Source organism: Neophocaena asiaeorientalis, unplaced genomic scaffold, assembly GCF_003031525.2.
Source record: "Neophocaena asiaeorientalis asiaeorientalis breed wild unplaced genomic scaffold, Neophocaena_asiaeorientalis_V1.1 scaffold447, whole genome shotgun sequence".
Taxonomy (NCBI): Eukaryota; Metazoa; Chordata; class Mammalia; order Artiodactyla; family Phocoenidae; genus Neophocaena; species Neophocaena asiaeorientalis.
The window spans coordinates 1086430-1158518 of NW_020174372.1; the positions used below are offsets into that span (position 1 = coordinate 1086430).

The 72089-nt window shown below is 37.5% G+C and overlaps 1 protein-coding gene across 1 annotated transcript; it reads left to right on the forward strand.

Moving 5' to 3' along the window:
- The first annotated feature begins 26228 nt into the window (after positions 1 to 26228).
- MMADHC (metabolism of cobalamin associated D) lies at positions 26229 to 47111 on the forward strand. Its single transcript, XM_024756262.1, has 8 exons — positions 26229 to 26325; positions 26833 to 26892; positions 30256 to 30400; positions 37388 to 37605; positions 40205 to 40310; positions 40910 to 41040; positions 45551 to 45637; positions 46587 to 47111. The coding sequence occupies exons 2-8, from the start codon at positions 26884 to 26886 to the stop codon at positions 46779 to 46781; spliced, it is 891 nt and encodes a 296-aa protein (XP_024612030.1). The 5' UTR covers positions 26229 to 26325; positions 26833 to 26883; the 3' UTR covers positions 46782 to 47111.
- The last annotated feature ends 24978 nt before the right edge of the window (positions 47112 to 72089 follow it).

Below are 72089 nucleotides of genomic sequence, written 5' to 3' on the forward strand. Positions count from 1 at the left end.
GTGAACTTCATGGTATGTGGATTATAGCTCAATAAAGCTGCTCTTAAATTTAAAAATCCCCCAAGGAGTTAGTAACAAAAGAGAAGGAGGTCCAGGATTAAATTGCTGGGGCACTGTATTTTCTAGAAACTTAATAGAAAAGGAAAAGAGAGCAAATGATACTGAGCAGGATCGACCAGTGAAGTAAAAGAAAGAACAACATGAGGTCATTGAGGTTGAGAGAAGAAAGTGTTTCAGGAATTAGGGAATGGTCAATTATGTCAAATGCTGCTGGGCAACAGAGTAAGAAGAAAATAAAGTGACAATTGGATTTCACAAGCAATGTCAATAAAACAATATACTTGACTTATCTTTATGATCTTCATTAATTTAGTCTATTATTTCAAACTACCAACATACATTATTGGAAAATGGCAAAAAATTGCATTTATAGAATTTGGCAGCTTTTTAAAATTTGCAATTTTCTTAACTTATATAAATATTCATTCATAATGAAATTTAATAAAGGGTTGGAAGAAAGATCGAGGATATATTCCAAAACTCAGACAAAAAGAAAAATACGGAAAATAGGAAAGAAAAATAATAAAATTAGAAGAACAATACAAGGAGTCAAACATTTGATTAATAGGCACTCATAAAAAGATAAAAAAGAAAAATGGAGAGGAGAAAATCATCATATAAAAAGTCAAGAAAATTTTCCAGAGTTGAAGGGCATGAGTTTCTAGATTAAAAGGGCCCAGTGAGTGCTAACTATAATGAATGAAATCAGGTCACGCACCAAACACCATCACTGTGAAATTTCAGAACGTGGGAGGAAAAAAACAGATAATCTAATATGGGACCAGAAAGGGAGGAGAAAGGAATTTCATACAAAGTTTCAAGAATCACAATTAAAGAGATATTTTCAATTTCCAACACTGAAATCACAGGATGGTGGAAATCTGTCTTCAAAATTTTGAGGGGAAATTATTTGCAACCTAGAATTCTATATGTAGTAAAAAACTAACAATCATATGTGAAGTAGAATAAGAGCATTTTTAGAGGTACAAAAGTATCAAAAAAGTTATTTTTTGCAATATTTTTTTTTTTTAATTTTATTTATTTATTTTTGGCTGCGTTGGGTCTTCGTTTCTGTCCGAGGGCTTTCTCTAGTTGTGGCGAGCTGGGGCCACTCTTCATCGCGGTGCGCGGGCCTCTCACTATCGCAGCCTCTCTTGTTGCAGAGCACAGGCTCCAGACGCGCAGGCTCAGTAGTTGTGGCTCACGGGCCCAAATGCTCCGTGGCATGTGGGATCTTCCCAGACCAGGGCTCGAACCCGTGTCCCCTGCATTGGCAGGCAGGTTCTCAACCACTGCGCCACCAGGGAAGCCCAAAAGTTATTTTTTAATTGAAGTATAGTTGACTTATAATGTAATGCTTCAGGTGTACAGCAAAGTGATTCAGATATATATATATCTTCGTTTTCAGATTCTTTTCCATTATAGGTTATTACAAGATATTGAATATAGTTCTCTGTGCTATACAGTAGGTCCGTGTTGTTTATCTATTTCATATTTAGTAGTCTATAAATTTTAATCCCAAACTCCCAATTTATCCCTCCCCATCTTTCCCCTTTGGTAACCATAAGTTTGTTTTCTATGTCTGCGAGGCTATTTGTGTTTGGTAAATAAGTTCATTTGTATCATTTTTTAGATTCTACATATAAGTGATGTATGATATTTGTCTTTCTCTGTCTAGCTTATTTCACTTAGTATGATAATCTCTAGGTCCATCCATGTTGCTGCAAATGGCATTATTTCATTCTTGTTTATGACTAATATTCCATTGTGTATATATATGCTGTATCTTCTTTATCCATTCATCTGTCAGTGGACATTTAGTTTGCTTCCATGTCTTGGCTATTGTAAATAATGCTGCTATGAACATTGGGGTGCATGTATCTTTTTGAATTAGACTTTTCTCTGGATATATGCCCAAGACTGGGATGGCTGAATCATATGGTAGTTCTATTTTTAGTTTTTTAAGGAACTTCCATACTGTTTTCCAGAGGCTGCACCAATTTACATTCCCACCAACAGTATAAGAGAGTTCCTTTTTCCTCTCCAGCATTTATTATTTGTAGACTTTGTTTTTCCCCTTCCCTCGGTCTCCAGCCTCCTGGCTTATCCTGCAGATTTTGGACTTGCCAGCCCCTACAATTGCACGAGCCAACTCCTTAAAATAAATCTCTCTGTTTTTCTCTTCCTCTCTGTCTCTATACACACATCCTATTGGTTTTGTTTCTCTGGAGAACCCTGAGTAATACATTGAGGGAGGATAGACATTAGTATATGTTTGTGTGTATGTGTGTGATGGAGGGGGGTGATAATAGGACCTGGGGTTTTACTCTTGTCCCTAGATAGTCTGGGTATACCAATTTTCAGACTATACTGATCATCCCAACATGAAAATAGAGTAAAACGTGATTTTCTGAGCCTCACAACCAAAGATTCTGCTTTAATAGGTATAAGGTGGGGCCTCAGGAAACCTGCCTTTTCTACCAAACACCCTGAGATTGTTCCAGTACACAGTGTTCACACAATTTAGTTAGAAACAATAGCCATGGGAGTGTCACTTCTCAAGACAGGTGTTATGGTTTGAATGTTTGTGTCCCCTCAAAATTCATATGTTGGAATCCTAATCCCCAATGTGATGTATTAGGAGATGGGGCTTTGGGGAGGTGATTAGGTTATGAGTATGGACCCTCATGAATGGGGTTAGTTGTAGACTTTTTTTTTTTTTCTTTTGCAGTACGTGGGCCTCTCACTGTTGTGGCCTCTCCCGTTGCGGAGCACAGGCTCCAGACGCGCAGGCTCAGCGGCCATGGCTCACGGGCCCAGCCGCTCCACGGCATGCAGGAACTTTCTGGACCAGGGCACGAACCTGTGTCCCCTGCATCGGCAGGCGGACTCTCAACCACTGCACCACCAGGGAAGCCCTGTTGTAGACTTTTTAATGATGGCCATTCTGACCAGTGTGAGGTGATAGCTCATTGTATTTTTTTTTAATATTTATTTACTTTATTTATTTGGCTGCACTGGGTCTTAGTTGCAGAATGAGGGAGCTTTGTTGTTGTGTGGGGATGTTCGTTGTGGCGTGTGGGATCTTTTAGTTGCAGCATACAGGATCTTTAGTTGCAGCATGCGGGATCTTTAATTGCAGCATGTGAGATCTTTTAGTTGTGGCATGCGGAACCTTTAGTTGTGGCCTGCAGAATCTTTAGTTGCAGCATGTGGGATCTTTAGTTGCAGCATGTGAAATCTTGGTTGCAGCATGTGGGATCTAGTTCCCTGACCAGGGATCAAACCTGGGCCCCCTGCATTGGGAACATGGAGCCTTAGCCACTGGACCACCAAGGAAGTCCCCCTCATTGCAGTTTTGATTTGTATTTCTCTAACAGTTGGTGATATTGAGCATCTTTTCATGTGCTTTTTGGCCATCTGTATGTCTTCTTTGAAGAAATGCCTATTTAGGTCTTCTGCCCACTTTTTGATTAGGTTGCTTGTTTGTTTGTTTTTATATTAAGCTGTATGAGCTGTTTGTATATTTTGGAAAGTAATCCTTTGCTGGTTGCATCATTGCAAATATGTTCTACCATTCTGTAGGTTGTCATTTTATTTTGTTTATGATTTCCTTTGCTATGCAAAATCTTTTAAGTTTAATTAAGTCCCATTTGTTTATCAAAAATATCAAATTTTATTTGGTATTTAAGCCTTCTCAAGAAGATACTGGAAGATGTGTTCCTCCAATAAAAGAGAGTGAACTAAAAAAGAGAAAGATAGAAAACAAGGGATATAATATAGGAAAGACAAGGCCCATGAAGGAAAATCCCAGGATCACAGCTGAGCTACAGAGCTAGAGAGCAACTGGTCTAAGACTGGAGCAGGTGAAAGGTATCAGGAGAGATTTACTCAAGAAGATGAATCTGATAGAACCCCAACAGGCCTGAAAGTTTTGAGATGATATTCCCACAACTGGGGGAGAGTTTGGTCTAAGATAGAGATAAAATCATAGAAAACTAAAAGAATAAAAACAATAAAACCAGATTTCAGGGAGAACAAAATGTTGTTCAAGAAAAGGAAAGTGATCGTGGTACACTACTTAGCTCATCCATGAGCAATAATAAGCAACAGTCGGGCTTCTGGTGGCACAGTGGTTGAGAGTCCTCCTGCCGAGGCAGGGGACGCGGGATCATGCCCCGGTCTGGGAGGATCCCACATGCCGTGGAGCAGTTGGGCCCGTGGGCCGTGGCACTGGGCCTGCACGTCCGGAGCCTGTGCTCCGCAACGGGAGAGGCCACAACAGTGAGAGGCCCGCGTACCGCAAAAAAAAAATAAAAAATAAAAAAATAAGCAACAGTCATGTTGGGAGGTGGGGAGGACCAGAAGTGGACTAAGTATGGTCAAGGCAAGTAGCTGAAAAGCATTAAATCTTCATCCTCCAGAGTGTTAAGTCAAAACATAATGCTAAAAATATTTTCCACTTAAATGTCTCTTTCCCTTGACTTTGTAAGTGCTCATACTTTCTCTGTGTTCCAACAGCTGCAGCACAATGTTGAGTACATAATAGATGCTAAGGAAAACACTTTATGGTAAATCATTAGCTAATTGCTTATTTAAAGAGGAATTATATACTGACAGGCAAAATGAAAATGTTTGACCTTAACTTTATGTAAAAGTTTCCTCAGAAGTAGTTATGGATTGAAGAAAATATTTTGAAGTACATGTTAAAATTTAGAAATACCTTTTGCAATTCTGCTTATGGTATTCTCTTCACAGAAGAATTATAATACATAAGAAAACATAAGCTTTAAATATAACTAAAAGATATCATCTGACCATGTTTTCTGGTGGATGGTCAAGTAAAATAAAGAGAAATAAGTCAGTATGAAAGCTATTGAAAATCTCACTGTTCTTTCTATTTATGAGCATTATCAAACACATCTGCATCTTCAACCTTTCCCTATGTGCAAGCCCAGAATCCAACACTTTAATCATCAGGACCATGGTAAGACTGTAGGAGCACAGCCCACACACTAGAATTCTGAGTGCAATGGCTATCTGAGTTATTCCTGTTTTTCTATCATTAAATCCTTTGGAAACCCTTAGCTGTTACCTCTCACTGCCCCCTTAGATTTCTAACTTCTTTCCCTTATAAGTGAAAAGTCTTGGAGACCTTCAAGACAGCAGAGGAGTAAGACGTGGAGATCACCTTCCTGCCCACAAATACATCAAAAGTACATCTACATGTGGAACAGCTCCTACAGAACACCTACTGAACGCTGGCAGAAAACCTCAGACTTCCAAAAAGGCAAGAAAATCCCCACATACCTGGGTAGGGCAAAAGAAAAAAGAAACAGACAAAAGAATAGGGATGGGACCTGCACCTCTAGGAGGGAGCTGTGAAGAAGGAAAAGTTTCCACACACTAGGAAGCCCCATCACTGGCGGGGACTGGGGGCGGGGGGCGGTGAGTCGGGGGGAAGCTTCGGAGCCACGGAGGAGAGCACAGCAACAGGGGTGCAGAGGGCAAAACGGAGAGGTTCCCGCACAAAGGATTGGTGCTGACCAGCACTCACCAACCTGAGACGCTTATGTGCTCACCCGCCATGGCGGGTGGGGGCTGGGAGCTGAGGCTCGGGCTTCAGGAGTTAGACTGCAGGGAGAGGACTGGGGATGGCTGTGTGAACACAGCCTGAAGGGGGCTAGTGCACCACAGCTAGCCGGGAGGGAGTCCAAGAAAAAGTCTGGACCTGCTGAAGAGGCAAGAGACCATTGTTTCCGGGTGTGTGAGGCGAAGGGATTCCTGCTCTGTGTGCCTACAGAAGGCAGAGCACCACCTAAGCGAACTCCAGAGATGGGCATGAGCTGTGGCTGTCAGCTCAGACCCCAGAGACTGTCATGAAACGCTAACACTGCCGCCACTGCCACCAAGAATCCTGTGTGCAAGCACAGGTCACTACCCACACCCCCACCAGGAGCCTGTGCAGCCCACCACTGCCAGGGTCCTGATATTCAGGGACAACTTCCCTGGGAGAACACATGGCACGCCTCAGGCTGTTGCAATGTCACATCGGCCTCTGCCACCTCAGGCTCACCCTACATTCAAATTATGACTACCGTACCCTTGCCTCTCCCTGGCCTGAGTGAGCAAGAGAGCCCTAAACAGCCGATCCTTTAACCCCCTCCTGTCTAGGCGGGGAACAGATGCCTGAGGGTGGCCTACATGCAGAGGTGGGGCCAAATCCAAAGCTGAACCCCAGGAACTGTGCAAACAAAGAAGAGAAAGGGAAATCTCTCCCAGGAGCCTCAGGAGCAGCGGATTAAATCCCCACAATCAACTTGATGTACCCTGCATCTGTGGAATACCTGAATAGACAATAAATGTTCCCAAAACTGAGGCGGTGGACTTTGGGAGCAACTGTAGACTTGGGGTTTCTTTTCTGCATCAATTTGTTTCTGGTTTTTACGTTTATCTTAGTTTAGTTTTTAGTGCTTGTTATCAATGGTAGATTTGTTCATTAGTTTGGTTGCTCTCTTCTCTTTTTAATTTTTTTTAATTTTTTTTCCTTTTTTCTCGTTTTGTCAGTGTGTATGTGTATGATCCTTTGTGTGATTTTGTCTGTTTAGGTTTGTTTTTACCATTTGTCCTAGGGTTCTGACTGTTGGTTTTTTGGGGGGTTGTTTTTTTTTTCCTTTTTATGAGTGTGTGTGTGTATGTTTGGGTGACTGTGTCTGCTTAGTTTTACTTTTACCATTTGGTTTCAGGTTCTATCTGTTTGTTTTTCTGGGGGTTTTTTTGCTTTTCCTTTTTTTTCTTCCTTTTCTTCCAAGCTGTGCGGCTGGAAGGGTCTTGATGCTCCAGCCGGGTGTCAGGTCCGAGCCTCCAAGGTGGGAGAGCCAAGTCCAGGACACTGGGCCACCAGAGACCTCCCAGGCCCACATAATATCAATCAGCAAGAGCTCTCCCAGAGATCTCCATCTCAAAACTAAGACCCAGCTCCACCCAACAGCCAGCAAGCTCCAGTCCTCAACACCCCATGCCAAACGATTAACAAGACAGGAGCACAAACCCACCCATTAGCAGAGAGGCTGCCTAAAGTCATACTAAGTTCACAGACAACCCAAAACACACTACTGGATGCGGCCCTGCCCACTAGAAAGACAAGATCCAGCCCTACCTACCCGAAGACAGTCACCAGTTCCCTCCACCAGGAAGCCTAAACAATCCACTGAACCAACCTCACCCACTGGGGGCAGACACCAAAAACAATGGGAAATATGAACGTGCAGCCTGCGAAGAGGAGACCCCAAACACACTAAGTTAAGCAAAATGAGAAGACAGAGAAATACGCAGCAGATGAAGGAGCAAGGTAAAAACCCACCAGACCAAACAAATGAAGAGGAAATAGGCAGTCTACCTGAAAAAGAATTCAGAGTAATGATAGTAAAGATGACACAACATCTTGGAAACAGAATGGAGAAAATACACGAAACATTTAATAAGGACCTAGAAGAACTAAAGAGCAAACAAAGTGATGAATAACACAGTAAATGAAATTAAAAATTCTCTACAAGGAATCCATAGCAAAATAACTGAGGCAGAAGAACAGATAAATGACCGGGAAGATAAAATAGTGGAAATCACTGCCACGGAGCAGAATAAAGAAAAAAGAATGAAAAGAATTGAGGACACTCTCAGACACCTCTGGAACAACATCAAACACACAAACATTTTAATAATAGTGGTCCCAGAAGAAGAATAGAAAAAGAAAGGGTCTGAGAAAATATTTGAAGAGATTATACTTGAAAACTTCCTTAACATGGGAAAGGAAATAGTCGATCAAGTCCAGGAAGCACAAAGTCCCATACAGATAAATACAAGGAGAAACACGCCAAGACACATATGAATCAAACTATCAAAAATTAAATACAAATAAAAAATATTAAAAGAAGAAAGGGAAAAGAAACAAATAACATACAATGGAATCCCCATAAAGTTAACAGTTGATCTTTCAGCAGAAACTCTGCAAGCCAGAAGGGAGTGGCAGGGCATATTTAAAGTGATGAAAGGGAAAAACCTACAACCATGATTACTCTCCCCAGCAAGGATCTCATTCAGATCTGATGGAGAAATTAAAACCTTTATAGACAAGCAAAAGTTAAGAGAATTCAACACCACCAAATCAGCTTTACAGCAAATGTTAAAAGAACTTCTCTAGGCAAGAAACACAAGAGAAGGAAAAGACCTACAAAAACAAACCCAAAACAATTAGGAAAATGGTGATAGGAACATACATATTGATAATTACCTTAAATGTAAATGGATTAAATGTTCCAACCAAAAGACATAGACTGGCTGATTAGATACAAAAACAATATCCATATATACGCTGACTACAAGAGACTCACTTCAGACCTAGGAAAACATACAGACTGAAAGTGAAGGGATGGAAAAAGATATTCCATGTAATGCATATCAAAAGAAAGCTGGTGTAGCAATTCTTATATCAGACAAAAGAGACTTTAAAATAAAGACTATTACAACAGACAAAGAAGGACACTACATAATGATCAAGGGATGAATCCAAGAAGAACATATAACATTTGTAAATATGTATGCACCCAACATAGGAGCACCTCAATATATAAGGCAAATGTTAACAGCCATAAAAGGGGAAACTGACAGTAATACAATAATAGTAGGAGACTTTAACACCCCACTTTCACCAATGGACAAAGTATCCAAAATGAAAATAAAAAAGGAAACACAAGCTTTAAATGACACATTAGAGTAGATGGACTTAATTGATATTTACATGACATTCCATCCAAAAACAACAGAATACACATTCTCCTCAAATGCTCATGGATCATTCTCCAAATAGATGATATCTTGGGTCACAAATCAAGCCTTGGTAAAGTTAAGAATATTGAAATCACATCAAGTATCTTTTCTGACCACAACCCTATGAGACTACCTATCAATTACAGGAAAAAAAACTGTTAGAAATACAAACACATGGAGGCTAAACAATACACTACTAAATAACCAAGAGATCACTGAAGAAATCAAAGAGGAAATCAAAAAATACCTAGAAACAAATGACAATGAAAACACAATGACCCAAAACCTATGGGATGCAGCAAAAGCAGTTCTAAGAGGGAAGTTTACAGCAATACAATCTTAGCTCAAGAAACATCTCAAATAAATAACCTAACCTTACCCCTAAAGCAATTAGAGAAAGAAGAACAAAAAAAAAGTTAGCAGAAGGAAAGGAATCATAAAGATCAGATCAGAAATAAATGAAAAAGAAATGACCGAAACTATCTCAAAGATCAATAAGACTAAAAGCTGGTTCTTTGAGAAGATAAACAAAACTGATAAACCATTAGCCAGACTCATCAAGAAGAAAAGAGAGAAGATTCAAATCAACAGAATTAGAAATGAAAAAGGAGAAGTAACAACTGATACTGTAGAAATACAAAGGATCATGAGATATTACTAGAAGCAGCTCTATGCCAATAAAATGGACAACCTGGAAGAAACGGACACATTCTTAGAAAAGCACAACCTTCTGAACAGAACCAGGAAGAAATAGAAAATATAAAAAGTCCGATCACAAGCACTGAAATTGAGACTGTCATTAAAAATCTTCCAACAAACAAAAGCCCAGGACCAGATGGCTTCACAGGCAAATTCTATCAAACATTTAGAGAAGAGCTAACACCTATCCTTCTAAAACTCTTAAAAAATATAGCAGAGGGAGGAACATTCCCAAACTCATTCTACGAGGTCACCATCACCCTGAGAACAAAACCACACAAAGATGTCAAAAAGAAAAAAAACTACAGGCGAATATCACTGATGAACATAGATGCAAAAATCCTGAACAAAATACTAGCAAACAGAATCCAAGAGTACATTAAAAGGATCACACACCATGATCAAGTGGGGTTTATCCCACAAATGCAAAGATCTTCAATATACTCAAATCAATCAATGTGATACACCATATTAACAAACTGAAGGATAAAACCATATGATAATCTCAGTAGATACAGAAAAAGCTTTCAAGAAAATTCAACACCCATTTATGATAAAAACCCTCCAGAAAGCAGGCATAGAGGGAACCTACCTCAACATAATAAAGGCCATATATGACAAACCCACAGCCAGCATTATTCTCAGTGGTCAAAAACTGAAACCATTTCCCCTAAGATCAGGAACAAGACAAGGCTGCCCACTGGCAGCACTATTATTCAACATAGTTTTGGAAGTTTTAGCCACGGCAACAAGAGAAGAAAAAGAAATAAAAGGAATCCAAATTGGAAAAGAAGTAAAACTGTAACTGTTTGCAGATAACATGATACTATATATAGAAAATCCTAAAGATGCTACCAGAAAACGTCTATGGCTAATCAATGAATTTAGTAAAGTAGCAGGATACAAAATTAATGCACAGAAATCTCTTGCATTCCTATACACTAATGACGAAAAATATGAAAGAGAAATAAAGGAAACACTCCCATTTACCACTGCAACAAGAAGAATAAAATACTTAAGAATAAACCTACTTAGGGAGACAAAGGACCTATATGCCAAAAACTATAAGACCCTGACAAAAAAAATTAAAGATGATACAAACAGATGGAGAGATATATCATGTTCTTGGATTAGAAAAACCAACATTGTGAAAATGACTATACTACCCAAAGCAATCTACAGATTCAATGCAAGCCCTATCAAACTACCAATGGCATTTTTCACAGAACTAGAACAAAAAATTTCACAATTTGCATGGAAACACAGAAGACCCCAAATAGCCAAAGCAATCTTGAGAAAGAAAAATGGAGCTGGAGGAATCAGGCTCCCTGACTTCAGACTATACTATGAAGCTACAGTAATCAAGACAGTATGAGGCTGGCAAAAAGAAATATAGATCAATGGAACAGGATAGAAAGCCCAGAGATAAACCAGCACACATATGGTCACCTTATCTTTGATAAAGGAGGCAAGAATATATAATGGAGAAAAGACAGCCTCTTCAATAAATGGTGCTGGGAAAACTGGACAGCTATATGTAAAAGAATGAAATTAGAACAATTCCTAACACCATACACAAAAATAAACTCAAAATAGATTAAAGACCTAAATGTAAGGGCAGACACTATAAAACTCTTAGAGGAAAATATAGGCAGAATACTCTATGACATAAATCACAGCAAGATCCTTTTTGACCCACCACCTAGAGAAATGGAAATAAAAATTAACAAATGGGACCTAATGAAACTTAAAAGCTTTTGCACAGCAAAGGAAACCTAAACAAGACGAAAAGACAGCCCTCAGAATGGGAGAAAATATTTGCAAATGAAGCAACTGACAAAGGATTAATCTCCAAAATATACAAGCAGCTCATGCAGCTCAATATCAAAAACAAAAACAACAACCCAATCCAAAAATGGGCAGAAGACCTAAATAGACATTTCTCCAAAGAAGACATACAGATTGCCAACAAACACATGAAAGCATGCTCAACATCACTAACATTAGAGAAATGCAAATCAAAACTACAATGAGGTATCCCCTCACACCGGTCAGAATGGCCATCATCAAATAATCTACAAACAATAAATGCCGGAGAGGGTGTGGAGAAAAGGGAACGCTCTTGCACTGCTGGTGGGAATGTAAGTTGATACAGCCACTATGGAGAACAGTATGGAGGTTCCTTAAAAAACTAAAAATAGAACTACCATATGACCCAGCAATCCCACTTCTGGGCATATACCCTGAGAAAACCATAATTCAAAAAGAGACATGTACCACAATGTTCACTGCAGCACTACTTACAATAGCCAGGACATGGAAACAACCTACGTGTCCATTGACAGATGAATGGATAAAGAAGATGTGGCGCACATATACAATGGAATATTACTCAGCCATAAAGAGAAACTAAATTGAGTTATTTGTAGTGAGGTAGATGGACCTAGAGTCTGTCGTACGGAGTAAAGAAGTAAGTCAGAAAGAGAGAAACAAATACCGTATGCTAACACATATATTTGGCATCTAAAAAACAAAAGAAAATGGTTCTGAAGAACCTAGGGGCAGGACAGGAATAAAGACGCAGACATAGAGAGTGAACTTGAGGACACGGGGAAGGGGAAGGAGAAGCTGGGACAAAGTGAGAGAGTAGCACTGACATATATACACTACCAAATGTAAAATAGCTGGTGGGAAGCAGCTGCATAGCACAGGGAGATCAGCTCGGTGCTTTGTGACCACCTAGAGGGGTGGGATAGGGAGCATGGGTGGGAGGCGCAAGAGAGAGGGGATATGGGGATATATGTATACACATAGCTGATTCACTTTGTTATACAGCAGAAACTAACATAACATTGTAAAGCAATTATATTCCAATAAAGATGTTAAAAAGAAAAGTTTGAGAGAAAGATAAGGTAAAAGCCTAATCAAAGGAAGACTGATTACTTTTTTGACATTCTGTAAAAAGAGCAATAGCATTTTAAGCAGCTAGAAAGCTAGAAAGCTTTCTTTATTTATTCATTTTTTAAATAAACCTGTAATTGGATCATTTGGTTTTAACTCCTTTGATTTAGAAAGTCAGATTGGTATTTAGAAATTCATATCAAAGAGAAATTTATTAAGAATCATGGTTAACAAAATTCAAAAAGAGTCATGTACCAAAATGTTCATTGCAGCTCTATTTACAATAGCCCGGAGAAGTTAAAATTTGCAATTGGCCAATATGAGAAAATTCTTCTATTATTTTTCTTTTGCAGAACATTTTTAATATTATTTGACATTAAGATATTGTGACTTGGGATTTGAACCATTTTTTAAAGATAGTAAAAGCTGCCACAAAACAGAAAAATTCTCCCAATATATTATTCCATATAACATTGGGAAACCATAACAACTTCTGAAGAAGCAAAGAATTTACATATTATTCCCTAGAAAAATATCTCTAACTGAACAATAGAGAGCAGTTTTATTTGAAAATTCATGACATTTTAAAAGGCAAATCAAAAAAATGTTAAAAGTATAATCCTTTATAGAGTTTTAAAGCTATATATACATATTCACGCGTGTGTACATTTACATGATTTTGAATGGTACTACTATGCTCATAAAAATGCTGTACTCTCTTTCAGGGAGATTTAGATACAAAGTTTTACACTGAATCACTGGGGATTTATGCCAAAGTTAAAGCAACATACAAAAGCAAAATTCCAGGAGGAGCTGTTTTTAAGCAAGAGGAATTGAAAGGCAATAAATTGTTTATCTATTAGGAAGTTAAACATGTAATTGTCTAATGTGAAGTCAGAAGACTAAAGTTGCTTTTCATTTATCTATACCTATGCACACATTATTAAGGCAGTTGGTATATTAGATCTACTTGGTGGCCCTTCCTGCCAACTCTCTGCCAGATAGAAAGGTAATGACCTGCTTGAACTTCAGGCATTCCATCTAAAATAAGGGAAGCAATACATTTTAAAAGTCTAAGACTTTGCAGAGATCATAGAAGAAAAGGACTCCACATTTCATGCCATTGTTCCACCACAGTTGATGTACAGTTTAAAGAACAATCTAATTCAGAGGATCTTTGTGATTCTTTTATTTATCATTGCTTGAGAATTACTAGACTACTCATACATGGTCTGGTCTGATCAGTAATTTGCTGGGTATTCTCTTCTATCATAAATTCTGGGGTGTTCATTTGGTCTTTAATAGCAGTGTGTCAAGAAGTAAGACTCACCTTCCAGCTCCATCAGTATATCCACAGACACTTTGTCTTCAAGCCAAAATGGAGTAAAAAAAGGATGGATTTAACACCACAATCACCCCCTGTGTTAAAAACAACTAGAAAATCAGACAAAATATAGGAAACAATGGCTTACAGACATTAGAGAAGAGACCTGAGAGCTAGAAAACACACAGTGGAAACTCAACATTCACCAGGTCACTTCCTAGGGGCAGTTTTAAGGCAACAACACAGAGTCAAGCAGTCTTCCTGCATTGAAGACGCAGAAATCACAATGCAGGTAAACCAAGAAAGTTAGAATTTGTGGAACATAGCACTACAGAGAAAGTAGCTGCACAAAGAAAGAACTCCAGAGATCTGCCGTGGGATCCACTTGAGACTTTGGCTACTTATCAGTGCATGCATGAGAGGAAATGGTCCAAGGCTAGAGAAAGAACCACAAGAAAGGAGGAGTCAGAAAAACCTCTGTGAGTCACAGAGGACTAGAAATAGTTTGTCTCCCCTCAAGCCAAACTGGAATACACACACACACACACACACACACACACACACACACACACACACATATACACAGAGCATCAAGTAAAATCCTCAGAAGGGTATTGTATGTCAAGACACAATGTAATCAAATTGCTGAAAACTAATGATAAAAAGAAAATCTTAAATTTATCCAGTAAAAACAAGATACACTGACACATTACCTACAGGGCAATAAAGAAAAGAATAACAGCAGACTCTTCATCAGAAACTATGGAAGCCAAATGTATTAGAAGAAAAAACAAAACAAAACACTGTATACCTACAGCTCTTTCCCAAGGGAAAATACCTTTCAAAAACAATGACTAAATACACATTTCTGGATGAACAAAACTAAGAGACTTCATCACCAGTAGAGCAGCACTCCAAAAATATTACAGGAAGTTTCCTAGGCAGCCCTAAAATAACACAAGATAAAAAGTGAAATCTTCACAAAAGATAGAAAAAAGCCAGAAATGATAAATATGTGGAGGAATGTAAAAGATAAATTTCTCACTTTTATACTATCTTCACAATATAATTGACTGTTTAAAGAACGATTGATAACATTATAGTTTGGAATTTACAGCATTTGTGGATGTAAAATATATGACAATGCTAGCACAAAGGATAAAGAGATGGAAGTATACTGTTGTAAGGTTTTTATAGTACATGTGAAAAGGTACAATATCATTTGAAGGCAGACTGTGATAAGTTGAATGTACATATTGTCAACCCAAGAGAAACTAATAAAAAACAAAAGAAGGAGGTACAATCCAACAATGTAAATAAAATGTAATCGTAAAAAATAGTCAATTAATCTCAATAAAAGGAAGGGCAACAGGAAAAAGGAACAAAGAACAGGCGGGAAAAATAGAAAGCAAACAGCAAGAAGGTAGATTTAAATCCAACCATATGAATAATGACATTAAATATAAATAGTTTAAATATTCCAATTAAAAAGCAGAGATTGCCATATCGAACCCCTCCAAAAATGACTGCAAGACTCATTAAATATAAAGGCATAGGTAGCTTAAAAGTAGAAGGATGGAAAAATATATAACATGCTAACACAAATCAAAAGAAAATTTGAGTGGCAATATTAATATGAGACAAAAAAATAGTTCAGAACAAGAAATATTACCATGAATAAAGAAGGACATTCCATAACGATAGAGAGGTTAACTCATCAAGAAGACATACCAGTCCTAAATGTTTACATACCTAATAACAATTTTAAACTACAAAATGTAAATCTGAAAGGAGACAAGCAAATCTTAGTTATACTTGGAGACTGACACCTCTCTTTCAGAAATTAATAGAATAAGGATTCAGAAAGTCTGAAGGACACAGAAAATTTGAACAAGGCTATCAACTAACTTGACCTAAATAACATTTATAAAACACTATACTCAACAACAGCAGAATGCACAAACTTTCCAAGCACACACTGCTGCATATTCACCAAATCAGATCATATTCAGGGCCATAAAATGTCTCAATAAATTTAGGAGAACTGAAAACAGTTAAAGTATGTTCTATGTCTACCAAAGAGTTAAACTAGAAATTATCAGGAGATATAGTATGGGAAATCCCCAAGTATTTGAAAATTAAACAACACACTTCTAAATAACTCATGAATAAAGAAGATATAAGGAAAAATAGAAAAAATTTTAACTGAATAAAAATAAAAACATATCAAAGTTTAAGGAATGCAGCTGAAGCAGGGTTTAGAGGGGAAATTATAGCAAATGCTTATATTAGAAAACAAGAAAGTTCTCAAATCAATTATCTAAGCTTCTACCATAAGAAACTAGAAAAAGAATGAAAAACTAAACCCAAAGTAAGCAGGGGAAAGAAAATAATAAAGAGCAGAAATCAGTGGTATTGAAAACAGAAAACCTGTACAAAAACAATGAAACCAAAAACTATTACTAGGAGAAAAGTCAACGAAATTGACAAACCTCTAGTCAGACTAACAAGGAAAAGAAAAAAGACACTAAATACCAATACTTGGAATGAAAAAGGGACATAATTATATTCTCTAAGATATTAAAATGAAGATGCCTGCCCCTGAAAGTTTATAATCTAATTGGTAGGACAAGTTCTAAGTACATAAAACAAAGAACAATCTTATATCAGTAACAATAATAAACAATACCAATCAATCACTTATTATATGGCAGAAAAGTTCTAAGTACTTTATATATATTAAATCATTTAATCATCACAACCGTAACAGGTAGACACCAGTATTAACCCTACATTACAGATATGAACCTTAGGCACTTGTCCAACATAGATATGATGAAGGGAGATAAGATAATTTAGTACTTTAGAATAAGGAGGAGAAATCAGGATTGTGCTGGCCTTGGAAATTTCTCATGGAGGAGATAAGGCTTGAACTAGCTCTTGTAAGGTCTACACTGATGATTACTAAGTTTTTCACAATAGATGTCACAATCTAATATTATCAGAGATCTAGTACTTCAGCAGAGTAGTTTAAATCAATTTTTCAGCTCTTTCAACAAACATTTATTGAACACCTACTATGTTTCAGGCTTTGGGATCACAGAGACGGATAAAAGATGGATATCTATGGGGTATGTATATTCAATACATACCATACTGCTAGATGGCACTGGGGTGCAGTCCTCACCTTCAAAAACTTGTAATCTAGTTAGCTGTGCGTGTGTGTGTGTGTGTGTGTGTGCACATGTGCATGTGTAAACCAATCAGAAAGCAACTGAGCCTAGGTTATAATCATGAGCTAACCTTAGTAATATTATATGAGTTCAGGAAAGCAGATTAGTATGAATTACCCAGAAATAACTTCTTAAAGGAGACGCCTTGGAGCTGAATACTGAAAAGGAGGGAGAAGGGGCATACCAGTAGGTATTAACAGGATGACAAAGACTCAGGTAGGAATAAGTACAGTTTGCTTAGCTAACCATAGGTAATGCTAGAAGATAGCTGAAGACAAAACTGACCATGTAAAGGGGGCAAGAGAGATACAAATTGGTGCATGAAAATTAACTTAAATCCCAAATTTTCGTTGAGAATATAGGCTTTGTAAATTTCATCCCCAAATCCTAACTAAACCCTTCTGTTTTACTTAGGCAGGAGAAAGGGCATAAATACAAGAGGAAATTCCCAAAACAATGGATAAAAAGGTTTCAATGATCATTTGATATGCATGTAATTTTCTTGGAACTCAGAAATATCAATACAAATTAAAATAGAGAAAAGCTTACCTGATCTAAGCTTTTATAGATTTTTTTAAAGACAAAAGCTTCTTTAAGTAATTAACAAACATGCATCACTGATGCCATCAACATCATCAAACCGTAAAGAAAACGGGAACCTTATGCCAAAGCGTAGGCTAATCATTGATACTCCCGTGGGCTGGTGAAGAGCCTACTCTACTCAAATGACAGGGCACTGGGCTTTCAGCATGTCCAGGAGATATTCCCATTGCAATTTGTCAGCAGATTAGCAAATGTTCTTAGTGACAGGAACACACAGCCCAGGAACCCTCATTGGTGGCTCAAATCACCTCAGTGCAATGTCGCTCTCCTCTCCTGTTAATACCTCTCCAATTAAACAGCTTTGTCATCTCTGTATCTAAATTTAGACATAGGTATCAAGTTTGGATGCCCGATGAGACTAAGTACTTTGCAGAAGTGTGAAGTAACCAGTCTTAAAATGGAAGAAAATAAAAGGATGGAAAACACTAGAGGTGGATCCGACCCGATCCCTGCCCCATTTAAGTTTCATAAGATCACAGCTGAAGGAACATTCTACCGTAAATTGAAGTGCTCTGTATTAACAGCAGGAAACCAAAGCTCATCTCACAGCTCTTCCCCCGCTAATTCAACATCCCACCACAAATTCGAAAATCCTCACGTTGCCATGTATTGCCACCTAGTGTCCATAGGCTAATGTTAACATTAGCTGAGCCAAAAGGTGCCATTTTTCTGCAGTTACCCTCCAAGGGCTTCCTGTTAGACTTGGCAGTTCAGTACATCAGGATTCCTAAGGTTATTCCTCATTCTACTTCAGAGCATACCCATGAAAGTGTAATTCTGGATTTATTTTATTTTGTTAACCCCCATTTTGTGTATTATCCTCAAGTACTTTGAAATTGCAAATTGTTCCCCAGGATAACTCTTTCTCAACACTTAGCATATACCTCACTCCCCGTTCCTTCTCCTTACTCTTGTCCATTATTGGGATGTGGACTCTCTAATTTGTCAGCAGATTAGCAAATGTTCTTAGTGACAGGAACACACAGCCCAGGAACCCTCATTGGTGGCTCAAATCACCTCAGTGCAATGTCGCCTATATAGCCTATACACTTTATAGCCTATACACTTTAATAGCATAATCTGCTGCATGAAATATAATTGGGAAGAGAGGACTGTGCCAGAAATGCATCAGAATTTTTTATACACCAACATTTGAGTGGCTTTCATTTTGGAGATTCACGCTTTCCCTCCTTCTAGTCCCACAACCACACAGTGGGAGAGAGAAAGACATGTTAATGAATAATCAAAAATCAAAAGAATAACAGACTATAACAGAAACGAAAAATAATTCCAAGGATTAATTAAGTGGCTCTATTTCCCTCCAAGCAGTCTTTAGTGTATAAGCCCAAGCAAGCCATTTCTAGACAGGAAGTATAAACATTTTTGAAGATGTGAGCTTTCAGTTAGCAATAACTCTCCAAAAGCATTTTTAGACCTACATTTTTTGAGCCAGACTTTTTCCATACAAGGCAGAATAGAAGATTTGATCAATTAGATGACCTTCCGGTACAGAAATATAAACATGGAACAGCTTCCTTAGTTTGCCTTTGAGTTAGATTTGCCAGATTGCCATGCAATATCTAAGCCATACTTACACTAAAAAATTATGCATTGTTTATCTGAAACTCAAATGTAACTGAGTATCCTACATTTTATCAGTCAACCTTACATGCAGAACAAAAGATGTAGTTGGGGAAAATAACCAGGCTCTTAGCAGAACCAGAGTCATTTTTATGGAAAGGGTACTTTGGTGAGGTTTCAAAGACCAATATCAAAGCAAAGGTCCAACACTATAAGCATTCAAATAATACTTTGCATTTATTTAACACTTCAAAATTATTTCACATTTATTATCTGGGTCCTCCTCACGATACCCCTTATGTGGACATTTTTTATGCCTGTTTCAAGGCTCACAGACGTTAAGAAATTGTCGTGGTGATCCACATGGAGCTTTACAGAAAAGCCAGAAATTGAATCCAAGTCCCCCAGCATGCTGCAGTGTCTACAGATAAAGACAATGTTTACAGGGACAGCACACAAGGCTTCAATCCCTGAGCTGCAGATGAAAATTAAATATCTGGCAAACCCAGTATAAAACTAACATTGTGATATAAGGCCAGGAAAAGATATTCTAAGAGTCATTGAGTGCCTTGTATACTTTGACTGTGGAATCCAGTTTGGTTTTTTAAACCACAAAACATTCACTTTATTTCCCCAAGTACACTGAGACATTATTCCTTAGAATAGGTTTACTTACATGTACCCCAAATTTCTAAATCTCCAATCACTCTTTGTAAGCTGTTCATATGTCTTAGAGATCTCTAATAAAATCACAGGAAAATCCAACTCTGTTTAAATTAGAGTTCATTTTCCCTAGATCTTTACATTGCAAATTTAGAGAATGTTCTTGTAATAATTCTTTTGGCTGCTAACGATGTCATTTTCAAATTGTACAGTAGTGACATCTACTGTTCATAGTGTATATTGCACTCCTCCCCAGGACAGTTTTTATCTTTTACTTGTGGTCCTCGAACTCTAGTGTTCATAAAAATTCCCTGAAGGGTTTCTTAAAATGCAGCTTCCTTAGCCCGTTACATATTCTTTTTTTTTTTTTGGCTGTGTTGGGTCTTCGTTTCTGTGCGAGCGCTTTCTCCAGTTGTGGCGAGAGGGGGTCACTCTTCATTGCGGTGCGCAGGCCTCTCACTGTCGTGGCCTCTCTTGTTGCGGAGCACAGGCTCCAGACATGCAGGCTCAGTAGTTGTGGCTCATGGGCCCAGTTGCTCCGTGGCATGTGGGATCTTCCCAGACCAGGCCTCGAACCTGTGTCCCCTGCCTTGGCAGGCAGATTCTCAACCACTGCACCACCAGGGAAGCACCCCTTACCTATTCTGATTCTATATATATGGGGCGATTTACATTATGCAAGGCCCAATGCTACCATCTCTCTTCCACTTCCTAGTCAATCTCATTCAAGAGAATTTAATTGTACATATGAATCACTATGGATTTTTTTAAAATACAGATTCTGGGGCAGTAGTTTTGGATTGGAGCCAGAGATTTTGCATTTTTAACAAGCTCCCAGGTAGCTTTATACCCTCCTTTCAAGTCTAAGTATTTCCATTTCTTTATGGAGCCAGATCACCACAGCCTGAATCCTAAGTTTACCAAATGTGACTTATAGATGCTTCTCACTCAGTGGTTAATCAGTTTTTGCTTAAATCTTCTCCTCATCCTTGTTCTCTGCTCTGTCTACATGCTTTGAGTTCTAAAATACAAGCATAATCATGGGCTTCCCTGGTGGTGCACTGGTTGAGAATCTGCCTGCCAATGCAGGAGACATGGGTTCAAGCCCTGGTCTGGGAAGATCCCACATGCCGTGGAGCAACTAGGTCCATGAGCCATGGCCGCTGAGCCTGCGCGTCTGGAGCCTGTGCTCCGCAACAAGAGAGGCCACAATAGTGAGAGGCCCGTGCACTGCCGATGAAGAGTGGCCCCCGCTTGCCACAACTAGAGAAAGCCCTAGCACAGAAATGAAGACCGAACACAGCCAAAAATAAATATAAATAAATAAATTTTTTTTTAAAAAAAAAAGAAGGGCTCCTTGGACTAAGCAATGAAATGTCCCCTACACCCTTACCCCTTAAAAAAATTTTTTTTAAATAAATAAATAAAATAAAATACATGCATAATCACCTCAAGGTAAAGTAGCTCAAAACAAAGCAGGCCAACATCCTGAGGGGAGTCTCACCTAAACCCATGCCTGTTCCTTTCTAGACCAAACAATGTCCCAGTACCAAAGAGATAGGAAGGTCGTGGCAGTATTATCACCTCTGATAAGCCTTGTGCATATATAAGGGAACCAAAGCTCCTTACCACATTATCACTTCCCTACGAGCATAGAGTTCAGAGGAGTTCAGTGATGATGACAATAATGTAGCTGATGAGGAGGAAGGCAATATCAGCTAACATTTATTGCATACTTGCCGAGTGCCACGCACTGCGCTAAATTCTTTACACGGATTACCTTCATATATCTATGAGGGAGGCAATATCATTGTCTTCATCGTAACAAGGAGAAAGACAGAAAGAAGAGCAGATAGGCAACTGCTATATCTAATACCACAATTACAGTCCCGTGACACACTTATGAATCACATTCAAACTAAAAACCAAAATATTAAATCACAGGCTCCTCCTCCTCCATTATGTCCTAGAGACAAATAACATTCACTCTGTAACATTTCTCTGTAACATCCACATATTGCTACCTAGCAATGGATGGCTAGAACATACAAGGGGTTTCCAGGAAAATCTTGAGTTTTTAGAAATGGCCAAAATATATACCTGCCTTAATGTATCAAACACTAAAGAGCTATCACAGCACTGATGCAGACAACTTAAAAAGATGTGTTCTCAATGGCTGAGTTCTGTGACCAAGTCAAAGAATAAAAACCAAGTGTTCACACATCTTTTCTTTTCTCCATACCCTTTTTACTCATAACATTATCCCTTTTTACATGCTATTTTCTTACAACCAGGTAATAGTTCCATGCAACCTTTTTTTAAAAAAAATAACACAGAATATTGTCTCCAAACTTCTAATATGCTTTAGATATGCTTGGTTGAGCAGAAAATATTCCTTCTTGTCTCTTTTGGTTTTATAATCCTACTCTCTTTACAGAAAGAGCTAGCTGCAATACAATAGTCTTTCCAAGTTGAGCATTCAGTGATGACTATATATTCCTCGGTTTGCTTAAATATGCATCCTTTGTTATTGAGAATCGATGTTTTCCAGAATAAAAAGGAAACCATGTGTTTATCAGAGAGTATTAATGCAGGCAGCTGTGAGAGTGAGATGAGAATGAAAGCCCCAAGGATTACATATTGGCCTCTGAATAATCTCATAATCTGGTACTTTGATCAATCTTTATAGTTCTGTGAAGGCACTGCTTTGTCTATGAAGAATAAGAACAACCCAAGAGAGTGAAAGGAAGAAGGCGAATAGATAAGGGAAAATTTAATAACAGTTGAGAGGCACATACTCACCTCTCCCTCTTCTTCTCCTTTGTTTTATTGTCATGGAAGGAACAGAGATTTTGGAGCCAGACAAATCCAAGTCTGAATCTCACATTCATCACTGTATGTAGTTGTACAGCATCAAGCAGTTTACTCAGCCTCTCTGAGTCACAGTTTCTTCGTTTATGCCATAGAGACACTACTGCTCCCCCAGCCCGGTTGTTGGGTGGATAAGTGCTATTGAAGGATGGAGCCTTGAAACAGAAGAAAAAGCAGCTGTTACTAATGGTACCTGGTTATTAATGGTCACCACTTCTTCATCTGTTCAACCTTCAATAAATACTATTGATCACCTCGCTGTGGCGGGAATACAGTGAAGTCCCAGGAATACAGTGAAAAAACAGGAGAAATCTCTTCCCTTAAGAGGCTGTGTTTCATCCTGTGAATCCACAGTTATCAAAATTTCATCCTCCCACTCCCACTCCACCGAAACTCCTCTGGCAAAGTCACCATTGCCCTAGTTATCAAATACAATGGATTGGTTTTGGTCCTCAATAACACCTTTTTGTAGCATCCAGTAAAACTGAGCAGTTATCTTCTTCATGCCTAGAATACTCTCTCCTGATTTCCTTTTACCCTCTGACTGAAATTTCTCAGTCTCCATTGTTAGTTTTTTCTTCTTCTGTTACCCCTTTAATTAGTATTTCCTACTCTTCTGACTTTTGCTCTTTTTCTTTTATACTCTACACTAGTAGTTCTTGATCTTTTCAGAGTCATGAACTCCTTTAAGAATCTGAAGAAGCTATGTGCACTCTCCCTAGGGAGGGAAGCATGGATCTGCTTACAAATACACAAAAATTTGCATACATTTTCAGGACCTTCCTCCCTAAAAGCCCATTGTTGAGTTCCAGGTTAAGGAGTTCCTATGGCTTTAACTGTTACTCATATGTCAATGACCTCAAATCTCTGTCTCCAGCATAAATCACTATCCTGAGCAACAGGCCTGCTTTCAAAGGCCCCTCAGGCATCTTAAAATTCAAACATCCCAAATCAAATTCATTATCTTTCCCCTAAAACCTGTTTTACTCCTAGGAGACAACACCTATGGGAAAGAAAACACTATTCTTAAACCTAACAGACATAGATTTAAATCCAGCCCTGGAAGCTTCATAAAAATACGTAAGCTATGTGCTTTAATTTCTTCATATTAACATGAGAATAATAATACATTCAGTTTCTGGATTGTTATGAGAATTAAAATAAATAATGGGAAAATCCCTATACAGGTGCCATCACATAGCATACATTCCACAAATTAATATTACTGGATTCCAAATCTCAGAAAAAGCAACTCCATTCACCAAGTATTCTAAGTCGAAAATTTAGGAGTTATCTTCAACTCGTCCTTTTCCTCATCTGCAACCAATGGATAGCTATGCAGTATCAATTCCTCAACTCCCCCCCGCCCTTAATTCAGGCTCGCATGTTCTTTCTCATGGACACAGCAATAGTCCCCTAACCACCTGATCCAGTGGTTCCAATTCCACATCCTTCCAACCTATCCTCTATACTGAAACCCAAGAATCTTCCCAAGACACAAATCTGATAATGCCATGACTGCTTAAATCTGCCCAGTTGCTTCTCGTTGCTTCCAGGGTTACATCCACCTTAGTACTGCACTGCAGGCTGACTATGATTTGGCCCCTGTCTACTTCCAACTGAATCCCTTGATTATTTGGGGATCTCCCCAGCTGCCCATAGCGTTTTGGATTCTGTATCTCTGTCCCAACTGTTTCCTTTGACTGAAATGCCCTCACCCCTGTAATGCCTTTTCTTGGCATTCAGGCAGACAACTACTCATCTTTCAAAACACTGATCAAGCATCACCTCCGCTATGAAGTTATTCCTGACAGCCTCCTGCCATTCTGCCTATCACTGACTCCTCTTATCTCCCACCTCTACCTGACAGATGATCTTCTATCCTGGCAAAGATGTATAACATATGGTTCCCAGGCTCAAAAAGCTTAGGATCATCATTCAACCAGTAATCTTGTTATATAACCTAGACAAGTAAGCCACTTTGAAGGAGAAATTATGAGTCATGAAGAAATAACAAATTATTAGTAACTTCAACACTCAGAAGCCCCTGTGACTCCCAAGCCATGAGCTGTGCGTGCGCACGTGCGGTGCTATATGTGTTAGCTACATATCAACTGATTTAATCTTCATAAACTATGAGTTAGCCACTATTATTATTCCCGTTTTATTATTTTTTAACATCTTTATTGGAGTATAATTGCTTTACAATGCTGTGTTAGCGTCTGCTGTATAACAAAGTGAATCAGCTATATGTATACATATATCCCTATATCTCCTCCCTCTTGAGTCTCCCTCCCACCCCCCCATCCCACCCCTCTAGGTGGTCACAAAGCACCGAGCTGATCTCCTTGTGCTATACGGCTGCTTCCCACTAGCTATCTATTTTACATTTGGTAGTGTATATATGTCAATGCTACTCTCTCACTTCGTCCCAGCTTCCCCTTCCCCCTCCCCGTGTCCTCAAGTCCATTCTCTACTGCGTCTTTATTCCTGTCCTGCCCCTAGGTTCTTCAGAACTTTTATTTTCCTCAGATTCCATATATATGTGTTAAAGTATGGTATTTGATCTTCTCGTTCTGACTTACTTCACTCTGTATGACAGTCTCTAGGTCCATCCACCTCACTACAAACAACTCTATTTCGTTTCTTTTTATGGCTGAGTAATATTCCATTGTATACATGTGCCACATCTTCTTTATCCATTTATTCCCATTTTAGAAGTGAGGAAACTAAAATAAAGAGACTAACTTGCCCAACATGACCCAACTAAATATATCAGTATGAATAAAGTATGGACTTCAGTTAATTGTCTTTAAATGTAACTGACAAATGAAAATTATATACTCTGTACATTTTTTTTTTTTTTTTTTTTTTTTTTTTTTTTTGGAAATAGCACAGGCTCCGGACGCGCAGGCTCAGCGGCCATGGCTCACAGGCCCAGCCGCTCCGCGGCATGTGGGGTCCTCCTGGACCGGGGCACGAACCCGTGTCCCCTGCATCGGCAGAACTCTCAACCACTACGCCACCAGGGAAGCCCTATATACTCTTTATAAATAAGGGGATATATATTTATTGCGCCTATTTTAAAGGCCTGGTACATAAAGAAAGACGTTAAGTGCCCTATTCTCAAAAACAGTGATTTCTTGAAAAATAAAAAAACCACATACAAAGAACAGAAAACTGTACCTCTTGGAGGCAATAAGAAAGTCTTAGGGAGAGAGGAGGTTTTCAAATACCTCAGTTCAGTGAGTTAATGCACGAAATTAAACGCCTGCCTAAACCCAGCTCCAGAGCTCAAGCCTCCGGCTCCCAGGTCATCCGCGCGGCACTTTATCTCCGCCCACGTCGCGGCGGGGGACTATCCAATGGAAGGGCGGCTCTACGTGGGACTCCTGTGCGCGTGCGCATCATCGGCTCGACGATCCTTCCCATCGATGCGCTCAGAAGCAACTCCTTCAGTCTGGGCACTGCCAGCTTCGGCGCTACCCGCTCTGCCGTCGCGCCGCCATTTTGAAGACGGGAAGAGTCCGGGTCTTCAACACCTGGAGGCGGCGGCGTAGACTGGTACGTATGGTTTCCGCCCGCATTAGCCCCTCCAAATTCGCCCATCTTCGGGCTGCAGCTCTCGGTGTTACCTCTATTCCCACAGGGTCCCTATCGCTGTCGCCAGTCGTCCTGGCACTCTGTCTTTAGGATCCTTTTCGCTTCCTCATCCTTCATCTCTGCTGGCACATTTGCTTCTGTCGTCGGGTAACCCTGACCGGTGTTCAAATACCTACTTCGAGCCTCAGGACTCCATCCCGGTGGAGCTCCTCATTGGCCACCCCGATCTAGTCGGAGTCGAGTCCGATTCGCGGATTCGAACCGGGAGGGCTGAGAGCCTCACGCCCTCCTGTGGGCAGCGAGCTGTGCCCTGTGGGGGCGGGGGGCGAATTTTGGGGTTCGGGGAGAGCTTGGACTTTGGTCCTGTCTCGGTGGAGGGACACACAGTAGGCGGTGGTGGACGTTGCCCCAGTGATCTGTTGTTAGAGCTTAATCCGTCACCGGCCTGTTTGTTTTGTCCTTTCCCAGGAATAACTTTACAAAAGGGAAGATATTTTTCGCCTGCCCTTCCCGCCAGAAATGGCCAATGTGAGTAAATTAGCCTCTTAAGAAGCAGTATAGTAATAAAATAGTTTGGGAACTCGTTAGGAAGGACGGGTTTAATGATAATGGCATTGATGGCATAATGTTTCTCGTAATTAGTGTACCGGAAATGGCAAGGGAAGCAAGGGGTGTGAATTGGGTTGATACGCTTTGCGGGTAGTTTGAACGCAACATATTTCTCAATACACGTCTATTTATTTCTATAAATTCGTTTTTAGAAATAAATTCAGTGCCAGCACCCTTTCAGTAGTTTTAAAAGACATTATTTCAGTAAATATTTAGAATTATTTTTAAGCCGTTTTCTGTTTCTTTGGTTAGGTAAACTGAAGGTTTTGTAGCAGTTTCAGTACAGGAAGTCACCTTCCAAATACTACAAAATGGGCGCAAGAGATATTATTCCCAGAGAGATTTATTCACTGTAACAGTACAGCGATTACTCAAACGCATCCTGCCATAGGGAACACAAGACATATTTTAAAACAATTACAGTAAGAGTAGAAACTAATTTTAAAACCTACACAAAGGCACAGTGCAGATTCAGAGCTTTGTGGAGAGGGAAAAGTAGGGGTTTGTGTTCACTTAATCAGAGAAGCATTTGAGGTTTGAAAGATGGGTGGGATTAGATAATCTGAGGTTTGGTTGGGCAGAGCAGGAGGTATATTCAAAGACACCCCCCCCTTTCAAAAATCAGGAAGTCAGTTCTGTCTTCCTGAATGTAAGATGTGTGAAAGAGATAAGTGAGAAATAAGGTTGGATTGTGGATTTGGAATCATGTAATAGAGAGTCTTGAATGCCAAACCCAGTAATTTGGACTTTATTCTTTAAATTTTGGTGATTTAATTAGAGCCGTGTGTTAGGAAGACTAATACGGCAACAGTTAGCCAGGAGAGTATTCCTGTAGTCAAATATGATATATTAAGTAATAGCCTAATGGTAAGACTATAAGGCCAAGTCGTAAAAGTAGACCACTAGTGTATCCCATGTGTTAAGGTGAATTTATACCTAGCCATAATCATAGGAAGGGAATGTTGTAAAGGAAGCATGTGCTACTCTCAAAGGAAAGATACTAGTTAGAGTAGTATGCTAATATTTGACCTGGCTTTATTTTGATTTGAATGAATAAATTAATCCAGTAGGTATTTTGAAGGATACTTTTATTGTTAGAAAGAAGTTTACATAAAACAATATTCAAATATATGTTTAAAAATTTGTGTTCGTTTATGTGCATTTTAAGTGCTAAATGGATGTTACTAATGAAACATGAAGATAGATATGTATGTCTTCAACAATTTAGTTTGCATATATACATAGCATGGGTCAGGTATGTCTATGCTTCAGAGGCTGAACAGGTCAATTAAGAAGCCTTGGTGGGGACTTGTACAAACTGAAATACTCATTTCTGATATAAAGGGAGCAGCCTTTCCTTAGCTACAGTGATGTGTTGCCAACTAATGTCATTTGGGAATGTGAATCCAGCGCTGCCAGATCTTTGGAGTTTGTAAGAACAGCTGAAAGTCTGGATCTTTTGTGTGAAATATCGCAATTGCTCAATGTTGATATACAATTCAAATTTCTTGTACCACTGAGAATTACCGTTTTTGTCTCTGAGCAGGTTGGGTGCACACCCAAGGGAGGATGCTTAAATTTTCAGGTGGGCAGAATGCTCTGGAGACAGGTCTTGCATTTTGAAGACATATAAAGGAGGTTCTGTCTATCTAGATCTTGTAGAAAGAGTTGGAATTTGTCAGGCCTAGGAGGAGAGGGAAAAGGACGTTTTAGCAGAAGAAATCTTGTGGCAGAATAAAAGAAGGCAGAGAAATACGGGAAGAGTTGGGTAGATATTTTTATGTGACTAAAGAGTGGAGTAAGAGAAGGAGGGATAAAATGAGTAAGAAATTATGTCAGAGAAGTAGAACGACCAGTTAGAATGTATTCTTGTACTTAGGATGAGAAAGTCAGAAGGAGCACAGGGCTGGATTTCAGAATACTATGTAAAAGGGAAAAAGAGTGATTCTACAGTATCTAGACTATTTCAACATCCTGGTAACTATTTTTCATACCACCTCTCTAATCCCACTCCATTCTCTACACTGCCCTTAGTGGTACATTCCTTAAAACATCCTTTATTTTTATCAGTTTAGTCTTTTCCTCCCTGCCTACAGGTTAAAATTCTGATTTATTATCTTGATATAACAGGCCCTTTCCTGTCTGTGTCAAGTATAAAGCCTTTTATAGTTGCCCACAAGTTAACTTTCAAACTTGTTTTTTACTGCACTACCTTATATCCACCTTCAGTGAACGTGTTACTCTTCTGAGTACATCCTTGATGACTCCATCCCTTTGTTCCTGAAAGTCACTCATTGAAATGCCCTTTCCCCAGCAAATTTCTGTTTCTTTACAACTAAGTATATCCTCCATGAAACTTTTTGCCTATGTCCTCAAGGGTCTCTTAATTGTTCAGATCTTTTAATAGCATTTCACAGATATGGTATTTGTTCTTACATGTTTTCCACTAATCTAAGAGTCAGCGATTTCTTTTTTTAGTATAAAGAGCCAGATAGCAAATATTTTAGGCTTTGTAGGCCGTAGCGTCTCTGTGAAGCTACTTAACTCTGCCATTATGACATGAAAGCAGCCACAGACTATACATAAATGGGTATAGCAATAAAACTTTATTCACCAAAACAGACAGAAGGCTATATTCAGCTGTAGTTTGCCAACCCCTGCATTAAATTATTCTGACTTAAGTATTTTGATTAAAGTTTATACGTGAAAGATGTTTACACATTCATACATTGTAACTGACCTCAGAGTCTAGGGAATGAACATAAGAGCAGAAAATGTATCACAAAGTTGTATGCTAAAATGGAGGAAAGTGGACATTGCCGTTAAAGAAAGAGGAAAGATGGTATGGTAGATAATTAGTACAATTTACAGCAGTAAAAGAAGAGAAGAATTAGAAAGTAAATAGGTTTTGTTTCTAGGAGAGGTTTTGAAAGTTCTTTATTTTGAGAATAGAATCTTATTAGTTGTGCTACCTTTTTAGTGTCATCACTAAATAGGGCAACTTTTAGAGGTTCCCATTCTTTCTGTATGGCACTCTTAATTCTGGGAATGGGAAAGCAATATTTTTTTACCCAAAGTAACTTATTACTTGTTTTTTAAATATTTGTATTTATTTCTAAAATTATAAATATACATGATGCTTATCCTATGGTAGCTGCTCAATAATAGTAGAATAAACATTGGTTTTAAAAGATACATTGCAATGTGAGGATTTACCAGAGATTGTCTATGTTAGTATAGCATTTATATCCAGAATAATTTTGATTTTTGTGTCCTTCTTAGGTGCTCTGTAACAGAGCCAGACTGGTTTCCTATCTCCCAGGATTTTGCTCTTTAGTTAAAAGGGTTGTCAATCCCAGAGCCTTTTCAACTGCAGGATCTTCAGGTTCTGATGAGTCTCATGTGGCCACTGCACCTCCAGATATCTGTATGTAAAAGTTATTATTGCTTTACTTATAATTGTTTCATAACATTCTGAGTCGTGTTTCCTGTAATACAGTAAGTCCCCTACACACAAACCTTCAAGTTGTGAACTTTCAAAGATGTGAACACGAGTTCGCGTGACCAGTCACGCAAGTTAGTTCACGTGTCTGGTGTACATTGTCACGTGTGTGCATTCTCTACAAGTGGTTGTGCTTTTGTGTACTTTATGGTACTGTATAGAGTACAGTAGTACAGTATCTTTATTTCAAGCTCAGGATGTCCGGAAGCAAGCGTAAAAGCAGCGTATAGCTGGTATTGCTAAGAAGCGCCAAGCAATAACAATGGAAACAAAAGTGAAAATAACAGAGAGTGAAATGAGGCGAAAAGAAGGTAGACGTTGCTCATTCTTATAACATGAATCGTTCAACCATCAGCATGATTCTGAAGAACAAGGACAAGGTCATGGAACACGTGAAGTCTGCTGTGCCGATGATGTTGACAATAATATCGAAGAAGCGTGGAAAAGTGATGAAGGAGTTGGAGAAACTTCTCAGTATGTGGGTGCAGGATCAGCATCAGCGTCAAGTCCCATTCAGCTTAATGCTAAAAGCTAAAAGCCTTTATGAAGACTTGAAACACGGCAAAGAATCAGAGGGCGCATCTTTTAATGCCAACCATGGCTGGTTTCATCGGTTCAAGGCTAGAGCCAACCTTCACAATGTAAAAGTAAGTGTCAAGGCAGCAAGTGCAGATATGGTAGCTGACCGGGAATTTCCTGAAATGCTTCGAGAAATTATTGATGAAGGTACGTATTCACCTGAGCAGGTTTTTGATGTGGATGAGACAGGACTGTACTGGAAGAGGATGCCAGAGGAAAAGTTACATCAGTAAGGGGGAACCATTCTTTCTGTATGGCACTCTTAATTCTGGGAATGGGAAAGCAATATTTTTTTACCCAAAGTAACTTATTACTTGTTTTTTAAATATTTGTATTTATTTCTAAAATTATAAATATACATGATGCTTATCCTATGGTAGCTGCTCAATAATAGTAGAATAAACATTGGTTTTAAAAGATACATTGCAATGTGAGGATTTACCAGAGATTGTCTATGTTAGTATAGCATTTATATCCAGAATAATTTTGATTTTTGTGTCCTTCTTAGGTGCTCTGTAACAGAGCCAGACTGGTTTCCTATCTCCCAGGATTTTGCTCTTTAGTTAAAAGGGTTGTCAATCCCAGAGCCTTTTCAACTGCAGGATCTTCAGGTTCTGATGAGTCTCATGTGGCCACTGCACCTCCAGATATCTGTATGTAAAAGTTATTATTGCTTTACTTATAATTGTTTCATAACATTCTGAGTCGTGTTTCCTGTAATACAGTAAGTCCCCTACACACAAACCTTCAAGTTGTGAACTTTCAAAGATGTGAACACGAGTTCGCGTGACCAGTCACGCAAGTTAGTTCACGTGTCTGGTGTACATTGTCACGTGTGTGCATTCTCTACAAGTGGTTGTGCTTTTGTGTACTTTATGGTACTGTATAGAGTACAGTAGTACAGTATCTTTATTTCAAGCTCAGGATGTCCGGAAGCAAGCGTAAAAGCAGCGTATAGCTGGTATTGCTAAGAAGCGCCAAGCAATAACAATGGAAACAAAAGTGAAAATAACAGAGAGTGAAATGAGGCGAAAAGAAGGTAGACGTTGCTCATTCTTATAACATGAATCGTTCAACCATCAGCATGATTCTGAAGAACAAGGACAAGGTCATGGAACACGTGAAGTCTGCTGTGCCGATGATGTTGACAATAATATCGAAGAAGCGTGGAAAAGTGATGAAGGAGTTGGAGAAACTTCTCAGTATGTGGGTGCAGGATCAGCATCAGCGTCAAGTCCCATTCAGCTTAATGCTAAAAGCTAAAAGCCTTTATGAAGACTTGAAACACGGCAAAGAATCAGAGGGCGCATCTTTTAATGCCAACCATGGCTGGTTTCATCGGTTCAAGGCTAGAGCCAACCTTCACAATGTAAAAGTAAGTGTCAAGGCAGCAAGTGCAGATATGGTAGCTGACCGGGAATTTCCTGAAATGCTTCGAGAAATTATTGATGAAGGTACGTATTCACCTGAGCAGGTTTTTGATGTGGATGAGACAGGACTGTACTGGAAGAGGATGCCAGAGGAAAAGTTACATCAGTAAGGGGGAAAAGTTGATGCCAGGCTATAAAGCAGCAAAGGATAGGCTACCTCTGTTGTTTGGTGGCAATGCTTCTTTCCAGCAATATGAAGCTGAAGGCTGTCTTAGTTTATCACTCAGGGAACCCAGGAGCCCTTAAAAACATAGCCAAGGGCTCTCTTCCTGTTGTGTGGAAGAGTAACCCCAAAACCTGGGTCACACAGGCCATTTCCCAGGACTGGTTTTTCCACCACTTTATCCCAGAGGTAGAGAAATATTGCTTGGAGAAGGACATCCCATTCAACATTCTTTTGCTGCTCAGCAGTGCTCTGGGCCACCCCCCATTCATGGATGACTTTCATCCCAACATCAAAGTAGTGCATCTGCCACCGAATACTACATCTCTCATCCAACCTATGAACCAGGGAGTTATAGCAACTTTCAAGAAATATTATTTATGTCACAGTTTTCATCAGGCAGTAAAGGCAAGTGACGAATCAGGAACAACCTTGTGACAATTTGGAAGGACTGTAACATCCACGAGGCCATAAAAAACATTGACTTTGCTTGGCATGAGGTTACGGCCGTCCCCATGAATGGGGTTTGGAAGAACCTTTGCCTGCAGTTTGTTCACAATTTTCGTGGATTTGAAAGGTGGATGAGGAGTCCAAAGAGGTCTTCAGCAACTTAGTGACCCTCAGCGAGAAGCTGGAGCTAGATCTGCAAGAGGACAACTTCATTGAAATCCTTGCTGTGCACCATGAGGAGCTTACTAATGAAGACCTGATGGAGTTGGAGGGCAAGAGAGGACGAAAAGAGACAAGAGGAAGAAGAAGTAACTGAAGAACCGAAGAGATTCATGATGCAAGGGGTTTTTCTTTATTTGAGGAGGCACTATTAGTTTTTGAGGCACAGGACCAAAATGTAGAACAGTACACAGAGGTTGCAGCAGCCATTCAGAATGCAATCCACTGCTACCATGTCATCTATGATGAGAAAAAAAGACCTACTACCCAGACATCACTGGATTGTTTTTTCAAGAGGGTAGATAGAATTGAGTCCAGCAAGGAAGCAGAGCCTGTGCCATCCACGTCAGGCATCAGTGAAATTGCAGTTTGCCCTCCATCTCCTTGCTGATGATCCTTCAGCTCTGTCATCTCCCACCTCCTCTCCCTCCTCCAGTCAGTAACTCTTCTTGCCTGTTCACCCAATGCCAGCCCTGTACACCAGCTGTTGTACTGGACTACTGTACTTTTCAAGGTACTCTACTGTAAGATTTAAAGGTCTTTATTTTTTGTGTCTGTTTTCTATGTATTACTTGTGTGAAAAGTATTATAAACCTATTACAGTACAGTACTATATATGCTAGCCAATTATGTTAGTTGGGTACCTAGGCTAACTTTATTGGACTTACGAACACACTCTCGGAATAGAACTCATTCGTGTGTAGGGGACTTACTGTATTTCTTCTTGAGGTTTTACTGATTTTCTAAAGTTGAGTTTATCCCATTGAAAATAAAATCAGAGCTCTTGCCTAAATATTTACACCAGAAAGTTACAATATTTTTTTAAAAGAAGAATGAATATTGGTTTCTAAAACTTATTTTCTTGAACTTTAGTGTTTTTCTAATGATCTTTGAGCACACAGTCCTCCCTGAAACAAATCTTTTGATCCTATTAAACTATGTTACTACTTCTTGCCATTCTTTGCTGAATTTCTTAAATGTAGCTGTCACTTTGAGTGTTTATTAAATCAAAGTCTGCTTTTTCTTATCCATCTTGTGCACCACTATCAATCATTCTAAAATACTTTAAATCATGTCACTTCCTTCATAAGCCTCGATTATCTCCTACTGCTTTCAGTAGCAGTTCCTAAACTATTCCCAAGCTATGAATCATTGTTCAAGGATGAAAAAAAAAATTTTTTTAAGCTCTGTGATTAGTTAACTTGGAGAAATGCTTTATACCATAGTCCTATCGTAGAGGTTTATAATACACACTAAAACATTCAGGGAGCACTCTTAGAAACTTCACCTAATGTATTCTAAAGGGATTGCCCATGGAATCCTTTTTCATGCAACACATTACTTACAGTGTAATATAAGTTCACTTGGGCATGCAAAGCTTCCCCTGGTTTTCTTGGTCCAGTTTTCTAACTCCATCTCTGATTACTCCTCAATTTTCATAATCTGAAGGCTAAATATACATCTATCATAAATGAAAGATTTGTCACTCAGAATATGTAAAGTGTTTGCATTGTGAATATACAGCCAACCCTCCCTATCCATGGGTTCTTCATCCTCACATTCAGCCAACCAAGGATTAAAAATATTCGGGGAAAAAAATTCCAGAAAGTTCCAAAAAGCAAAACTTGAATTTGCCACACACCAGCAACTATTTACATATCATTTACATTGTATTTGATATTATAGGTAATCTAGAGATGACTTAAAGTATACAGGAGGATGTGATGTACGAAGGTTACAGTATATGTGCGTGCAGTTGACTCTTGAACAACATGGTTTTGAGCTGCTCAGGTCCACTTTATGCGCAGATTTTTTTCAAAAATAAATAAGTACGGTACAATTCTTGGTTCATTGAATCTGAGGATGTGGAACCGACTATACAGAGAACTGCCTATAAATTATACTCAGATTTTTGACTGCATGCAGGGTTTGAACAGCTAACCCCTCAGTTGTTCAAAGGTCAGTAGAGGTATGCCCTTTTATATAAGGGACTTGAGCATATGCAGATTTTGGTATCTGTGGGGGTCCAGGGAGCAGTCCCCTGTGAATAACTAGGGACAACTATATAAAGAATTTTTGTAGATCAATAGGAAAAAGAAAACCCAGTAGAAAACCAAACAAAAAATTTCAAAAATGGATTTGAACAGGCTATTTCTGTAGGAGAAAACCTAAATGACTGGTAAACATTTGAAAATATGCTCAAATTCACTGTTAATATGAGATATTTATTTAAAGAAACAGATCTGAATAATCTGTAGAACCCATGTTCTTCAAAATATATGATAAGTTTAAGTTTGTGAACTGACTCCAGTCAATCATTAGTGGCTGTCTAGAGCCTTGTTACTCAGTGTGATCTGCAGACTAGCATAGCATGGCATAGCATCAGCATCATCTGGGACTGTTTAGAAACGAAGAATTTTTAGCCCCACTGCAGACCTAGTAAATCAGAATCTGCATTTTGAGAAGATCTTAGATGATTCTTAAATAATTAAAAGTTTGAGACATACTGGGCTAGAGTGTTTAGGTTGAGAATCATGTGACAATGTCTGTGTTCAGCAGGGAAATGTTCTGCGATTGATGGGTGATGTCTGTCATAGGTATGGAAGAGAGATATGGGGGCAGCCATATTGACATGGTCGTTTTTAGTCACTCAGTTCTGGCAGAGTATTTATAAATATTTTTATTGCCAGCTAAAGTCTGCAGCAGTTGTCCCTTCCTTTCTCTAAACAAAATTCCTACTCTGAGTATTTCTTCATTTGATTTTCTAATTTATTCTTTTCTGGATCTTTTTGAATTTTTTACATGTTAGGATTTTTTTAAGTTTTACAGGAATAAAATAATGTGGTCTATTCTTCTGTAAGTATTAAATCCATATTAACTCATGTAGCTGGTAAACAGGGCATATGTCACATTGGTTTGTACAAGATTTTTTTGCAGTCCATTAATGTTTTGTGCCACCAGGTAACAGCAGTTGAATGCCCCTCCCCAAGGGTAGCCACCATTAAGTCTGATGTCTTTCCTTACAGATGTTTTTTTTTTACTGTATTTAAAAACACAAATATAAGGATGAAAAATAAATGTCATATATGCTGTTCTTTGACTTAGCTTTTTCTTTTAATGTAATATGTCCTGGACTTCATTCACTATCAGTATAGATTTACCATATTCTTTTCAATGACTGTCAAGAATTGCATAGTATGGGAATTCCCTGGTAATCCTAGTGGTTAGAATTCCGGGCTTTCACTGCCATGGCCCAGGTTCAGTCCCTTGTCAGAGAACTGAGATCCCACAAGCCGCACAGCATGGCCAAAAAAAAAAAAGAATTACATTTACAGTACTTTATTGAATTCTTTCCCTAGTAATGGAATTACCTGTGAGCTGACAGCTGGTTGCTTTGATTAGTCTTTTGGAATAACATGAAACAAACTAATTTATATTTACACAGGAAAGCAAACTTCAAACAACTATTGGTTAGCTAAAAAAAAATACCTAATTGGAAGAAGAACATTCTTTCAGTCTACCAATGTACTTAACTAGTAAAGAGAAAATGATTCATTTTGTCGTTCCTCTTTAGGCTCTCGAACAGTTTGGCCCGATGAAACTATGGGACCATTTGGACCTCAGGATCAGAGATTCCAGCTTCCTGGAAACATAGGTTTTGATTGTCACCTCAATGGGACCACATCACAGAAGAAAAGCCAGGTTCATAAAACTTTACCTGATGTTCTAGCAGAACCTTTATCGAGCGAAAGACATGAGTTTGTTATGGCACAATATGTGAATGAATTTCAGGGTAATGATGCACCTTTGAGCAATAAATTAACAGAGCAGAAACTTACTTTGAAAGTGCCAGAATAAATGGAAGTGCCTGTGAGCTGACAGCTGGTTGCTTTGATTAGTCTTTTGGAATAACATGAAACAAACTAATTTATATTTACACAGGAAAGCAAACTTCAAACAACTATTGGTTAGCTAAAAAAAAATACCTAATTGGAAGAAGAACATTCTTTCAGTCTACCAATGTACTTAACTAGTAAAGAGAAAATGATTCATTTTGTCGTTCCTCTTTAGGCTCTCGAACAGTTTGGCCCGATGAAACTATGGGACCATTTGGACCTCAGGATCAGAGATTCCAGCTTCCTGGAAACATAGGTTTTGATTGTCACCTCAATGGGACCACATCACAGAAGAAAAGCCAGGTTCATAAAACTTTACCTGATGTTCTAGCAGAACCTTTATCGAGCGAAAGACATGAGTTTGTTATGGCACAATATGTGAATGAATTTCAGGTAAGTTGTTAAGGTCATTCTGTTTTTCTAATTATTAATGCTATATTAATTTCTGATAACTGAACATATTACTTTCATTGAAAAAGTAAAAAAAAAAATCTATTTAAGTCCAGTATAAACAGAAACAACATATATAGCTTTTAAAAGCTTGGCATTGTCCTGTACAGTGTTTGCTATATAATTTTTTTCACCTAACTACATTGCAGTCTCTTTTAGAATTAAATAATTCTAAGAATTCAAAATTCTTTTGAAGAATTAAATAATTCTTCAAAAATATATATTTTTTACTAAATGTTTATTTCAAATATAAATAACTTAATTCTCTAACTGGAAATTTATATTCCCTGTTTTTCACTTTTATTAATGGTAATTGTAATTTATATATGGACCAAATTCCGACTAGTTTTATATTCCCCTAGCCATTTAAAAAGAAAATTTTGAGATCCCTGAAACTCTGGATACAGTAGACTGAAGAGGAGGATTTTTAAATAGCTTTTGTAAAAACAATTCCTGAGGGGTTTTTTTAATGAGTTTTTTAAACTGGTATCGCATATGAAATTTTAAATGCATTTTAAAACTAGTATTGCTCATTGCTCACTCAAATGGAAAGTTACATGCATTTCAGAGTTTCTTTCAAACCCCGATCCTTATCATTTTTCATATTTCTATATAGCTTCAGGTTGAGATTTTGATCAAAGCCATATTATTAAAAGCAGCAACCCCTCAAATTATGGGTGATATCAGATAACCTAACACTGGGACACAGTTGACTTCCCCTGACTTTTTATCTCAGATATTCCTTCTCAGTCTTTTTGACTCCTCCTCTGTCTACCAGTTACATGATATTTCCCAAATGTCTCTGATCTTCATTTTCTCATTTGACTTGCTCCCTGGTCACTTAAGTCCTTGGCTTTCTCCACAGGCTGTGTATTCATATTTCCTAGCTTCTTATTTCTGCTTCTGACATTTCTGGTTCTATATTACTATCTGCCTGCCAAACATCTTTATCTGGATGTCTCAGAAGTCCCAAGATTTTATACGTCTAGTACTGAATTAGTCCTTTTTCTCTCAAAACTTGTCCTTATTCCCATGTTGTCAGTAGTATAAGTGACTTAGTCATCCTCCCACTGTCCCAAAAATAAAAATTATAGTGCCAACCTTGACTCCTCTTTTCATCATACCCCTGTAAATAGTGACAGAATTACATTGCTTCTATCTCTGAAAGTAGCTCTTAAATTATTTGTGTACCTTCAGTTCTCACTAATACTGCCAAAGTTCAGCGCCTCCTTATCTTACCTCAATTTTTATAGGCGTTATAGTATGATGGACTGTGGAGATAGGATAAATCTGTATTCAGAGATTAACTCAGCCATTTACTTAATTTTGTGACCTTGAGAAAGTTACTTCACCTTTCTGAGCCTGTTTCTTTATATGTAAAATGAGGATAATAATAATCCCTGGCCTACAAAGTTGCTATGAGGATTAAACGTGAAAATGTATGTAAAATACTTATTAAACTAAGTGATCAGTAATTGTTGGCTGTTACTGGTCTGTCACCTGCTCTTCCTCATTGCCATACATCCTCTACAGTAATACTGTCATTAGCTTTTTATATCGCATGTTGATATTCCTCATTGCTTTTACAAAATTTCGTAATGTGGCATAAATGGCTTTCCACAATTTTGATCCCTTACCTTTCTCACCTTACTTCCCACTACTTCCTACTCCTTCTGTTCTCCAATCACAGCATATTTTCATTTTTTTAAAATTACACCATTCCCTTTGACCATTGTATGCCTTTGCACTGTTATTATCTCTTGCTGGACTGTTTTATTCCTCCTAAATTCTTAACCTATAGTCTGTCTATTCTTTATCTGTCAGACACACATGTTAATTAATATGTAACTCAAATGTGATTTCAACCTTTTCCTGATTTCTGCCAGCAAAGCAAGTTTCTTCCCCATCTATACCTCCAGAAGACTTCCGTTATAACTCTATAGCATTTCTGATATGGATTGCATTTATTTGTACATGCATTTTTCTTCTACTAACTCTTATATACCTAAGAGTGAAGACTGGATTTTTTACCATTGTAGTGCCTGTTCCTGTTTATAATGTCTAGTGTATAATAGACACCCAGTAAATTTCTGTTGCATAAAAGCCTCTAAGCGCTTCCTGTTGGAGAAGCTATATGTTTAATCATGTTGCTTTGTAAGTTAGTGTTCTTATCCCCATTTTACAGATTATACAACAAAAGGAAGGATAATTAGATATAACAGAATATCAGAAGAGGTAACATTGTAAGACACAATCATGGCGCATTTTAGTTAGTTTTTTAGCCAACTTCTATTCATATTAAGTCTTAGAATATCAGGGTATTCATATGTTCCTTTTTTTAATTCAACATTTTTTTAAAATTTTCAAATATTACATTCATCATAGGGAAAAGTTTGAGTATGTGAGAACACTGACTATTACCCCATCACCAGCTAGGTTAGGATTACTGAAAAAACTTTCTAGGGAAAACAGGTTTATAACAGGCAAGATATTTTATTTGAACTCCAGATTTTGTTTACTTATATTTCTTATTCCGCCTTAGGGTAATGATGTACCTGTTGAGCAAGAAATTAACAGTGCGGAAACTTACTTTGAAAGTGCCAAAGTAGAGTGTGCAATCCAAACATGTCCGGAATTGCTGCGAAGAGGTATGTTGTGCTATATTCATATTTACACTAGTGTGTGTTAGATAATGTCACTAATTTTTTAATGTGTTGAATAATGTACTCCATAGGAATTGTAATGCTTTATAACTTAGTATTTTAATATGTCTAGCTGGAAATGATGATTGCCTGGCCAAGATAAGGCTTTCAAGTATTCCCTGACATCTGACCTCATGCTGCCATTAGATAGGAATAGAATTTTTAATAACTTTTTTCCTAAATCTTTCCCTAAAGTCATCCCACTCCTGGGTGATTATTACAGCCATAATTTCCATGAGCTAATACATTAGTACTACTGAGAAAAATCTTAATAATGAACTTTTTTTTAAATTACAAGACCAAGAACATGTAACCCAACTTACTCTTCAGAATTGTTGGCAATGTATTTTCGTTCATCCAAAAAGAGCAGAAATAAACCAAAACTAAATTCATTTCATCCTTTTCAAAACTAATATGCATTTATAAACCTAACTTGGTACCATAATAATTTAACTTAATCATCATTTTTCTAAAGTATTTTATGAACTGTTTATTTTTTTTTTAATTTATTTTTTTCTGGAGTTTTATTCTTATTTCACTTACAGATTTTGAATCACTGTTTCCAGAAGTAGCCACCAACAAACTAATGATTCTGACTGTAACACAGAAAACTAAGAATGATATGACTGTTTGGAGTGAGGAGGTAGAAACTGAAAGAGAAATGCTCTTAGAAAAGGTAATTCTTTCAGCTGCTGACAATTTAATTTTATGATCTTATTTAAATACCAATGAACCAGTGTTTTAAAATGATGGCTATCTTTTCTAGCCTTTACTAATTCTCTGCTAATGTATTCCAGTACTAAAAAACTTACATGTTTTCTGAGAATAAAAATACTACAATTTTTTTTTTTAGTGTCTTTGAAAAACTTAGATTCTGTCCAGTACTTCCTCAGTTTTTTTTAAATTTATGTCTGTTTTAGGAAATTTGGGAATATAGTAAACAACAAAAATGTAAAATTAACTCTTCGTACCCATCTCTCTCTCCTTCTCTCTGATCCTCCCTCCCCCTCCACGTCTCTTTCTCTCTCTCTCTCTCTCAAGCATGTCAAGTAAAAAGTGAAAATACCTCAGCCTTCTTAAAGGAGTAAACGATAACAGTGTACAGTACAATAATAATATAATGTATATACCCACATTTTTTTCCCATCCTTTGCTTTTAACTTAGAAGATATGTTTTGACACCTTTCCATAACATTACGCATAGATTTCATTTCATTCTTTGTAAAAATCTGTGTAATATTACATTGCATGGGCAAACCATGAATTTTTTAAATTATTTAAAAAAATTTTTAGTCATTTATAAGTTGAAAATCAAACTTAGGCTATTACAGGCAGTGAATATATTTGTACATATATTTTTTGTACATACTTATATATTCCTAAATAGGGAATTGCTGAATCAGAGGGTATATTCATTTTAAGTTTTGAAAGATACTGCCAATTTGCCCGCCAAAAAGACTGTCCTAGTATATATGCTCTCACCTTTACCCTGGATATTAGCATTACTTATCATTTTTACCAACCTGAGAAATGAGAAGTAGTAACTTAAAGTTTTATATTTAAAAATTATATAATTATTTATCTAAGAGCTTGATGTTCAGTTATATCGATTTCTTTCTCTACAAGATAGAAAGGAATATTCCTTTGCGTGTATGACATGTTGGGATTAGCTCACTTGGACACCTTAGCTAACTGTAGTTGAAAAAATTCTCTTTATTAATTTATATACAGAATAATATTTGGAATTATTTTATATTTTCTTTAGGGTTGGATGTATGGTTCTCTTCATTTATAAAAATATTATTTACATACTCTATTAATAGAGTATTTTATGGTAATGACTTCATACTTAAATGTCTCACATATAACTTTACTAATAAATTCCATGTAGTAATTAATAATCATGAGCAAGTTATATATGCCAGCTAACAAAGAAGTTACAGAGAGGCATAAGGCATTCTCTCTGATCTTTAAAAGATCTGAATTTGGAGAAGTGAAATTTAAATACATAATAACTCAATAAACATTTTCTATTTATATATTAAGACAATGATTAGTAAATGTATACTACCATTTAGACACTAGAGAGTTTGCTCTGATATGTGCATTGTATTAGTAAGTCCTACTTTTTGAACCATTCAAGATTCTGAGCCTCATTTGATACTGGCTCCCGTATAGATATAAGTCAGCAACAAAGACCCAATGCAGCCAAAAAATAAAATAAATTAAAAAAAAAAAATTTCCAGCCTTTGAAATGGCAACACGCTTTATCATGTGCATTTTAAACGTTATAATAACTAAAGCTATTTTATTTTTTTATGAAGAAACATTTTTTATTTTAGACATGTTAGTGGTTATTTTAGAACCACACATAGCTTACTGTCCAAGTAGATATTGTATGTTGTGGTTTACTTTATTTCAGGTTTTTTCCAGCAGATGTCAGTGTTTGCTATTGATGAGCAGAAATCTTTTTTTTTTTTTAATTAATTTATTTTTGGCTACGTTGGGTCCTCGTTGCTGCACACGGGCTTTCCCTAGTTGTGGCGAGCAGGGGCTACTCTTTGTTGCGGTGCGCAGGCTTCTCATTGCGGTGGCTTCTCTTGTTGCGGAGCACGGACTCTAGGTGTGCTGGCTTCAGTAGTTGTAGCTCGCGGGCTCCCAGTGCAGGCTCAGTAGTTGTGACACACAGGCTTAGTTGGTCCACAGCATGTGGGATCTTCCCAGACCAGGGATCGAACCCATGTTCCCTGTATTAGCAGACAGATTCTTAACCACTGCGCCGCCAGGCAAGTCCCAAGCAGAAATCTTTAAGAAAAATACTTAAACTGGTTCTTTTTGTGATCATTTGGGATTCTTTTAGTTAACCTTTGCAAACATTTAGATGCATCGTTTTGTTCACCTTGTAGTTTTTGTGTATGGTACATCTTTTATTAAATTGATACATAATTCTAATGACTTTCCTAAACCATACTGTTTTTCTATTTTTAAGAATTAGGATTAATGAAATACAGCAGTAAGTGTAAATATTAAGTATGAAAATAACCTATAGAGTACAGTATTATCTAAATGTTTTTCATTAGTTTACAAGAAAGTACAGGCATGCCTTGGAAGTATTGCAGGTTAGGTTCCAGGCCACCATAATAAAACAAATATCACAATAAAGTGAGTCACACAGATTTTTTGGTTTCCCAGTGCATATAAAAGTTATGTTTATACTGTACTGTAGTCTTAAGTGTGCAATAGCATTATGTCTAAAAAAAATATACATACCGTAATTTAAAAATACTTTATTGCTAAAAAATGCTAACCGTCATCTGAACCTTCAGTGAGTCATAGTAGTAAAACATCAATAAAGATCACAGACTACAGATCATCATAACAAATATAATAATCGATGAAAAAGTTTGAAATATTGAGAGAATTACCGAAATGCCACACAGACACGTGACGTGAGCAAATGCTATTGGAAAAATGTTGCCAATAGGCTTTTTGGACACAGGGTTGCCACAAACCTTCAATTTGTAAAAAACTTACCTGCGAAGTGCAATAAAGTGAAGCCCAAAAAAATGAGATATGCCTCTATTTGGAGAAAATAGGTTAAAGTTGTATATCTCTATAGCAGGGATCAGCAAACTTTTTCTGTAAAGAGCCAGATGGTAAATTTTTAGGTTTTGTACGTGATAGGTTCTCAACTACTCAATTCTACCATGTATTGTTAAAGCAACCACAGACCATATATAAATGAACAGGCATGGCTACGTTCCGGCAAAACTGTATTTACACAAACAGGCAGGCAGCCAGCCAGGTTTGGCCCTCGGGCTATCAAGGCTTGGACTTCTGAGCATCTCAGGTTAGTGCCAGAGATGCTCAGTGAGGTCTCATCACTCTAGGTGGGCCAGAAATTCACGTTACCCTGTAGTGCATGACCCCCGATATCACCATTCAGCTCTCAGCCCCGCAGCTGGCACTCTCTGCTAGACCTTGAGGAATCTCACCTTGTATCTGCGCAGCTCAACCCTTGGCTACTGAACCAGGGTAAATTGCTCTGCGGACCACATGGGAAGCCCATTTGTGCAACTCCCTCTGCTCCATTACCCTACGCCAGAAATTCCAGATGCTTCAACAGTTCAGAACTCTTGCTTTCTACCCCCTCAGCTCAGTGACACTATCACTTTGCTTGGGCTCCACTTCTTTCCCTGCAACAAGAGTGTCCCCAGACAGAAGCCTGGAGCATATATGGGGATCACCTTATTTGTTTCCCTTCTCCGCTGCAGTTTTGTCTGCCTATTGTTCAGTGTCTAAAAACAGTTGCCTCGTATATTTTGGTCAGTTTTATATTTTTCAGCAAGTGGCAAGTTTGATAACTGTTACTTTGTTATGGCTGTGAGTGGAACTGTGCCCTTGTCTTTAAACACTTATGGTCTGTCTTTTTTTTTTTTTTTAACATTCTAATCTGATTCTAATATTTGCTTCTAGTCTTTTTCACTGCTTAGACTTCTGATAAAGCTAATAAAGACATTGTAGGAATTAGGATGGTAAGACCAAGATTTTAATACATGCACGTGGTCTGTAATGTTTATACACAATACAAAAGATAGAGAGGTGTATAGTGAAAAGGAAGTATGTGGTCCAGCCCTGTACCCAATCTGTCCATTTATCTTATTATTTTTATGTGCCTTTTCAGAAATATTTCATAACTGTGAGTGGATAGATGTGTTTTTGAAGGACACACAAACAAGTACATGTTTTTAACCAACTTTCATTCAAATTAATGAATGGTCCATATCTTTTCATTATGAATATTTTGTTTTCCTTTTCTTACCTTATTTCTAATACCTCTGTAACGATACAAAATAGCAACTATAAGTTATAATCCATGACAAATTTGGGAGCTAATAGCACAGGAGTGATTAGAAATAGTTCCTAAAATAGGAAATAATTTAGAAGAAAAAAATATACAATTTAGACTTTTTAAAAGAAATGAAAATGTTATATGAACCATTAATCTTTTGGACTGGTGAAAATAATCTTAGGACTTTACAGTCTTAATTTATCATTAGTTTTAATTGTTTATTAATCTTATTGTATTTGCTATCTGAAGCAAAAAATATCTTAAAAATTTATTGAGAAATAAAACACTCTGTGCTGCTGCTTTGAGCATATTATTTGTGCCTTTTTCTATGCAGTTCATCAGCGGTGCTAAAGAAATTTGCTACGCCCTTCGAGCTGAAGGCTATTGGGCTGACTTTATTGACCCATCATCTGGTTTGGCAGTGAGTAATTAAATACATTTTGAAAGCCACATTATATAATTTGAAGTAGGAATTATTTATTATAAAATTGTTTATAATTATAACCTTCGTAAAAGTAGACCATTTAAGACTTTGAAAACCTCACAATTTTATGCAAAGAAGTATAAAAATAGGTACCAAGGTACCAAGAGTCTGTTGAATTCACAATAGGTACCAAGAGTCTGTTGAATTCACAACTGAGGGACCTCTGGCACTCATAGTTAAGCTTCTCCATCACTTTAAATTTTTTTCATTAAAAATAATTTTAAAATTTATTTTCCATCCTCATTAATAGATATTGTTTGAATTACATTGAATTAGTGTGTTTACTGTTCATTAGTTAAAACTTAGTATCCAATAGTTTCATTAAGGAAGAAACACTTATTTTTAGAATTAAGAATATGGATGGTAAAGAAATATTTAGAAAAGTAACTTTTTGGAAATTAACATTTATAAAGCTATACTTTAAAGAAAATAAACTGAACCACTATTGTGGTCATATTTTAAATTCTGTGTATATCTTTCAGCTACAAATAGGAATATATACTGTTTCTTTTCAAAGTCAAGATTTAGTGAGTACTAGAAATGAAAAACTTACTCTGATAGTTTTCTTATCTTAAAAATTACAAAGGTGAACCATAGATGATTGGTTTCATCATATTTCATCTCTAAAGGTCATATAATATTATGCATTTGGTTCTAGGTAATATGCAGTCTGCTAGATCATTCATTTCACATTTCCAGAATGCACAGGTATTGAGGGGAGAGGAGGTATTAGGACAGTTAGGTGTTCCATGTGACCTTTTTATTTCTTATTTGATTTTTTAAATATTCAGAGTATTTATATAGATATGTGTTCGTATTTGCATAAAAATTATTACTTCATTATCTTTCTAGCTAATGAAAATATGACTTGTTTTATTTCCTCCAGTTTTTTGGACCATATACAAACAACACTCTTTTTGAGACAGATGAACGCTATCGACATTTAGGATTCTCTGTTGATGATCTTGGTTGCTGTAAAGTGATTCGTCACAGTCTCTGGGGTACCCATGTGGTTGTAGGAAGTATCTTCACTAATGCAACACCAGAGAGCCATATTATGAAGAAATTAAGTGGAAACTAGCAGTAATGTCAACTTATTTGCTCTGCTATTTGTAACATTTGGGATGATCTATACACTGTCAAAGGCTTCAGTTTTCAAAATTTAATTCCTTGTAGGTATTTATTTCAACATTTATGAATTTACAATATTGGCAAGCGGTTTGTGATTTTTAAATTTCAAATGTTCATTCATAATATCATTAAATACATCTTGAGCACATCCACATTGTATAGAATGTGATAACTAACATGTAACCAGGGTATGATCTCATATTGTTATTTCTCTCCTTAATTGGAAAAACCTCAGTTTTAATTATTTTTCTCCAAAAATAAATCATACATTTGGTTATGATATGTTTTTTCATTGCAGTATTTTTAAAATATAATTCTTAAAGATTCCTAAGAAACTACAATATTAATCTTCTTAAAGTTTGTTTTTTCGTTTTTGGGGTTTTTTTTAATAAATGCAGTTGAGAAATCTGGATTCAGTGTAGATTTAACTTTTTTTTAATTTTCTTTTTACTATATTACTTGTTAGATGTCCTGGTGCCATCTGAGTATTACTTTGAAATAATGTATGTACAGGAAAAGAAGAATAAGGATAATACTAAAACTTTACATATAAAAGAATATGAATCTCATCTTTATACATAGTGAAAAATAATTCTTAACTCCTGGGTTGAGACAGATAAATGTAGTTTATTCTCAGACAAAACTATGCTTCAGCTGCTAAGTCATATTTCTCCAAATTTAGCAATAGACGGAAACTGCAGTAGTTTACAGAAATGTCTCATGTGGGACAGAGTTGTTTTTACAGCATTTTAAACTTAGACTCATCTTTGATTTGTCTTTTGTCATTAGGAATATAGATAAATCTCAGGAGAACAAGTAACTTCTACCAAATGAATTAATTGAAATGGATTTTTCTGTATTTTTAAAGTTAACTGCCTGTTTTTCAAATGATCACATGGAGATGACCAGCTTTTTAATTTAGTTTACAACTTCATTTAATACTGTTTGTTTAACATGTATTGATAGTTTGATAATGAGTGTTGCTTATGATTCAAAGAATAAGAGCTACAGTGTTTTCATTCATTATGAAAAAGATGAAGTCTTGACTTCCAAAACATTTTTTTTTTTTTTTTTTGTGGTACGCGGGCCTCTCACTGTTGTGGCCTCTCCCGTTGCGGAGCACAGGCTCCAGACGCGCAGGCTCAGCGGCCATGGCTCACGGGCCCAGCCGCTCCGCGGCATGTGGGATCTTTCCGGACCGGGGCACGAACCCATGTCCCCTGCATCGGCAGGCGGACTCTCAACCACTGTGCCACCAGGGAAGCCCCCAAAACATTTTGAAAAAAATTTTTTTGAAGTATATATGCTTGATAAATTTTCATCTATGTAAGGAGCACCCAGATCAAGACAAAACATTACTGGTACATCAGAGGCTCATCCGACTCCCTTTCAGGCACTTCCTCCCCTTTCTTGCCCCTCCCACAAACAACCACTATCCTGAATTCCTACAGTATAAGTTGGTTTTGTGTGTTTTGATGCTTTACATATATGAAATCATATATACTAGGTTCACTCTGGCTTCTTTCACTCAGCAATGTGAGATTCACCCTAACTGTGCATAATTATAGATCGCCTGTTTGCATAGCATTTGCCTTCTCAGTGAATTGGGACAATTTTGTCCTCAGAGGAAATGTGGCAATGTGGAGATATTTTTTGATTGTTACAACTTGGGGTGGGAGAGTGCTGTAGGCATCTAGTAGTTACAGGCCAGAGATGCTACTAAACATCCTGCAATGCAAAGGACAGTTCCCACAAAAAAAGAATTATGTGGTCCACTCGTTTCTTGTATGCGTATTGCTTATTCAGGCCTTTCCTACTTTGCACCATTCTTTGAGCCCTGTTCCTTGAAATTTCACCATTTGCTTTAACAATTCTGAAGTGCCATCTACTGGTTGAAAAGGATACTTCCTCCTTACAGGTGGCTATGGTTACATACTCTATTATGTGAGGGGTAGGATACACAATGTTGGGACTCCTTTTATCGTCTCACTTTCTAACAGGATTTGCAGAAACAAAAAGTATGAGAAGTAGTAACTGCCAGTTAAATTTTTTTTTCCTTGAAAAGTAGGAATGGCCAGATTTAGGTTTGGGATATATAATCCAAGGGATTCTTACTAATAGTAGTAGAAAATAGTTAACTTTTATGTACTACAATAAGAAAACTTCAGTTATCAGTTTCATCATATTCATTTGATTAGGAGCCCATTAAGAAAGAATTGGTAAAATTATCTTAAACATAAATTTGCTACCTTTTAAAGTAAGTCTGAGCCATTGAAATTAATTTTAGACCTATCATTGAAAAACACCTTTTTGTTGTAAAATTTGTATTTTGACAAGAACTTAGGAATTATTTTGTAGAAGATAAATGCTAGAAGGGGTCTTTCAGATCATCTGACCCACCTCCCTCTTTTTACAATAGACAAAATGGGAAACAAGAACATGCATCACGTCACACAGCTAGTGTTAAGACCCAGTGCATAGTCATTATCAACAAGTTTATAAAGTGATTAAAAATATCAAAGAGTTGCAGAATTTAAGTTTCAGATTAATAGTGCTGCCACATTTCATAAATAAACTTCTGAGTTCATTCCATTGAACTCTACATGCTCTGAATTTCTTTGAAATTTTACTGAAACGTATCTAAAAATTCAGTTATAGATCCTACACTTCACACAGTAATTCTCTGACTTCAAGATTAAAACTAATTTCTTCGACTTCCCTGTGGCGCAGTGGTTAAGAATTTGCCTGCCAACGCAGGGGACACGGGTTCAATCCCTGGTCCAGGAAGGTCCCACATGCCGTGGATCAACTAAGCCTGTGCACCACAGCTACTGAGCCCGTGCACTGCAACTGCTGAGCCCACGCACCGCAACTACTAAAGCTGCGCGCCTAGAGCCCCTGCTGCACAACAAGAAGCCACCGCAGTGAGAAGCCTGCACACCATGATGAAGAGTAGCCCCCGCTCCCTGAAACTAGAGAAAGCCCATGCACAGCAACAAAGACCCAACACAGCCATAAAGAAGGGAAGAAAGGAAGAAATGGCCCTCATTAAAAATAAGTAAATAAAACTCATTTCTTTCTTGGGCTTCTGTCTCTTGTAACACCAGTATAATCCTTACATTTGAACAAAATTCTGCTTTTAGTTCCAACTCTATTTCTTCTTCTTATGATTGGTTCTCTTGTTGCTCCAAAGCAGAATTTATCTACCTCAGTGCTGTTGACATTTTGAACTAGATAATTCTTTGTTCTCGAGGATGTCATGTACATTATAGGATGTTGAGCAGCATCCTTGGCCTCCATCCTCCAGATGCAGCAACCCCTGGTCATGACAAAAAAAATATCTCCAAAAATTGCCAAATTTCCCCTGGGAAGCCAAATGTTTCTCTGAAAAAATTTAACCAAATGTCTGTTATCTGACAGTATCATATCACCAGTTGAAAACCACTGATTGAATGTACCTTCTAACTCAGCAGTCCTCAACTTCAGCTGTACATTTGAATCAAGTGGGAGTGCATTGAAACACATTGATAATTTGGCCTCCACTCTCACAGATTGTTTTATTAGTGTGAAGAGCCTTGGGCATCATTATTTTTTAAAAGTTTCCCAGATGATTCAGATGTACAGTCAGGATTAAAACCATTAGTTGGTTTTGAAACTCAGAGATTAAAGAGGCATCTAAAGAAATAAGGGCAGGATATGATAACTGATTTAATGCACTAAGGAGATATAGGAAACAAAAATCTCTAATGTTCTGCATTAAGAGTGACCTAATCAGGCTCAAATAAATTCAAGGGTTCTTTCTCTATGAAGCCTTTCCTAACTACTCCATCCCTCACTGATCTTTCTTTTCCTTTCATTTGTATAGCACTTGGTTTACACCACACCATTTTGCACTTGCTACTTGTACATTATTCTTTTGTATTTTTTATTGTCTTTTTTTCTCCTGTACCCGGAAAGTAGGCATCCAGTTCCCTAATAAGCATTGCAGTACACCCAGTAATAATCTTTATTATCATCTCTTTACTACCCAGGATGTTTTCAACTGTTTCATAAGTTTTCTTTGCCCTCCCTTTGTGTCAACAGGATATATGTAAGCTATAACTTCATTATCCAGAAGATTCAAATTCAGGCTTTGAGCATTTGCCTTCCAATCATATTATTGGAAGTTATAATCACTTAAAACCATCTTGCTATTATAAAGCTATCGTCATTAAGACAAAGTGATATTGACACAAGGATAGACAAACTGACCAATGAAGAGAAAAAGAAGTCCAAGAAACAGACCTGCACGAGTGGTCACTTGATTTATGACAGAGGTAACACTGCAGTGCAGTAAGAAAAGTGATCTTTTCAATTAATATTGCTGGGTCAGTTGGATAGTCACATAGGAAAAGAATGTATTTTTGCTTTTATGTTACACCATACACAAAAATTACTTCCAAATGTGTTGCAAATCTGCAAGATTAAATGAAACTTTTAGGGGGAAAAAATATGTCACCTTGGAGTAGGCAAGGATTTTTTTAAAACAGGACACAACATTAACCATACAAGGGGAGAAAATTGATTATAGAATATTAGAATTAAGAACTTTTTAATTCATCAAAAGACATTATGAAGGAGAAGGCAACCAATAGAATTGAATATATATATATCCAACAATCCAGATTTATATCCAACAAAGGACTTGTTTCCAAAATATATATAAAGAACTCCTAAAATCAGTCAGCAATAAACCAACAGAAAAATAAAAGACTTAAATTTTCACAAAAAAAGCTATCCGAATGATGAAAAGGTGCTCTGCTTCATTAATCATCAGAAATGCAAATTAAACCCACAATACCACACCACTACATGTCCCCAGAATGGCCAAAATGAAAAGGAAGGTACCAAGTGGCAGAGATGTAGAGCAACTACAGCTATTATTGATGGAAAATGTAATAGTATGAACACTTGAAAAAACTGTTCGCTAGTTCTAAAGCCTAACATACCCTACACCTAGGACCTAGCAATTCCACTCTGAGATATAGATCCAAGAGAAATGCACACCTCTGTTCCCCCAAAGTCATGCACTCATTAAAATCTATACCAGCACTATACATAGGATACTGCTCAAATGCCCAACAGCACTGGAATGGATATATTAATTGTGGCATATTCACATAGTGAAATGCTATACAATAATGAAAATGAATGCTTTATGACTACTTGCAACAAAGTGATGACACTAATAATGTGTGAAAGAAGCCAGATGCCAAAGAGTATATACTGTATAATCCCAGTAATATGAAGTACAAAAGCAAAACTGCTGCTAGAAGTCAGGGTGAGGGGAAGGGTAGTGACAGGAAGGAAGAAACGGGACTTCTGTGGGGGTTGGTAATATTCTTTGTGTTTTTAATTTGGGTGCTCACTGCATGGGTAATTTAATTGTACAAACTTGAGTTGTACAGTTACGTGCACTTTTTTGTATGCGTATTATACTTAAATAAAAAGTTTTTAAAAATACAACCAAATCCACTCATAAAGTACTGGTAAAACCTATTCAAAGTGGTACATAAAAAGACCCTGAAAATTGAATCCACTTTTAAAGAAAGGAATTAAAATTTATAGTTAACCCTGAGAAATGTTGAAACAAAATTATGGGGTTTCTTTTTAAATATTTAGGTATAATTTCAACTGTACATTAATTTCTAGATTAAACAAAGAATCACGTTTTCAACCATTTAACCTTTCTTATACTATTGTATTAGACACTTTATATTTTTTATAACATGATCAATTTTGCAAAGAGCTTAGAGAGTTTTCCAAGAACATCTTAATCCTTGGACAGTTAATCATTCTCTTTTAGGAGTTCCTAACACTGAGTCATCCTTGTAGATTTTCTCTAATTATTAATTGATCTAACATTTGTTTCATCATATTTGATTATCTCATGAAATGTTTAATTTCTGTCATATTTACAATTTTACTATAGTATATTTACATGAAATGCCATAGTCATTAAATTTGCTTCCTTAAAAGTAAAACAGACTAAACAGATAACGTTGCAATGCTATATTCTGCTTTGATTTTATTGTCCTATGTAAAAATAGAGGCTCTAATCGCTAATTTTGTTTTGTGTAAGATTATATTTAAGTTACAACTTCTAACACATTCTAGTCTAAAGGAGCAATATTCCTATATTTAAAATTGATAGCAATTTAATGTTACAAAAATAGGTATTAAGCTTTTTAAACACTGTTTTGTACTCATAGTCTAGGCCATTCTGCTGTAAATTGAATTTTCAATAGTTTCTGAATAGTAAAATGCCATCCTTGTCACAAACTTCATGAAAAAGTGCCCGCCAGAGGTCCAGTTTTGTTACTGGAAGAATGCTTCCGCACAGTGCGTTGCACACAGATGTTCTGTAATTGATGTTGTAAAATAGATGCTGACTAATTTAATGAAGGTTCAGAACAGTAATGCAGATTTGATGGGGTCAAACTGGAACTTTGTGTCCATTTTCATTGAAAAACCTTGTATAGAGAGATCGTCCAATTAGTTTCAGATTAACTCAATCTGTTTTACAATTTCCGTGCAATTGGAAGTGTATTTAATGAATATACTGCCCACCTCCCCAATATTGCATGGTACATATTTATACTAAAAAGTTACTTGCTTTTTTTCTGAAATTCACATTGATCTGAGTATCCTCTATTTTTACTCTATGTGAATGACAACATTGCTGTCAAACAATAGTTACTTTTAATGGTGAGATAGTAGAGGGACTTTAATAGAATTACAAACTAAATTTTTTAAACATACAAATACCTACTAAAGTTGAAAAGGGTACAAGCTTTGAGGACCCTGAAAAATTAGCACTTTCAGGGTTAAACCTCCATGACTGGTCATCATTTTTTAATTTCAGTTTTTTACCTTAGAACGTTAACAGTACTCTTCATTGATTGCTACTTATTTCTCTTATTCATTTTAAAACTGTGACTAAAATTGATCCTTAACATTCAAATCAACAAAATTTTCTGGAAGAATTTTATTCTCCACAGTCCTGTTTGATAACAGAAGGATTGAGATCCATTTGTAATTTGCTTACAGAGCATGAGACTTCATTTACATTTAAAGTTATTTTAAATAATATGAATTCCATCTCTAATGTCACACAATCTTAACTGTAAATTACTGGATTTGGAAAACTTCAAACTGAGTTAAATCACCAGTAGGGTCAAAAGGAAGACTTAGTTCTGACACTGAGTAAACAAGCTGGGAAAGAGAAGGGGAAACTATGTTTATTGCAGTGTAAATAAGTTATAGTAATAAGATTTGTCTTGTATTAAGCTGTGTGCATTAAAATACCTTTGCAGAGTCAAGCGGTCACTCATGGGAAATAAATTAACTTGCCTGGGACACTGGGGTATGAATTAGTGACCTGAAAGAGGCAGTTAATCTCAAATGGATGAGCGCTTGGCTTTTAGATTGCTATTTATAGTTCCCTTAGAATCAAATGTAGATCAACACGCAGTGTACTTTTATGCAAATAAGCCCAAAGCTCTACATTGATTCAAGACAATTTATGTCTCCAGGTGGCAAAAATCATTTTAGCATACTGGGAAAAACCTAAGAGTTGGTCAAGGAATCTACTATGGAGATAGAACAAATATTATAATTGATACTATGGAAAGCTTTATGGATTTTGTTTTGGAAGTTTCGTTTATAACAGTTAATACAAGTTCCTCCAAGCAAATTAGACTGGCAATAAAGTAAAAAAGATACAATATACTATTAGAACTCCTGGCCTGCTCCTCAAATTACTCCTATTTTTATTTGTTTTGTTTTGTTTTTCTGTTTTTTGTTTTTTGTTTTTTTTTAAATAGATCTTCATTGGAGTATAATTGCCTCACAATACTGTGTTAGTTTCTGTTGCACAACAAAGTGAATCAGCCATATGCATACACATGTCCGCATATCCCCTCCTTCTTGAGCCTCCCTCCCATCCTCCCTATCCCACCCCTCTAGGTCATCGCAAACCACCAAGCTGAACTCCCTGTGCTATGCTGCTGCTTCCAATCAGCCAACTATTTTACATTCTATAGTATATATATATATGTCAATGCTACTCTCACTTCACCCCAGCTTCCCCCTCCCACCCCATGTCCTCAAGTCCATTCTCTATGTCTGCTTCTTTATTCCTGCCTGGCAACTAGGTTCATCAGTACCTTTTTTTATTATTATTTTAGATTTCATATATATATGTTAGCATATGGTGTTTGTTTTTCTCTTTCTGACTTACTTCACTTTATATGACAGACTCTAGGTCCATCCTCCTCACTACAAATAACTCAATTTCATTTCTTTTTATGGCTGAGTAATATTCCATTGTATATATGTGCCACATCTTCTTTATCTATTCATCTGTCAATGGACATTTAGCTTGGTTCCATGTCCTGGCTATTGTAAATTATGCTGCAGTGAACATTGTGGTACATGTCTCTCTTTGAGTTATGGTTTTCTCAGGATATATGCTCAGTAGTGGGATTGCTGGGTCATATGGTAGTTCTATTTTCAGTATTTTAAGGAACCTCCATACTGTTTTCCATGCTGGTTATATCAACTTAACATTCCTACCAACAGTGCAGGAGGGTTCCCTTTTCACCACACCTTTTCCAGCATTTACTGTTTCTAGATTTTTTTGATAATCACCATTCTGATCATCATGAGGCGATACCTCATTGTAGTTTTGATTTGCATTTCTCTAATGATTAGTGATGTTGAGCATCTTTTCATGTGCCTCTTGGACATCTGTATGTCTTCGTTAGTGAAATATCTGTTTAGGTCTTCCACCCATTTTTTTAGGGGCACGAACCCACGTCCCCTGCATTAGCAGGCAGACTCTCAATCACTGCGCCACCAGGGAAGCCCTTCCACCCATTTTTTAACTTGATTGTTTTTTTGGTACTGAGCTCCATGAACTGTTTGTGTATTTTGGAGATTAATTCTTTGTCTGTTGTTTCATTTGCAAATATTTTCTCCCATTCTGAGGGTTATCTTTTTGTCTCGGTACCTTTTTGTCTCGTTTATGGTTTCCTTTGCTGTGCAAAAGCTTTTAAGTTGAATTAAGTCCCATTAGTTTATTTTTGTTTTTATTTCCATTACTCTAGGAGGTGGGTCAAAAAAGATCTTGCTGTGGTTTATGTCAAAGAGTGTTTTTCCTATGTTTCCCTCTAAGGGTTTTATAGTGTCTGGTCTTACATTTAAGTCTTTAATCCATCTGGAGTTTACTTTTGTGTATGGTGTTAGGTAGTGTTGTAATTTCATTCTTTTACACGTAGCTGTCCAGTACTACTGACTTTGGGTTTTCTTTGTTCTTCTTTCTCTTGTTGTTTTAAGTATAGAGTTAGATTATTTATTTGAGATTTTTCTTGTTTCTTGAGATGAGACTGAATTGCTTAAACTTCCCTCTTAGAACTGCTTTGGCTACATCCCATAAGTTTTGGGTTGTCGTGTTTTCGTTGTCATTTGTTTCTATGTATTTTTTATTTCTTTGATTTCTTCAGTGATCTCTTGGTTATTTATTAGCGCACTGTTCAGCCTCCAAGTGTTTGTGTTTTTTACAGTTTTTTTCCTGTAATTGATTTCCAATTTCATAGCGTGTGGTCAGAAAAGAAGCTTCATATGATTTCAATCTTCTTAAATTTTCTGAGGCTTAATTTGTGACCCAAGATGTGATCTATACTGGAGAATGTTCTGTGTGCACTTGAGGAGAAATTGCATTCTGCCACTTTTGGGTGGAATGTTCTATAAATATCAATTAAATCTATCTGGTCTTTTGTGTCATTTAAAGCTTGTGTTTCCTTATTTATTTTCTGTTTGGATGATCTGTTGATTGGTGTAAGTGGGGTTATAAAGTCCCCTACTATTATTGTGTTACTGTCGATTTCTCCTTTCATGGTCGTTAGCATTTGCCTTACGTATTGAGGTGCTCCTATGTTGGGTGCATAAACATTTATAATTGTTATATCTTCCGCTTGGATTGATCCTTTGATCATTATGTAGTGTCCCTCCTTATTTCTTGTACCCGTCTTTATTTTAAAGTCGATTTTATCTGATACGAGTATTGCTACTCCAGCTTTCTTTTGATTTCCATTTGCATGGAATATCTTTTTCCGAATTCTTTTTTCTTTATTCTGCCTCTTGGCAGTTATTTGCACCATTCTGTCTTCCAGTTCGCTTTTTCGTTCTTCTACCTCAGTTATTCTGTTACTGATTCCATCTAGTGTATTTTTCATTTCAGTTATTGTGTTGTTCATCTCTGTTTGTTTGTTCTTTAGTTCTTCTAGATCTTTGTTAAACATTTCTTGTATTTTCTCAATCTGTGCCACCATTCTATTTCCGAGATTCTGGATCATCTTTACTATCATTACACTGAATTCTTTTTCAGGTAGATTGCCTATTTCCTCTTCATTTATTTGGTGTTGTAGGTTTTTACCTTGCCTCTTCATCTGTGAATTTTTTTTAATTAATTAATTTATTTGTTTGTTTATTTATTTATTAATTTTTGGCTGCGTTGGGTCTTTGTTGCTGCGCTTGGCTTTCTCTAGTTGCGGTGAGCGGGGGCTACTCTTCATTGTGGTGAGCAGGCTTCCCATTGCAGTGGCTTCTCTTGTTAGAGCACGGGCTCTAGGCACGTGGGCTCAGTAGTTGTGGCTCATGGGCTCTAGAGCACAGGCTAAGTAGTTGTGGCACATGGGCTTAGTTGCTCCGTGGCATCATCCCAGACCAGGGATCGAACCCGTGTCCCCTTCACTGGCAGGCTGATTCTTAAGCACTGCGCTACCAGGGAGGTCCCAGTGAAATATTTTTTTTGCCATCTCTTTCTTCTTTTTTTTTTTTTTTTTTATGAGTGGGATTGTGTTCCTGTCTTACTGGTTGTTTGGCCTGAGCCTTCTAACACTGGAGTTTGTAGGCTATTGGGTAGAGCTGGGACTTGGTGCTGAGATAAGGACCTCTGTGAGACCTCACTCTGATGAATATTCCTTGGAGTCTGAGGTTCTCTGTTAGTCCAGTTTGGACTCAGAGCTCCCACCGCAGGAGCTTCAGCCCTACCCCCGGCTCGTGAACCGAGATCCTGCAAGCCTTGTGGGGTGGCAAAAAAAAAAAAAGAGTGAAAAATAACAATGTGAAAAATAAAATTAGACTAGGAAACTAACAGATATGTTAAAAAGAATATAAAAATAAAACTATAGATGAATCAACCACCAGAATGTACATCAGTACCACAATAGTAAAAAAGAGGATGAGGAAAAAGAAAAAAAAAGGGGCGGGCGGGTAAAAGCCCTTGGCTGTGGAGAGGGGGGCCTAAGCAAGGGTGATGTTTGGGTGGTGGCCGGGACCTATGCTCAGGACCCACAAGGCTGGAAAAGGCCCTGGGGGCTTTGGAGGGATGGGGCTTAGGTTCAAGGAACAGAGGGGCCCAGGCGTGCCCCCACCCCCGGTCTCAGAGGGCAGGGGACCTCACCTGGGAACCCAGCAGGCTTCCTGGGCTTGAGTGCGTGGGGCAAATGCCCTCCTCTCCTCTCCTACTCCTCCAGTCTGGGAGGGCCCCTCTCACCTGTCTCTCCTGATCTCCCCAGCCTCCCTCCTATGCCCCCAGGGACCCACACGGTCTGGAGGGGGCTTTGGAGAAGGGGATCCGCCTGGGAGCTCAGCAGTCTCTCCGGGGCCTGAGTGGGAGGAGCAAATGCCCTCTGCTCCTCTCCTGCTCCTCCTGGAGGGCCCTCCCACCTGCCTCTCCTGTTCTTGCCTCGGCCTCCTTCCTATGCCCCCAAGGACCCACGTGACCTGGAGGGGGCTGTGGGGGGGTGGTACTGGCTTGGGAGCTCAGCAGGCTCCCCGGCCCTAGTGGGCCAGGCGATCGCCCTCTGCTCCTCTCCCGCTCTTCCCAGAGAGTCCCTCCCACCTGCCTCTCCTGATCTCCCCAGCCTCAGGGGCGCCAATACTGGCTGGCCTCCACTTCTCCTCCCTCCTCAGTCCCCCTGTATCCTACCGGTTCACTTTGGGGTTCCTCCCATCTCCTTGGGTGTCAGAGTCCCCCATCAGTGGTCGGCAGGTGCCCTAGTTGTGTGATTACTCCTATTTTTCATTTTAAAATTAGATTTATTTTCAGTGGCAAGTTAAAGACTCCGTAGAAGCTTAATATAGCCACTTTTCTGACATTATCATTAATATTAAGGATAACTGAAAAGCACTGAGATCAATAAATTTCACAAGTTATATATAAAAATCAATCTCATTACTTTACAGTCATTTCTGATGGTAGATCTCTATTGTTGGTACTGGATGGTTTGGTTCCAGCCAGCAGAAGGAGCGGTTGGATGTCCAGGATTGCCTTTAGCTGTTGGCCTTTCCACTGTGCCTCTCCATTTCATAGTGCAGAGTAAGCTAATGTTATAATAAGTGTCCTTTTATATACATACATATACACACACACATACCCTGTGAACAAAACAACTTCTAAGAGCAAAATATATGTGAGGTATATTTATCTAATTGAAAATACTATGTTAAAATGTGTCCACAATGTGAATATCTCAAATGGATAATAACCCCTAATTTTGTCCCTGGGACTTCACCAAATTTATTCAATTCTCTGCTGATAGATGTTTAAAATGATAGGTTTGCAGTGATACATTTGGCCAATAGGTGTCACCATCTAATTACCTAGAATTCCTCAAATTTGGGATTTCTAGTTTTGTAGAATTTGGGGCTGCTGATATTGTAAAGAAGAATATTCTACCTTATCGTTTCTGCCAGTTTGAAATTTAAACTATTCTGTTTAGAAAGAGAGGTTCCTGTACATTGCTAATCACTTCATCTGTTGGCCTTGGTTTTTTTTTTTTTTTTTTCCTAATGCTATTACCCAGATGCCATTATTTGGTCTGTGAAACTAACCAAATAATGGATTATCTTTAAAATAGAAACAGAATCTCCAGTGCAGTAAGTCAAATTGTTTGATTGTTATAAACATGATTTTTTTTCATTTTTTAAATTGTGAGTTCTTATAAAAGTATCAGTTTGTCACAGTGCAATCTAGTGGCTTGAATCAGAAAAGAAAGATGGGGAGAAGGACTCCTAGCTACTAATAGGAAAAGAAAGGGGCAGCATGAGACCTAGTGGGAGGTGGTCATTTTATCCTTACCATCAAGGCAACCAAGAAATCCTGCAGTAGTCAGGGGATTCTGGGTTTAGCCAAAAGATCTGATAGGGGCTCGGATTTCAAATTAATTTCCATTTGGTAAGCAATTATTTGATGCCTCCTGTCTCCAGTAATAGGAACCATGTCTCTGAAATATTAGGAAAGCAAAGAGTTAACAAGGGTAAACTATTAGGTTTGGGAAGTATAGTAATGTGCTATGATTATTTAGAGTCATTAAAAATATAAAATACTGTGAAAAATAAGTATAAGAAAATGAACCTATTGAGTTTTTTTTATGTTACTATGCAGTCTTTGGAACAGGGCATTCAAAGTCTAAAATGTCTTTTGAATCATAAAAGAAAATGCAAAATTTATAATTATTTTAATATTAAGAATTTATATTGTAGTTCTTTGAAAGGTAAGGTATGTGGGAATAGACACATTCACTGAACTTTAAGGTCATGGTAAGTGAGTAATAGAACCTTACATAAATAATTTATAGCCATATAGGTAAGAAAAGAAAAAGGCATAGAAATATTGATGTGTTTGGGGTATTTGAAACCATCTCTCCTGCCTTTTATTTTTAGATGAGAAAACTCAAGTCTTTAGAATCTTAAGTGATTTGACCAAGGTCACATTAGAATCCAGATTTCCTGGGTCTTTAGTCTTTGGAACTACTTCTCTAATTGGCAATTTCTGATAATTCGGCCAGGTAGTTTTCAAATTAGTATTTTCTTTTCTATGAAAAAAATATTCAAGTACAGTATGGGCTTTTATAATATCAATTTGCATTACATGATCATCTATTTGTAATGCAGTCTTAATTAGGAACCTGCCCCATTCTCAAAGAGGAAACTGTTAAGGTACTCCTGTTTTATTTGAACAGTTCTGCTTCATTTGTCATGTCAGAGATGCTAGGCATGGTAAAAAGTTTTGACTATCGATGGTGCTAGAATTAGTTGAGAAAGTCCAATACCTTTAATATAATAAAATACTGAATTTTCTCAGTAGTGTTTACGTTTTATAAACATACATCTATGGCTATAAGAAAGCACTTTCATTGTTGAAATTCCTTGCTCAACAATGTTATGAATCTGAAACTCCTGTTTTTTCCATTGACTTTTTCTTTCTTTCTTTCTTTCTTTCTTTTTGAGTATGCAAGATTTCTTAGGAGTGTAACTCCCATTATAGCAGAATGGACAAGGGAGGGGGTGAGGGCTGTTAATTTGATCTTGAACAGTGATTTCAAGCATTCAATTATGCACAAGATCCATTTATTAAAATAGGTTACAGCAAGCCCTTTGCTAGTCATTTCAGTCATTGCTTGTATCATTATATAAATATGAAAATAACTGAATAGTTTTAAAATTTTATAGTCCATTGAATATTTCTCAAACCCCAAACTTCTCTTTGCTTTTTACTGCATCATCCCCCATATATGTACACTCTGAATTAGTAAAATTTGACTTTTTATTCTGATGCCCTTTATGCCTGCTCCAAGTCATAGAGCTTATGGCATGTCTAGAGTCTTTGGAGAAGACAAAATTTGAGCTGACCCAAGAGCGCAGGTAGGATTTGAAGAGTGAGAAGAGGATATTCAGGCCCTAGGAATGTTGCGTGAAGAAGAGCACATATCACTGAATGGACTGGTTTGCCTAGAGCTTTCTTGACATGCAAGGGAGAGAGATGAGGCTAGAAAAATAGGTTGGAACTGGATTGAAGGGATTTTCTGCCCCAGAATGAGGAATTTGCACTATATGCTATAGCATTAAACATTGAAAGTTTTTAAGTAAGAGAATAATTCTGTTAAATCAATGTATAAAAAGATAGATCTTCTGGTAGTATAAGGCATAAATTGTAGGAGAGAAGTAACTGACAGCAAGAAGACTACTACTGTGATGGAGAAGACCTAAATTAAGATGGTGGCTGTTGAAATGGGATAAATATTCCAAAAGAAGAACCAAAAGGAGTTGGTGGCTAACTGCTCCCTTGGCCTTGCTTCCACATCCTTCCCACATCTAGCGATCCAAACAAAAGACTAGTTTTCAACCTGTATGATGAAGAATAAGAATAGTAGTAACACCAACTTTTCCATGGTGCTTACTATGTGCCCAGAACTTGTTTAAGTGCTTCGCATGTAACAATTCATTTAATCTTCATAACAACCCCATGAAATAAATATTATCATTTTCACTGCACAGATGGGAAGCATGAAGCAAAGAGAGCTTGGATGATGTATTCAGTCACACAAATAATGAGTGACAGCCAGGACAGGAACACAAGCAACTGGGCCCCAGAGTCTAATACCTGTCCTGATGATTTCATTCATAAGTACTAGTTTGTGGGTTATAGCTGGCCGTGTTAAATCTAGACACATTGAAGGTGAAATAATGGTGAATATACAAATGGGAATACCTAGCAGGTGCTTGGAGGTGGGAATCTAGAATTCAAGAGAATAGTCAGTATTGAATGCTATGTGTACTTTACTCAACTAACTTGAATATTCAAAACATTCCATTACTGAATTTGAGATTAGAATTTAACCTGCTGACTTTCCAGGGGAGGGGATGCAGCTGGAAGTGGGATCAAGACAAAGATTTTCAGCCTCATTGGAAATAATGCCGACAGACTTCCTCACCAGAGCTCTAAGGAGTGATGTTCTGCTTATCTTTTATTCTCTCATGTTTTCTAACAATTTGATATTTGATCATGTATTACATTCATTTCTATTTGTTTCTAGGAAATCAAGTGGCTTATAATATTTTCATGCTCATTTTAAAAGTTCCAACCTGTTTTGGGCTTCTGAAATTCTCAGCGTTACAACATGCCATGAAATATCATTGAGTTCAGATATCTAGACACTCATTAGAAAATCAAAGAGCTTTATAGCATTGTGGCTATTAAATGACAGGCTTTGGAAGACACCTGAGTTTGGATCTTAGTTCTGCCACTTACAAGTTTTCCAACCTTGGACAAGTTACTTTCTGTCTCTGATTACACCCATCCAATGGGAAGATTGCCTGGTTTAGGGGAAATGACATATGCAAGTCGTTTGTTAACAGTTCCTATGGAAGAGGTCAGTAACCTTTAGCTGCTATTACTATCTGATCTCTGTGTACAAATTTTGTAAACATCTAAACAATAAAAATTACCCCAAAAATGAATTTCCCTAAAAGTATAAAACCACTTCAAAAGGAGGTGTGCTTAACACTCTAGTACTTAATCTAACCACAACTGGAGAAGGAAAAATAAAACCATCACAAACAATTCATAACATCCAAAGCAAATAAAAGGAATACTCCCACTAGCTGTTAATACATAGATAGTGTGTTAATTTAGGTAATCATGGAATCCACTGCTTTAGATTTAATCTGTTGTTACATGCCCAGAGACATCTGCCAGAAACTTTTTACTGGCATTTTAAATGGTTTTCCTTTAGTTGGGTGGGCAGTACCTCAAAACCCAACACGCAAACACTGGATCCAACAGAATTCCATCTCAAAATTTAGAAAGATACATGCGTACATACACCCATTGTGAGAAAAAAAATAGAGATGTTTAAAGTATCAATATTTATAGTAACAGATGCTGCGTTTTTGCAGAGCCAAGTTTTAAAAAGTTCTACCCTGGCGCAAAAAGTTTCCTATGCAGAGATTTCATTAAGTCACTGTTTGGTCACATCTATTGTGATAATTCTATTCACAAATCAGTAAGGGATTAGAATTAACAATTCTTTTTTTGCACAGATATTAATCTGTTGAAATTTACATAAGTATCTTATTTAATATGCACAAAAACAGTATGGGGTAAGTGATGGTATCTTCTATTCACAAGGAGGAAATTGAAACTCAGAAAAAAATAAATATTTAAGGTCACAAAGTTTTTAAGTAATGGACTAGGAACCCAAACTCAAGTCTTTTTCATGTGAAAGTCCCAATTTTTCACACTGCATTATCTTGTGAAAATCATTGGTCAAGCTTCTCCCTTTTGGAAATAGCTATTGAATAGTTTACTGAAAGCAAGTGCTCTTGATTATGAGGAAGTGATTTAAATATGATTTAAAGTGATTATTTTTAGGTACTTAGAAGTCATAAATGGGAAGACTTGATGGTACAAGATTATATGGCAGGTGGTTCAGAGTATGTTCTACTGCCTTTGGAAACTTAAAGTTCAAGAAGGCTTTGGTTTTAGAAAAAGAGCACTATTTTTAGGCTGACTAATAAAATTTAGCTGAAATTAAAAGTCTCAATATTGCAATCCCCAGCATACTCATGAATAAAGTGAAATATCTTTACTCATATATGTCATGTATTATTCAATATAAGCACCTGCTTATACGGTTTAATGAAGATTAAAAATTTTGTAAATACCTTAACAAGAATTTTGCTATTTATAAAATGATCATAGGAATGAATCAGAAAGAAACATCCTAAAAGTAATCTAACTGGTCTACATGGCTCTGGTTGCCCTCAATAAAAAGATTACAGACCTTTACATGTGTGTGTCCACACATATGCAAACGTGCACAGCTTTGTTTTATTCCTTATATTATTACATTATTTAATAATATTCTGATGCTTAAGATTACTATGAGATTTTTTTCTTAACATGTTATAATTCTGTCTATATTTTTTATCATATCTTAGCTAGTATTCAAACTAGAAATATAACACTTGGAAGCAGCAGCCCTGTTGTTTTAAATTAGATATTCATTGCTACATTGAGGATATATATTTCAGGGATTCTTACCCTTTTTTCATGCCGTGGGTTCCTCTCCAGAATAATGTTTTTAAATACATAAAATACATATATTGTTAAAAATCGATTGGGAGTTCCCTGGCGGTCCAGTGGTTAGGACTCGACGCTTTTACTGCCGTGGACCCGGGTTCAATCCTCGGTCAGGGAGCTAAGATCCCACAAGCTGCACGGAGCGGCCAAAAAATTAAAATCAATTATTTTGAAATACATTTATCAAAATACTTTTTAACTTGTGATAGAGTACATGTGCTTTTTATTCATGCTTTAAATTATAAGATCTAGCAGCAGGTCTAATAGATACTATAATTTTGAATGAGTGATAACTATAAATAGTTTTATAAGATATCTGCAATAACTATAATGTGATAGGAAAAGATCTGTGTTTTCTATTGGTGCCAAGTCAAGGGAGCTGCTGAAAACAATTTGTTGCCTATATTCATAATGAAAAGAAATGCTAAATTTCAGTTGAATGTTAGTGAAAATAAAAATATATTTTTTTCCAACCAAATTTATTCTACACATGCACCCCACATTAAGAAAGCTTGTAACTAATCTGGTTTCTAAAGGTTTGTATCAGCAATTATTATTTATTCTTATTTCATGCTTTGGGGCTTCTATAATAATCCTTGTACTATTTAAAGTAGACTAAGCTGCTATAACAAATGGAGCTAATACACATTTTGGGGCATAACACAAAGGAAGTCTTATTTCTCAGTCATATAACACTAAGGCAGGTGGCTCTCCTCCATAAGGTAATTCAAGGACACAGATTCCTTCCATCTGTGGCTGCATTAGCTCCTAGGGCCTTGCCATTGCCTAAATCATGCTGATGGAAGGGGAAGAAATTGTGAAGGATGCCTGCCAGCTTCTTAAACAGCTTTGGCCCAGAGGTGGCACACATTGCCACCACCCACATTCCTTTGGCAAGAACTAGTCACATAGTCCCATCTGGGCACCATTTCCTAGTAACAGCACTATACAGTGGAATGGAAAACACAAAATTGGGTGGATGGTTAGCTGAATCTACCACAATCATGTTTTTTCTTAGAGCTTTTATGCAACATGTTTTGGGGACAGGTTTCTTATTATTACATCATTCTTCACATTCCTGAGGTGAATCCCACTTGGTTTTGGTAGGTGGATGTGTTTCTAAATTGTTGAGCAGGGTGAGAGGAAAAGCAAACCAACCAACCAACCAAGCAATAGCTCTTGCTTTGTGAAAGGAAGGACCTAAGCTGCAAACCTAGGAGTCATCTTTGAAGCGTCCTTCTCTTTTCCTCTTTCACTAGTAACTAGGGATCTACTAGTTAGTGCTTCCTATTTATTTTACATCCTAAATACCACTTAAATCACGACTGCCTCTGCCACTGCCTCACTTCAGATCCTTATCCATTCTCCGCTGGACTACTTCTGAAATAGCCTCCTGACTGAACATTCTCTCCCAAGGCCATTTTCTTTCCCAATATTCTCAAACTTTTAAGACTTCACACCACTATGAGTGAAAAAATTGAGCACACAATGATCTTCCCCATGCAATGGATTATTTGGTACACAGGAATAATCACGTATCAGTCTGGGTCTGTCAGGATGAGAGACGCTACAACAATTACAGGACTAAGGGGTTTAACATGAGAATTTCGACTTACCTGAAGGAGGGAGAAGCTAGGAAGTGAAGGTCGGCCTGCAAAGGTGGGTAGTCAGGGGATTAGAGAAAGAGTCACCACTTCAACTTGAAGCAGAAAAGCTGGAGTTTGCAGAAGTCTGAGAAGCAACAGTCCAACAAAAGTGGACTGGGAAATGAGAGCTCCTGCAAAGATCCCAGGAAACTCTGTGGGACCACTCCCATGACTGCTGCAGCTGCCGAGTATAATGGCTTGTGCTTCACCTTTGCCCATTAAATCTCCACAAGTTTCTCTCATCAGAAACTAATGCATAACTACTGAGAAGGCAGTTAAAGGGAAATCCATTTCACAGCCTTCGAAGAGACTAGATGTTTGGTGCCAGTTGGCAACAACCAAGCCAACTTGGAGACTAATACTCTAGTCTGGATTCAGAATGATTTTTCTAAAATGCACCTGATTTTGTCTTACTCAAAATCCTCCTATAGCTTTCTTTTGCCTCCAGCTTGTAATCAGTTTAGCCTTGAAAACTTTTATTTGCATACTTACATAGGAGCATAAACAGATAAAATATAATCCTTATATTAAGCCTTGGTTGAGCAGTGGGAGAGTGTTGAAGCCTCTTCTATCCCCTCATAATCCTGCACAGAGTCTCCTTAGCAGAGGAACTTCAGAGCTCCATAGGCCCTGTGTAGAAACCACCACCCTAAATGGTGACATCCATTCCATCCTCCAGAAATATAATATACTTGTATTGTTTTAAGCCACCAGGTTTGTGGTACTTTGTTACAACAATAGGGAAACAGCACACCTCCCTCCCAACAACAAAAAAAATGTTTAATAAAAGAAAAAACTTTAAACTTTTTCTGATAAAGAAATATGTCAACAAAATAAATCAACATGGCATGTATGAACCAGCAGCAGTCAGTTAAGCGACTGTCTGAAATCCCCACTTATTAAAAAGAAAGAAAAATAATTTAGACATTTGTATACTTTATGAAGCACTCACTTTCATCTTTCAGGTCTCAGAAGATATATTTGTTTGAGCATAATAAATTGTTACAGCATACAACTGTATTAGAGCATTACAAACATGTATTTTTTGTTGTCTAGCAGTATTAAAAATGATTCCTACTAATAACCCATCCTGGCTGTAGAGACAAGTGACTTCAGGAACTCTGAAGATAATGAAATTAAAGGGACCATTTACAAGCATCTAGTCCACTCCCTTCATTTTAGAGATAGTTACACTGAGTCCCAGAAGTCAAGTGACACATCCCGAGTTACACAGTTTTTAGCAGAATGGGAAGTAAAATACAACTCCCACCCGATATTCCAGGCTGATGGCACTGGCAGGTGGAGCCAGGGAGAGACAGGGAGGACACGGGACCCTGGAGAGGATCGGGTCCAGCCTCGGGATCCTACCCAAGCATAGGACTATGGATTTAATCTAAGTTCAAGAGGAAGCCAATGTATATTCTTAAATGCTTAAATTTAACATAAATGTAATAATATGAATATATAAATTCAGTCTTGTAGAGACACAAGAGTGAAAGTAAAGAGACCAGTTGCAAGGTCGTTGCAGGAATTGAGTGAAGAGATGACGGCAACTTGGACAAGGGTGATAGCCAAGGTGCTAAAGAAAGATGGAGGAATTCAGGCTCTTCTTTGGAGTCATAATCAGTAGAACTTGCTGATAGGTTGATGTGTGGCTAAAGAAAGGAGAGGAATCAAAGGCTATTCCAGATTTTGGTTTAATGGTACCATGAGCTGAAATGGGAGGAAGGCAGGATAGGATTTTCCATGAGATGGTTACAAATAAAGTGCTATAAGGGTGTAGTGAGATTATTTCTTACTGAACTAAGAGACGAAAGAGGTATAACAGATGAAGTATTATTTGACATGAGTCTTTTAGAAGAGAGAGATGATGCTCCAGACAGAAGAAACTATGCCCTCCAAGACAAAGCAGTGGGGAAATTCAAAGCATGTCCAAAGACTGGAGAATAGTAATTTGGTTTTGACTGAGTGATTGATTCAGCCATTCAACAATTATTTATTGAAAACAGTATAGGCCAAGTAGCATGTTACCAGCTGAAGATTCAAGGATGTTTGAAATATAGTCCTTTTCCCTCATGAGGTTTACTGCCTGATAGGTGGTGTTGAATAAATTCAATGAACACATGGGGAAGAGATATGAAAACAAATATTTATACATAATACTTTTTTTATTCATTCGATACACATTTCTTGAGTATCTACTATGTGCATTGTTCTAGCACTTGCACAGTGTTCTGGGACTTTTTTAAAATTAATTTTTAGAAGAGTGTAGTTGCTTTACAATGTTGTGTTAGTTTCTTGCCATACAGCAAAGTGAATCAGTCATACATATACGTATATCCACTCTTTTTTAGATTTCCTTCCCATTTAGGTCACCACAGAGCACTGAGTAGTGTTCCCTGTGCTAGACAGTAAGTTCTCATTAGTTATCTATTTTATACATAGTAGTGTATCTATGTCAGTCCCAATCTCCCAGTTCATCCCACCCCTTCTTCTCCCCTTGGTTGTTCTGGGACTTATATACAAGTACAAATGGATGTGCTTATAGAAGTCGTAGGAAAGGATTTGTAGAGTCCATATGGTTTTGATTGGGGTGGGGGGGTCGGGATTATTCAGGAAAGACTTTACAAATAAGTCAACTTTACAGTAGAGTAGTTGGAATTCAGACCAAAATATTAGGCAAGGACCACACTATGGAGGGCATTAGGAAGTCGCTGAGGGATTTTTGACCACTGAAGTGACAGAATTGGACTTTATTTTGGCTATTAATCTTATTAATTTGATGCAGGAAGAACTATAATAAGGAGCAACGGGGAAAGGAGAAGTTTTGAAAGACCCAGCAATTCCACTCTTAGGAAAATAATCAGAAGAATTGGAAACGCATGTCCACACAAAAATCTGTACAGGAGTGTTTACAGCAGCATCATTCATTACAGCCTAAAGTGGAAACAATTCAAATATCCATCACCTGATGAATGGATAAAGAAATATGTTATATCTGTATAATGGAATATTAATCAGCTGTAAAAAAGAATGAAGCATTAATTCATGCTACGACATGAATGAACCTTGAAAACATATGCTAAATGAAAGAAGCCAGTTCAAAAAGCTACATATTGTATGATTCTATTCTTTTGAAGTGTCTAGAATAGATAATTCCATAGAGACAGAAAGTCAGTTAATGGTTTCCAGGGCCTGGAGGAGGGAAGGGTGAGGAGAGTCTATTAATCGGTTTAGAGTTTCTTTTGGGGGTGATGAAATTGTTGCAAAATTAGATAGAAGTGAAGATTGCACAACTCTGTGAATATACTAAAAACCACTTAATTACATGCTTTAAAAGGGTAGCTTTTATGGTATGTGAATTATATCTCGCTAAAGATGTTATTTTAAAACTTGAGTGACTTTGAGACAGGTAATACCATTACCAGGATATAGAGGACATGAAAGGGAGCAGATCTGGGGAGAAGACGAGTTTGCAACATAGTGAAGTTAAAACATTTAGGTGTAAATATCCGTTGTTGTAAATGCTCATTCACAGCTTTAAAAGAGGTGTATTTGGGTATTCTCTACACAGAAATGACTACTAAAACCCTGGGAGTGGTTGAATACTCTGAGTGAAAAAGTGAAGAGAAGTGATCACGTCCAAGATAAAATCTTGATAAATGCTATGGGAAAGCAGCAAGGGAGAGAACAGAATTCCAGAAAGAAAAACTATTTGGAAAAAGGCCTGAAGAAAGGAGCCTGAAACAATGTGAAGAGCTGAAATAGAAGGCCAGTGTGGCAGAGCCCGGAGGTAAACGACAGGAAAGACGAGACTGGTGGTGTCATCAGAGGTGAGTTTGTATAAATCTCATAGGCAGGGTTGAGGATGCTTGATCCTTAAGCTAAAGAACAAAATGAAGGTCTTAAACAGGAAAAGTCATGATTAGATTTGCATTTTTAAAAGATCACTCCAGCTGTAGTGTGAGGAATGGTTTGGAGAGGGTTCAATCAAAATAATCCTGGTGGGAGATGAAAACTTGGACTACGATGGTGATTGTGTAGGTGGAGAGACTTGAGAGAGGTTTCAGAGATGAAATGACAAGTGGGTGATGATTGAATGTCTCTGGTGAGGGAGAGACGGGTGTCCAGGAATATGACTTATTTTCTGGCTTACTTTCGTTAGATGGTGGTGCCTTTGAATGGGATAGAAGAGAAATCCACTGTGAGGGGAGAAGTGGTGTTCATCAAAATCCAAGCAGAGCTATTGAGAAGAAAGTTGAGCTATTGATAGCTATTGAGAAGAAAAAGAGCTATTGATAGCTCTGAGCTGAAGATGATAACCGGGGAGTCGTTATCATGTAGATGGTCATTGAACTCAGGGAGTGAATGAGGTTGATAAGGGAGAGAGAATAGAGTAAGAAGCTAACAGAACCAGTCTGAGACTACAGACCGAAGACCACGATGAACTTGAAGAACATCAACATTTCATGCTCAGATTGAGCAGACTGAGCCCCTGTAAGAGAAGGAGAGAAGGTCTGGTGAGAAAAACAGAAGGAACACCAGGATAATCCTCTGTCATGAAAACCAAGGAAGCAGAATGTTTCAAAGAGAAAGTGGGTAATCAGCAAGGATGGATGGTGTAGATGCTGCTAAGAGATCAGTAAGGATAAAGACTGAAAAATGTCGGTTGTAAAAATGTGATATAATTCCACGTGACAATGTACCATAAATAGATGACATTACAAAACCCAAATCTGGACACAACCTTTGAGGGATGAGGTGTGACCAGTGCTGACTATTGTTGAACATGGCTTGTGAATGTTCAGAGGAGTTCCTGATGCTGATTAGGGAACTGAGACTTGGTGACCTAAGTAGCTTCAGTAACAAGACATGACTCAACCACCTGGAGAGTATTTGAGGTGTAGTTTCAAACCCATAGTCCCCTGGGTCCTCCCTCACCAGAACCTCCATCCAAAGAAGGCCAGGAATGTGGAAACAAGTGGGGGAATTCCCCGTCATTTCTGGTAGTGCCTGAAATCAGAGGGAAAACATCCACATCTGACTCACCAAATCTTTCAGTAACACAAAAACATATGTATTTCTTAAATAATAAGTGTATCTTTCCCTCTTTCATACATCCCACTCCCATCTCCAGCAGCCTAAAAGCTCATGCTCTAACTCCTGTTGGCTGAAGATGTAACTGGTCAGTTTCGGGGCAGGGCAGGGTGAGTGGTTATCCAATGAGCTGTGCAACAACACCGGCAATGTAAATTACAGCACTGTCCAACCGTTTTGGTAAAATTTTCATAATCTAATAATGACTTCAGTGTTGATGGTTATCAGTGAGGTAGGATGGCAATTTTCTGTTATTTAAGGTAATTCAATCCAAGCAGAACATAAACATTATAAAAATTTATACTTTCAACGAGATCTATTTTACACGCGTTTGAAAGCTAGCTGTATTAAATCACTTTTTATTACATAAGCTAATGATGTGGATAATGTTGTTGACTTTTTATTCATCTCTTAATGGGAAGTTTCAAAATCGTATAGGAAGATGACACAAATCATTCATCAGGAACCACAACCCTAAGTTACACAGAAGATAAAAGTAGAACTGAAAGCTGTTTATAGGATCTCTTGCAATTGCTCAAGAAAT

What these genes read in the sequence shown, in the direction of transcription:
- MMADHC (XM_024756262.1), top strand. An exon ending in GAGAAATGCTCTTAGAAAAG is followed by an intron (nt 41,041 to 45,550) that starts GTAATTCTTTCA and finishes TTTTCTATGCAG; the next exon opens with TTCATCAGCGGTGCTAAAGA. An exon ending in ACCCATCATCTGGTTTGGCA is followed by an intron (nt 45,638 to 46,586) that starts GTGAGTAATTAA and finishes TATTTCCTCCAG; the next exon opens with TTTTTTGGACCATATACAAA.